This window comes from Ambystoma mexicanum, chromosome 2q (assembly GCF_040938575.1).
Source record: "Ambystoma mexicanum isolate Mex_15411 chromosome 2q, UKY_AmexF1_1, whole genome shotgun sequence".
In the NCBI taxonomy this organism is placed as follows: Eukaryota; Metazoa; Chordata; class Amphibia; order Caudata; family Ambystomatidae; genus Ambystoma; species Ambystoma mexicanum.
The window spans coordinates 236362254-236434342 of record NC_090924.1 but is presented as its reverse complement, the minus strand read 5'-3'; positions in this window follow the sequence as shown (position 1 = coordinate 236434342).

The window sequence follows — 72089 nt, the reverse complement described above, 5'->3', positions numbered from 1 at the left end:
ATGTCCCTCCTCCTGGCGCTTTGCACCTTCCTGTTGTAGTTCCCCCTCCCATAGTTCCTCCGGTCCACCCTGTTATTCTTCCTGTTGTTCTTCCAGCCGTCGCCCCTTTGCCTGCCCCCTTGCCTTTACCTGTTGTTATTCAGAATGTGCCTACTCTTCCTCTTCCAAGTGATTCTGCATTGCTTGTAGTATACCAGGGAGCAAGACCAAGGGTTGTGACTCGTAATACTGTGTCGCCAGACAAGAGGAATGAATTGACTGCTTGGGCTAAACATTGTATGGAGAAGGGTGAACAAGATGATGTTTTTTCCACACTCGAAAATTTAAAAGATATTCCTGAGAAAAATGTTTTTATCGAAGGATTAGGGACTCATTTAAGTATAATGTGGAATAGACAAGATGATGTAGATTTCCCACAAGGGTTATGGATTTGAACGCCTTAGCATTGTCCAGAGATACTGAGGAGAAGGTATATGAGCATGTCGAGAGGATTTTTGAGTATAGGAAGGAGTTAGAAGAGTTACAGAATGAGGAAGTAGATGGTGATAGTTTAGGTATTATGTACTTACAGAAACGGTTTTCTCCTTGTCGAGAATTAAAAGGTGAGTAAGCACGAATTTGTACAAAGGACGCGATAAGATGGATTTCGGCTATGTCGATAACTCCAGAAGAAGTATATGACACATACAGTCAATATACGTTAGAAATGCAAAAGAAAGTAATACAGGTGATGGTAGAGCACCTGCAGAATGAGTGTGTAAGAAGAAAGATTTGTTGTCCCGCAGAATTGTTGAGTGTTTATAAGAGGGTTTTTTCGATTGATACTTCTCTGACTGCCTTAGCGCTTCACTTGGCTCTGCTGCTTAGTAAGCGTCCGGAGCTGCCTACTTCTCAGTTGCCTATGAGAGAGGTCCCTCCGACATTTGTCCCAAAAGTTGAGATTGCGGCTGATGCTGCACGAGGTATAGTAGCCGGAGAAATTCCTGCACATTACGTTTCACAGTTTGTTCACGTCCGTTTTCAAGACAGGAAGTGAACACCATAAAGCAATCTATTCCTGATATACGAAAAAATCTAACTGGATTCTATAAAGAAATAGAGTCTGTCTTACAGTCATCGGTATTCACTCTAAGTGATATTGACCTATTATTTCCCGTACTCCTGCCAGTTGATTTGTGGAAGCAGATTAGGACTATAGATGACATACCTGGGTTGGGAGATACATGGGATAACATGACTAGGCTGGACAGAGAAAGACCAGCTGGCGAACGACCACCTCAAGTAATATTAACCTTGCCTGATAGAATTATTGTAAAATTGAAAACTATGGTTCCAGAAAAAAGAATCATATGGGACAAGCTTACGGCCTCTGTCCAAGGAAAGTCTGAGGGTGCTACTAATTTTTTCAATCGGTTCGAGCAGGTATTCTCGGATTTCAGTGGACAAGATTTGGGCACAGAGTCAGGGAAAAGGTTGTTTGTCGACAAATTTGTATGTGGATTGCTGCCTGACATCCAGTTACAGATTATGTCCTCTGAAAGAGCTTGGCAGGCAAAGTCCCAATCAGAAGTATTGCATATGGCTCAGTATTATGAAAATCGTGTAAACACTGAAAAAGAGAAGCTTGAGAAAAAAAGGTTGACTTGAAAACTAAAGTTTTATTGCAGCAGATCGTTAGAAACCCTAGCGGCGCTAATCAATTTAGAGGTCAGTACATTCCACAGGGAAGTGCGTTCTTGGCTCCGGTAACCATTAACCAGTGTGCCTATTGCCGGCAGGAAGGCCACTGGCGCGCACAATGTCCGACCTTACAGCAAAGGTCATTTGGGAACATGGGTAGACGATCCAGAGGTCGCCCAGGTGCAGGGGGCCCTGGTAGAGGTCAGTTTGCACCAGAATCACAGCAATCTCCTTCACAAGATAAGCAAGTTTCGAATGTGGATAATAGAAACAATTTTGATCACCCTTCTGCCGCGTACCTCTCTGAAGAACTTCCTTTTGATAATACTTTGTTCCGCTAGGATTGCCCGAAGCAGGATTTGGAACCTACATCTATTCCCGTTCATCAGAAAGGCCCGTACGTTGAGATGGCGGTGGGAAATAGGAAGCATCTATTTTTAGTAGATACGGGAGCACAGAAATGTTCCATTGACCATTCACGGGTTCCAAATATTCCCCTGTCAGGGCAATCTAACGTTTCCGTAGGGTTTTCAGGCACACCTGTAGTTTGTCCGGTCTCTTTGCCGGTACCGATAACACTGGGTCCCTTCACGGAACAGTGTCCATTTTTACTTACCACAAACTGTGGGGAGAACTTGCTGGGGCTAAATTTGTTGAAGGCAGTACGCACAGTAATTCATTGTTCTCCGGATGGGATTCGGCTAACAATTTCACCCCAGCAATCACTCGCCTCTCAGTTTTTGACTCGACCTTTACCGCCAGAATTTAGTAACGTTCCAGAATGCTTATGGGCAATCGATGATAATGATGTGGGCATTCTCCAAATTGAACCTGTTAAAATTATTTTGAAACATGGAGTAAAATTGCCTCGCATCCCACAATATAAGATCTCAGTTGAAGGCGAACATGCTTTGAAATGTATAGTTTCTGATTTTGTACATCGTGGAGTATTTGAGGAGATTACGGGTAGCATATGTAACAGCCCCATTTTGCCAGTATACAAAAAAGGTGATAATGCGATTCCCTTTCGTTTTATAATTGATTTACGCGCTATTAACAAAATTGTGGCTCCTCAATTTCCTATTGTACCTGATGTTACAACGATATTAACCATGATTCCGGCTTCTGCCACCCACTTTAGCGTTGTTGATCTTAAAAACGCGTTTTTCAGTATTCCTATACACAAGGATAGTAGGTATTTGTTTGCGTTTACCCTAGGTGGACGCTCGTTTACATTCACTCGTGCACCACAAGTGTACACTGAGAGTCCAAGTATTTATAGTAGGGCATTGAAAGAGCAGCTTGATACCCTCGAGTTGCCTACTATTTGCACGTTACTACAGTACGTAGATGACCTCCTCTTGGCTGCTGATTCTGAGAGTGCCTGTAAAGAAGGCACCGTGTTGTTGCTTTGTCATCTAGCAAAACATGGCCACAAAGCTTCACTTAAGAAACCAATATTGTTGCCAGGAGGTCGCCTATTTAGGCTATCTCCTGTCAAAGGAGGGAAGACGGTTGACACCTGAACGAATAAAGACCATTTCTGGTATGCCTGTCCCAAATACGCAAAAGGAAGTTAGAGCCTTGATAGGTATGGCTTCTTATTGTAGATCCCGAATTTTTCGTTAACGATTAAACCAATGTTGGCTTTGACAAAGAAGGGCATTTCTTTGCCATTGCCATGGACCTTGGAACACCAGACAGCATTCGATTTGCTCAAATCTGCGCTGTGTTCGGCGCCGGTTTAAGGAACTCTGAATTATGATAAGGCCTTTGTATTGTTTGTGCATGAACGTGATGGATGTGCTTTGGCTGTGTTAACGCAGGAACATGGAGGGAAGAATAGGCCGTGCGGCTACTATTCCTCCGCCCTTGATCCTGTAGCATGCACTTTGCCAAGATGTTTGCGCGCTGTTGCTGCTGCTGCTGCGTCTGTAAAACAGAGTGAGGGAATGGTCCTGGGTCATGCGTTAACCCTAATGGTACCTCACTCTGTAGATATTCTATTGAATAGAACTCAAACGCAACACCTCACTTCTGCACGATTGACATGATATGAACTGATCTTGTTTGCTCCCCACATTCAAATTCAGAGGTGTTGTGTATTAAATCCGGCTGAACTTTTACCTGTCTCACAAAATATTGTTGATAATGACGATACGTCACACGATTGCCTTTATATGACAGAACAAGAGACTAAAGGCAGGATCGATTTGAAAGACATGCCTTTGAATAGCCCTCAAGTAGAGCTATTTTATGATGGCTCTTGTTTTAAACTTCCAGACGGTACATCCACGGCTGCTTATGCTGTCACTACTTTAAGCACGGTTGTGGAAACCAAAAGAATTATGCATAACTCTGCGCAGGTTGCAGAAATTATAGCGTTAACTCGAGCTTGTGAGCTTTCTGAAGGGCGTACAGTGAATATATATACTGACAGTCAGTATGCTTTTGGGGTGGCCCACAATTTCGGTAGACTTTGGAAAGAACGAGGTTTCTTGACCTCGCACAGAACGAAAATCCAGCACGACACTTTAATAGTGCGATTGCTTTCAGCACTTGCACTCCCTGTTCAGTTAGCTATCATAAAATGTTCAGCACATCAAAAAGTTACAGATGATGTAGGAAAAGGGAATGCCTTTGCCGATCAGATAGCTAAGCAGACTGCCACTGATTTCAGTTCAGAAATGTACGCTGTAAAAGAAGTTGTAAATGTTTGCACTTTGGGAGAAAGTATTGATGTTGTAAAAGATATTCAAGCAGATGCTACCATAGAGGAAACTAAGAGATGGATCGAGGGTGCAGGAAGATTGGATGATGATGGGTGTTGGGTAGACAATGTTGAAGGGAAATGGTTACTCCCTGACGCATACATTACAATGATGGTTATTATGGCTCATGGTCCGACACGTGTGTGCGAGGAAACAAACAAAAATGCTACACAGTGTATGGGCCAATGATAAGATTTTCAAAATTGCGGAGCGTTTTGTCCAGAACTGCATGGTTTGCTTGCAGCGCAATGTAGGGAAAGGTACCTCGACTCCTAGAGGAAGTTTCGCTCCACCTTCTGTCCCGTTTGAGGTTATTCACTTTGATTTTATTGAAATGGAACGGTGTAACAATCTTAAATATGTATTGGTTGTTATTTGCGCCTTTAGTAAGTGGGTTGAGGCCTACCCGGTTAAAGATGCAACGGCCATAACCACGGCAAAAACTCTGTTGAAAGAGTTTTTTCCTAGGTTCGGGCTGCCAAGAATCGTCTGGTCTGATAATGGGCCACACTTTATTGCCACTGTAGTCCTGCAAATTTGCAAAGGACTACAGATTGACAAGCGGTTCCATTCAGCTACACATGCCCAGAGTGCCGGATTAGTTGAAAGGCACAGTGGCATTATAAAGAACAAACTCGCTAAGACGTGTGCTGGCACTAAGCTAAAATGGCCAGACGCCTTACCGATCGTGTTACTATCGATGAGAACGACCCCTCAAACTAAGACTGGGCTCTCTCCCTTTGAGGTGGTAATGGGGAGACCTGCTAATATTTGGGGTATGCCAAAAAGTCGCTCATTACGGGATATAGAAAATGTGCTTCTTTCAGACTACTGTAACCAGTTGACTAAAAATCTGTTTTCAATTTATCACCAGGTGCGAGAGGCATTACCTGTACACTACGAGTACCCCGGTCACAGTCTACGACCGGGGGACTGGATCCTCACAAAGGTTTTTGAGAGGTCATCTTGCCTTGCACCTTGCTGGAGGGGTCCCTACCAAGTCCTGCTAGTCACCCAGACTGCCGTGCAGGTAGCGGGTCGAAAACACTGGAGACATGCGACGCACACCAAACGGATCACACAGCCCGTGCTATATGATACAGAAGACACAGAATCTTTTCCCACTGCTGTAACTCTCGTGCCTGCAACAGCAACAACCAACAAGGGAGAATCGGAGACCGCTTCAGAATCCGCAGGGCCAGACAAAACGGCCATCTTGTCTCCGCACTCCCCAACAGTGGAAATTCCGGATCAATCCTTTCTTGATCCCATTTCCGTCCGTTCACCACTTCCAGGAGGAAGTGATGACACTTTGTTCTCATCAGAAACGGCAAAATATAATTTGCGCCCAAGGAAATAATGTACAGCATGGTCTGACTGTGTGAGTGGAAAAAATCATTTGGGGGCTTGTCTTTTTGGCCCGATTGTACGGAAAGATTCTGTCGGCTAAAGTTTGTGGGAAAGACATTAAGAAGACGCGCGACTGGAGTCGCCAATAAACGAACAATTGGTGTTTTTTCGATTGAAGACTACGATGCCTGCACCCGCTACCGCTCATACTGAACTTTTACATAAAAATATGACTAGCAGAGAGAATGATCAAGTATGTAACAGGACCCCCAAAGTGTATTGTTGCCTTCTCGTACTAATTACTGGATTTGTAATGACTTTTGGGTTTGGGTTATGCTATCCTATCTGGAAGAAGCATATCCGTTAGAGGACTTTTTACCTATTGAAAATGCATCTGTGATTCCCACTCCTTCTGTACAATTGCATACGTTGTCGCCTAGAGATTCTTTGCATAGACGGAATTATCAGGATAATACCCTTTTATTAATCATGAATGCCACTCATGCAATTTTTAATAAGACCAATTGCTGGATCTGTACACATTTACCACAACATGGGGATAAAGGGCTAGGTCTCTGCCTCTGACAACTGCCTGTTACGCTTCTCTTAGAGCACTATTTTTTGGTCGATGGAATGACAGCATTTCAAGGAACTTTGATGGTACAAATTTAAATAGTTTTGAAAAGAATGTTTTGATGCCCCTGGGATGCTCGCTTTTTGCAAATAGAAGCAAGCCAAACGTTGCTTCTGTTAGGCCCTCTGATAGATTGTCTCGTCCTTTTCAGTCTTTAATCTCTTTCGAAATGGCTCCTATAGGCAATAAGGATGCCACGCCTCCATCTTATTCTGTTAATCAAAGCGCCGATTCAGTATCCTTCTGAATACAGAGGAATGGAACACGGTCAATGGGTAATTTTAGAAAGTGCGCCAACGTTGCAAATTTGACTAGTGAAAACAGACCTCTGTACGTAGGCGAACCTGTCTATTTTGTTTGCAGTAATGTGGCATTTACGTGGTTGCCCAGGGATTGGCAAGGAACCTGTTATTTAGGGATTCTATTACCTGGGGTATTTATTGCCAGCACTACAGAAATTTCAAAGACTCGTCCACGACGAGGTGTAAAAGGAGATACTCCAGAGCAAACTTTAGGAGATATTATGAATTCTTTTGTACAATTTTTTGGGCAAATTACGAATTCAGAAGATATTAGGGGACTAGCGAGAGTATTGGAGAGAACCATCAATCGGACCACTGACATACTCTATGATATGACGCTAGAGCAGAGAGCGATAAGATTAGTGGGTCCTCAGAACCGGATGGCATTAGATGTCATCCTGGCAGAGCGAGGAGGAGTATGTAAATTAGTGGGGTCCGCTTGCTGCGTTTACGTTCCAGACTCCTCTCCAAAGATCTTTAGGGCGATCCAAAATCTACATGTCCTTAGTTCAGAAGTACATGTTCCTGAGGGAAATTGGGAACTTGGTACATGGTTTTGGGACCTCCTACGGTCATGGGGATGGAAGTTGTTCTCGGCCCTACTGATTATCTTGGGAAGTTTTCTGTTTCTTTGCTGTTGTATACAGTGTCTCCCTGGCATATGCTCAGTATTAGGGGGATGTTGCGCGCAAGCAACAAGTGTATTAGGGAATAAAATATACGCCCCAAAGGAGCTCTCTAAAGAGTATGTGTTGAAGGGAACTCTGGTACCAGACCTAATGGCAATAGATATGTCCAACAATGATTCGGGGTGTCTGGACGATGACGCATGGAGTTACTTGCAATCAAATCAGAAATAGTATTAGCACTTGGCATAGGCCAAAAGGAGGGTTTGTCAAACCAGATATTAAATTATGCCTCTTATTACAAACGATTTGTATGTATATTGGCCTACGCCAAGTTGCTTGAAAATTGTACGCGAATAACTCTCTGCGGCAGGGTCTTGACCTTAGAAATTGATGTAAGCCGCCATCTTGAATCAAGCCTCCATTTTAGGTTAGAAACCGCCATTTTGGGGTTTTATACAAAGTCACCCTGTAATCTAAAATGGCCGTCTCATGTGTCCTTGTTCTTGCCTTAACCTCTCCAACCTCTGTCGGGATGTTAATGTCCAACCTGCCTTCAGGCTACATGTTAGGCTCATGTAGACCTTGTCCTTTGTTGACCTTGGAGCAGGGGATTACTTGAAATGCCAATATTAAACTACAAGTATACAAGAACAGTAATGCTATCCAAATATAATATGTGAAACATTGTTTGGTCTGTATTAAAGCAATATATAAAGAGTATAAATGTTAAATTGTAGAATAATGGAGTGTACTAGTAAATGTATTGAAAAGTAAACCGCATGTACGAGATATGTAAATTAGGAAAGTGAACCTGGCGCGACCCTAGCCCAGTGCATGATTAACTTGTAAGGGGGCTGGACATCATTTTACAAATTGTATAAAAGCGCCGATGTCCAGCTAGGAAAGCCCCTCACTGCTCATATTGAACCCTGCTGGTGGTTTCTGTGATGTATTGACGGCCAAATAGCTATTTGTGTACTTTGTTGAATACTGTTCAGTTTTGTAATACAGATTCTGGGAATCTTTATGAAGCCTGTTTCGGTGTATTTTTCCTTTGCTCTGTGTAACAGCCGTAACATTGTATTTTTTAGGATTCCACAGGTGTAATGGATGAAGATGCATCTGGCAACTGGCAATGGGTGCTCAGATTAACCTAGGTGCAGCTCTTTCTCGCAGAGTCAATTGTAATGGAAATAAAGGCAAAACAATATTTTTTTACAAACGTTACCTATTTCCCCCAAAGTGCAGTTCCCCATACCAGTATCAATATTTGCAAGCCAACTAGTGGAATTGAACCTACAACCTTGCCCCTGCAAACACATGGTCTAACTATTTAGCTAAAGGAAATCAACTAATGATTGTTTTTTGCATCTTGACATACCTGTCAACAGTGTCATGGATGAAGATTAATCTGGAACTAGCATTGTTGTTGCTCTTTTTCTCTCTCAGGTTCATTTGTAATGGAAATAAAGATAACAATATTCTTATAACAGTCAACAAACATTAAAAAGAAAACGATTGTTACGATTTCCTCCAAACACTTAGCTCATTGTGGTAGTTTGAGTATTTTTAAGCCAATATCTGGCCTTTGAATCAGCAACACCTAACACTGGTAAAGCCATGCTCTAACAATTCAGCTGCACGGTCTCCCTTCTGAATACATAGCTTTTTACATTGTGATTAAACCAGGCTCACATGTGTACTCTGAATATATATGAACACACACTCACACACACGCACATACACCTCTGTTGGAGGTTAACACCTATCCTCTACTATTCAATAGCCCAAATTGTACTGAATCATGTCTATGAAAACTTTGACTGAATGGCTCACAAAACAAATCTATGGGTAAAACGTGTTCAAATGTTTCCAGGCACTTGAACAACTTATTGGAAACCATTGTATCACTGCAAAGTGGAGTCATACTTACAAACATTTAAAAGCTGCAATCCCAGTAGGGGTGGGCAGAGGGTTTTGGCAGGGTTGCCTCCTAGCTCCTATTCTGTTCAACCTCTACATGGCTGATTTGGACAGAAGTTTGGTTTCCGCAGCATTGGTCAGCCCTACGATAGGAGGTACTCCTGTCAGATGGCTGGCTTATGCCGATGATATAGTCCTACTGGACTATTCTCTGGTAGATCTGCAGTGCCTTTTAAAAGCAACGTGGAACCATGCAGAGATAAATGAATTGGAGATTAATGTGAAAAAATCAAACATAATGATCTGCAAAAGGCCTGGGAAACAGTTTTGACAGTTACAATGGGCCTTAGGAGATGAGGAGATACTAATGGTGACAAAGTTGACATAGCTGGGCTTTAAATGATATGCCTGCCCCACACTAAATGAATTGAACTTGAATCTAGATGATAAGTCAAAAGGTCTGCCTAGCCTGATGAGTGGAGTTCTGAGAAAATATTATAAGTTTTCCTTGGAGCTTTTAATAAAATGTTATCTAGCCAAGGTACTCCGAGCTTTGCTTTATGGGATCGACACCAAACCTCTGCTCTGGGTGACCAACTGGATAACAGTAGAGGGTAGACTCTGGAAAAAAGTACTGGGTCTGCCTCTCTCCCTTCCTATGGCCAGTCTTGTAAGATTTGAACTGGGGCTTTCTTCATTACAAATGCATGTGGGCTGGCGGATCACTTCACTGTACAGATCGATTATAGTTTCACAGGCTAATTCCCTCTACGAAAATATTGCATCCACATTAGGACTGAATCCTCTGAGACTAATAAAAAATATAAAAAATTGGTATCAAAAAGTCTCCCAGACTGTGAAATGAATGTTGAGGAGTTTATCTCTGACCCATTTCGCACAACAAGATTGATGAAAAGAACGGATTCGATACGCACCATTGATACGATGCGTTCCTTAGTCCTAGCAAAATCTTTCCTCCCAATTGACAAAAACATGGGAACCATTCTGAGATATATCAGACGCTTCCTCAATACTAGGTTGAGGCATAAATTTCTGAGGATACATCTCAATCCTGTGTCTACCGTAGAAGTCCTAATGTTCTGTGACAAGGGTAACACTTGGGGAACTGGTTGCTCTTGATGCAAAGAAAATATTGTCCAATCCCTCAAACATATTCTATTGAACTGCAGTGGTACCAGTGAGGTGAGGAGAAATGTTTTCCATGCAGTAGAGAGAGTAGATATCTACACTCTGAGATGTTTTGGAATAGATTGATTGTAGGAGAAGATGCCGCTCCAACAATCCAAGTGATTCTAGTGCTCCAAGCATTACGCCGTATTGCTAAATTCTGATTCTGATTCGGAACAGGCAGGTCCTAAGGCAATCATATGAGTAATCTGGGTTTAAGGGGAGATTTGTGATCTATTCTTAATGCAATGCCTTGCAACTGTCTTCATTAACAAATCATGGATTCCGGGAAGGGAAATTGTCTATTGTATATTTTGTTCTTTTACTTTTCTTTTTCTCTTTTTTAGTCTTTCTCTTCCCGCTTTTATCTTTTTATGAAATTGAATATATACTGTTTTTATGCTGTAAATTTGTTTTTTAAATGTATGTTGCTATATTTTGAAAAGCCATGAGTTGGCTAAGACACATATAAAAATAAAACAAGTAAATAAAAGCTGCAATCAGAGATCTATGCAGAGGAAAAGGGGAGGTATTAAATCTACAGTGAAATACTGACACAAAGAAAAGGTTCATACCAGATTGCAGCTGATGAAAGGTTTTTCAATAGCACAGATCTATTACTAAAGCTCCCAATTTATCTATGGGTCATTCATCCCCTCTCTCTGTAGCTATGCCCCTTTGTCTAGCTGGTTTACTGTAGTTCCCTATAGAACTGCTACTTGAGGTCAATAAAGAGCAAAGGTTAATGATGTACATACATCAATATCAGTATTTCCTTGAAGTCGAATATCTGGGAAGGACTTTGTCAGATCATACCCCACTAAAAGCTACGTTGATCTGGAGGAAGCTACTGCACTCATTTCCAACCTGGAGGCTATGGGTGGAAACGCTGACAGATGGGGCAGACCGAAGGGAGATCAGACAAGCTATTGAAGAATACTTTGAGTTTAACCAAAAGATCAATGGATGACTATGGGTCGCTCTGGGAGGCATTCAAAGTGACAGTTAGGGGGAGATGTAGATGGGGCAGACCGAAGGGAGATCAGACAAGCTATTGAAGAATACTTTGAGTTTAACCAAAAGATCAATGGATGACTATGGGTCGCTCTGGGAGGCATTCAAAGTGACAGTTAGGGGGAGATGTATAGCCACTACTCATGGCATCCACTCTACACTATCCTCAACCCTGAAGTGGGTAGAAGACCGGATTAGAATGTAAGAGGGCGATATGGCATTGGGGTCACTATGTGGGGCTGAGCTTCTCCAGGCGAGGGTTCACCAACAGCAAGCACTTGAATTCCTGGGGAAACATGACCATGCCAGCAAGGCTTCACGGGCAAGGGGATAGGGCAGTTAGACTCTTGGCTTGGATTCCCAGATGCGAACAACCGCAACCCATTGAATCCTGGAATGGAAATCTGGTCACGACGCAGAGAGGCATAAACACAGTTTTCCAACAATACAATGAGCAGCTACACAGTAGTACCGGTCTGTGAGTGCTATCGGCATGGGGAATGTGCTGGAACAGGCTTTCCTTCCTAAACGGCGGGAGGAGGTTGTATCCGTGTTAGAGGAACCCCTGATGGAAGAGGAGATTAAACTGGTGGTAGAGTCCCTCAGGAATGGGAAAACACCGGGAGGCGACTGCCTGCCGGCAGAATTTTACAACACATACACTGACATACTAGTCCCTACACTGCAGCAACTTTATGAAACAGCCTTTAATAAGGGGTGCCTTCTGACATTGATGAGAGAAGCCTTTATCATAGTGTTACTGAAACTGGGGAAAGAACAACAGTGAAGTGAACCATACTGCCTAATTTTAATGCTAAAAATTGATACCAAAATACTATGCAAAGTGCTAGCGACTTGTGCGGGGCAGGAAAACAACGATGAATCTCAGGAGACTCCAGTAGATGTTAAATAAAGTGCAGGATGCTAAAGAAGAGTTAGGAGTGGTTTCTCTGAACACAGTTGAAGCTTTTGATTTGGAGGAATGGGAATGGCTCTTCCGCGTCCTAGAAATGAAAGGATTAGGTCCCAACATGTTAAGTAGTAGTAGCAGCAATGTATAAAGCAGCCTTTCCCATTTGTATGGCCTCCTGGTGCTTGTTATGAGAACGCCTTTGGGTACCGAAGTCCAGGGGTGGAAAAATTCTTGAACATGGCTTACAATGCATGTGTGCATTTGGCCAGGATTGGGAATAAGGTGGGCTGGAGAGTCTCCAGTAAGTATCCCAAGAGGTCAGGCATGTGGATGGGTGCTGAGGGTGGTCACAACAGTGTGCTAGTGCAGGGGATTTGTTATGTGACCAGATAGACCAAATATTGTCATAGTTTCTTTCCGTATCTGAATGGCAGAGGTGTTGCGGCACGTGTGGTGTAAGGAGGCAAAAACCGTTATGTGTTCAGCTAGGCCAAAGTTTTGGTAGCCGTAATAGCATTCTAAGGTGCGTGGATGGGAGGCTGTGCATGCGACAGATTTCCACCAAAGTGGTGCTTCTATACGTACCTTAAGCTCAGGTGGAGCTTATTTTTGATGCTGTTGTGCGATTCGATCATTTGTGCGAAAAGACAAGCTACCCACATAGCATATTCTAGGCAATAAAAACAGCCTACTCTCAAAGCCCTCTAGGCGCAAATTGACCAGCAATCTTAGTATGTCTTCTACGCATGGCAGACTGGCTACATTAGTTATAGGGACTATGGGATTCCTTAAGTGCAGTAGACAGGTTACCCTTGTAGTCTTACTGCATATTTTCTGCATATTTTCTTAAGTTCCATACAAGCCTACTAACAGACATCTTCTCAGTGCAATATCAGAGTTAAACTTCGCAGGTGGATTCAGCTAATATACTGAGTGTCACACTTTACCCCCGGTCTTACCTGTTTGTCCTTTGTCGTCTTTTTCTTTGAAGGTTTCTCTGTCTTCCGGGATGTCGGGACTTGAACAGGTAAGGCCGGTGGTCCTCCGTATCCAGCATGGAAGGAGAGCAGACTCAGAGGAAGACAAGAGTTCAGGATTCCAGGAAGGTAAGAGCAGTCAATGTCTGGGATTAACCGCGGAACCAGGGAAGGGAAGCACTACTCGCAAAGTACTGGGATAGGTTGCGAGCACAGAAGCATGGAACTGGGCCCAGGAAGGAATGAACGGACGGCCTCGGAGAAGGCAACAGGCTGCTTCTAATACTCCAGGAATTAAAAAAGGAATATGGAATGTATCGGACAATGGTACAAGGAAAAGGAAGGAAACGATGAATACACTAGCTGCAAACTCGAAAAGGAGCGTTGAGACGCACAGCACCGCGAGGGCATGCCCGTTTTCTAGGAAGCCAGGGCTCCTGCGTAAACGCTAGACCGCAGTGTGGCTGTGTGCCGGCCATGTTGAGAGGAGAACGGCTCCAGCGGTACGGTGAACCATGGACCAGGAAGTCCAGAAGGGGTGTAAATGGCGAGTCATGACAGCATGCCCCCTCCTAAGACCAGATCCACCGGGTTTGCCCAGGTGAGCTAGATGGAATTTCCGCACTAAGCGAGGGGCATTCATGTTGGAAAGTGGTACCCTTGTTCGTTCTCTGGTAGGATATCCTTTCCATTCCACTAAGTACTGTAGCCGACCTCTTCTATATCTAGAGTCGCAAATCCTGGAAACCTCAAATTCAATTTGATCGTTGACAAGCACTGGGTTAGGTCGGTGAGCTGATCTGGTGGATGCAATATAAGGTTTGAGCAAGGAAGTGTGAAAAACAGGATGAATCCTCTTCCAGGAGTCTGGTAACTGCAGTTGATATGCCACTTAGTTGATGACCTCTTTGATAGGAAAAGGCCCATAGAATTTGGGGGCCAGTTTATTATGATGCAGATGTCGAGGCAAGAGTTTAGAAGACAACCAGGCCTTGTCACCAATTCCATAGACAGGAGCAGGTCTCTGTTTAGCATCAGCATGTATTTTGACATCCATTCTGGCCTTTTCTAAATGTTCTTTAACATCCCTTTGTGTCGTGACCAGTCTTTCAATCCAGGAATCGACCGATGGAATCAGAGTGGAATGAGGTAGGATTGTTGGCAGGACAGATGGATGGAAACCTTGACTACAAAAGAAGGGGCTTGCCTTGATAACAGAATTATCAGAATTGTTATAGGGGAATTCAGCTACTGGAATTAAGATCGACCAATCATCCTGGACCTTGGCTGAAAAACACTGCAAGTATTGTTCTAGGGTCTGATTTACTCGCTCTGTTATCCCATTGGTCTGGGGGTGGTATCCAGAAGACAAGCCACATTGGATGCCCAGCATGTGGCATAGGTGTTTCCAGAATTGTGAAATGTATTGAGAACCACGGTCTGAAATGATCTTGGAAGGGAGGCCATGTAGTCTAAAGATGTGCTTCAGAAATATGCCTGCCATTTCTTGTGCTGAAGGCAATTTGTACAACGGGGTGAAGTGAGCCATGTGGGTGAATAGGTCGATGGTAACCAAAATGGTAGTAAACCCTTAAGAAGGGGGCAGTTCCACGATGAAATCGGTGGCGATTACTTCCCAAGGACGTTCTGGCAATGTGGGTTGATGGAGAAGACCTGCAGGTTTCCTATTATCTAACTTATTCTGGCTGCAGACAGGACAGGCTAGGACATACGCCCTTACTCTGTCAATCATGTTAGGCCACCAGAATTGTCTCTGAATGTGGCGAAGAGTAGCAGTAACGCTTCGGTGTCTGGAATGGAAGGTATTGTGACAGAGGTTTATGATCTTGGTTCTCAACTTGTTCGTGGGTACTGCCAGTCTCTTATCTTTGAAGAGGTAACCACAGACTAAGGACCATTGGTTTTTCCTGATGTAATCCTTCCAGAGATCAGAAGATGGTGTTTCAGCACAGACCTTTTCCAATAAGGAGTTGGCTTGGGCCACGAACACTGTGTCAGGGAACATCTTCGGAAAGGCACTGGCCTCCTCTGGCTCGTAATCATGACGCCTGAATAATGCATCGGCGATTACGTTGTTAGTTCCTGGGACATGATGTATGCGAAACTGATACTGGGCAAAAAAATAGGCCCAACGAGCTTGGCGACTGTTTCTGCATTCCAGGGATTGTAGAATCGGTAGGTTTCTATGATTGGTTTGCACTTGAATAGGAAATTTGGCACCCAGGAGTAAATGGCGCCACTTAGTAAAGGCTTGCCGGATGGCGAGCAATTCTTTCTCCAGAACCGAATAGTGGATCTCGCTGGGAGTTAAAGTCTGGGATAGATAAGCGATGGGATGTTCCGCTTTATCCTCAGATTCTTGTTTTAGCACAGCACCTATTGCATGATCTAAGGCATCTGATTCTACCAGGAAGGGTTTATTGATATCCGGTTGAGCCAGGATAGGACCTTGAGTGAATCTCCATTTTAGCTCCTGAAAGGACGCCTCTTGAGCTTTGGACCAAATGAAGGGAATGTCCTTCTTCAACAATGCGACTATTGGCTGGACAATGTCAGAGAAGGTGGGAATGAATTTCAGATAAAATTTGGCAAGTCCCAGGAAGGATTGAATTTGTTTTCCTGTTGTAGGGGCTGGCCAAGAAAGGATAGACTCAACCTTGGGGGGGTCCATTTCACTTCCCTTTGCACTCAGAACGAACCCGAGGTAATGAACTGTTTGGACGTGAAATATGCATTTTTCTGGTTTAACCAGGAGTTTGTTCCCTCGTAGGCATTGTCAGACCGATGTCACATGTTCCTGATGTAACTGGAAATCATTGGACTAGATCAGTATGTCATCCAAGTACACAATGACAGAGAGAAACAACATATCCGCCATGAATCGCTGAAACACAGCAGGGGCGTTTGCAAGGCCAAATGGCATTACCAGGTATTCAAAATGTCCAGAGGGGGTCCTGAAAGCGGTCTTTCACTCATCGACTTCCTTTATCCGGATGAGATGGTAGGCGCCTCGTAAGTCGAGTTTAGTAAAGATTACAGCTCCCCGAACAGCTTCCAATATGTCGGAAATGAGTGGTAGAGGGTAACGATCCTTAAGGGTGCATTGGTTAAGTCCCCGATAGTCCAAGCAGGGTCGAAGTTCCTTAGTGTCCTTCTTGAGCACGAAAAACAAAGAGGCACCGGCTGGAGATTTGGAACGTCGATTGGTTCCATTGGCAAGGTTGGTGTCCAGGTAATGCACTTTTTTCAGGTTCAGAAAGAATAAACATTCTTCCAAATGGTATCACTGCAGAATCTTCTGTGTCGATTGCGCAATCTTCTGGTCGATGGGGTGGTAGTGATTGAACAATAGCTGTTGAAAACACATCCGAGTATTGTTGGTAAATCTCAGGCACTTGGGAAATATTGGAGAAACAGATGGATGGTCGTTCGAGGATCTGGGGTTCCATAGATACGTTCTGTACCATGTTTTGGGATAAACAATGGGACAAGCAGAATTCGGAGCCTAAAAATAAGGATCCAGCCGCCCAATTGATGTATGGGTTGTGTTTTTGTAGCCAGGGCATTCCCAGAACCATGGGGTAGTGTGCTGCCTTGATGATGTCAAAACAAAGCATCTCCTGATGATTGTTGATTGAGAGCAACAGTTCCGTGGTTTGCTGGGTTTTGGGTCCCGAAGACAGTGGTTTCCCATCAATTCCTTTGACAGCTTGGATTGTTCCCTTAGTTTCTAGGGGAATGTTATGTTTCAAGGCCCATTCATGGTCCAAGAAGATTCCCATGGTACCACATTCCACTAGGGGCAGGATGGAATGGGTCTCCTTATTGACGGTAGATAAGGATGTTTGCAGGACCACCAAGGAATTCAATCAGGGGCAATTTAAGGAAGGAGCAGAAGCAGAGCAAGTATCTTTCTCCCGAAGCTGGGCTCCGCTCAAGATCAGGAGCTTGCGTTTCCCGAATGCCTGGGTGGAGCTATAGGACAATTCCGTACTAGATGTTTATCAATCAGAGGCACAATACATACAGAGCCCAGTTTTGATACTACGCATCCTTTCTTGTACAGATATTGGACCCGGTACAGAGCCCAATTGCATAGGCTCGGCATCCGGAGAGTGCGATGTGTTCCTTTCCTTAGGACTAGAAAAATCCACGGAAACCTTTTGGAGAAGCTGTTTTGGTTTTTCTCCTTCCCGCCTTTCTTTCCTGGATTCGAAAGTCTATTTGGAGGGACAAGTCTATGAGAGCCTGGAAGGAACTTGGACGGGCTACTCTGGAAAGTTTGTCCTTAATTTTGTCATTTAAGCCTCTGCGAAACAGGGTAAAACTTGCCTCCTGGGACCAATCGGCCTCTTTAACCAACTGCTTAAAGCGGGTTACATAAGAAAGCATGCCTTGACTCCCTTGTTGGAATTCCAGGAGCCTTTCCTGAGCACTGTAAACCTGTTCAGGGTGATCGAACATGGTCTTGAAGGCTTCCACAAATTCATCATAATTGTCCAGGAGTGGATCTGCAGCATTGACCAAGGGAGTTGCCAGGCTAAGGCATTGCCCGAGTGATGTGCAATTATAAACCCCACCTTGGCTCGGGGCGTGGAAAAATAGTAGGGTTTGAATGTGAAATGCACCAAACAGGAATCAAGGAAGGATCGCAGTGTTTTGGAGGAACCATCATACTTGTCCACTATGGCCCCTACTAAAGCACTTTCCTGTAACGCCGAATCCCGGGAAAGCACAAGTTGTCTTAAAGCTGCATTTTCGGCTTTGAGGTTTTGAACCTCTGTTGTTAATTCTTGCATTCCTCTCATTAGGTCCTGGACTGCAGCCTCCATGTTGAACTCAGTATCAAGTCCTCGGCGTCTCAAACTGTCACACTTTACCCCCGGTCTTACCTGTTTGTTCTTTGTCGTCTTTTTCTTTGAAGGTTTCTCTGTCTTCCGGGATGTCCAGGACTTGTACAGGTAAGGCTGATGGTCCTCCGTATCCAGCGTTGAACGAGAGCAGACTCGGAGGAAGACAAGAGTTCAGGATTCTAGGAATGTAAGAGCAGTCAATGTCCGGGATTAAGCGCGGAACGAGGGAAGGGAAGCACTACTCGCAAAGTACTGGGATAAATTGCGAGCACAGAAGCATGGAAGTGGGCCCAGGAAGGAATGAACGGATGGTCTTGGAGAAGGCAACAGGCCACTTCTAATACTCCAAGAATGAAAAAAGGAATATGGAAGGTGTCGGACAATGGTACGAGGAAAAGGAAGGAAACGATGAACACACTAGCTGCAAACTCAAAAAGGAGCGGTGAGGCGTACAGCGCCGCGGGGGCGTGCCCGTTTTCTAGGAAGCCAGGGCTCCTGCGTAAACGCTAGACCGCAGCATGGCTGATGCGCTGGCCATGTTGAGAGGAGAACAGCTCCAGCGGTACAGTGCACCATGGATCAGGAAGTCCAGAAGGGGTGTAAATGGCGAGTCATGACACTGAGAGTCTCTAGCAAGGGTGAAGACGATCAGTATGGTTTCTCAAAGTTGGCAACCGGAGTGAGTCACTTGCCAGGGTTTCCCATTATCCCCCATCCTATTTGTACTAGCTCTGGAATAGCTCTGTAACCCCTGGCAAATATTTTCAGGTCACAGTTCAACGATGCAGGGATAATGATGGAAAATCAACCACATGTAATCTCAATGAATGCGGTTGATGCCCTTCTCTGTGTACATAATCCCACAGTACACATTCCACTCATATTGGAAGTACTGGAACATTTTGGGGTGCTTAAGGGTTTCAACTAAATTTGGAGAAGTCACTAGACTTCCCACTGGTCTCCCTAAGGATGAGGGGAATGAGGGACCTATCGGAGGTAGGCTTAGATAGGAAACAGATTCCTTCCGCTGATTAAGCATTCAAATCCACCATTCCACAGCAGACACATTTCAATACAACATGAGCAGGGCGCTCACTAGTACAGAAGACAGGATCCGGGTCTGAAAAAAATGGCCTCTGTCATTAAAGGAAAAGATCACAATCTGCAAAATGGTAATTCTTCCAGACTACTTTATTTATTTGCAAACATCCCACATATGGCTGGCGTTCCCTTCGTCAGATTATTAGATAGCATGATCACAGACTTATTGTGGGGGCGTGGGGGTGACACAGGACTTCACTCAGCATACCAAGCAGGGGGGCTGGCCCTCCCTGACTTATAGCAATAGTTTCTACCATCACAACTGCAAGACACCATCAGGTGGGACACAAGGGATGAGTCTACGGATCAAATAATGATGGGGAATTCCAGCAGGCATCACACGGGGATGGAACTACTTTGGAGAGAGACTACTGGGGTGGATGCATCATGTTTGAATAGAGTGGTCAGGCAGGCATGGAAACGGGCATGCACCAAGTTACAGTCTGAAGAGAGTTACAGCGCTTATGTACCCCTTAGGGTGGAAGCCAAAATGGCAGAGATCAAAAGAGACATATGGAATGCTAAATGCACACTGGCAGGGTCGGCATTTCTTCGAGGAGGAACTTTCTGACATTCGTAGAATGGGCAGAAAAATGTCAGTTGCCCAAGGGACAATTGCTATATTACACAAGACTGACAAACATACTCGCAACCAAGTGGAAAACAGTACCAGAAGAGCTCACGACCACTTTCGTTCTTCATGGTATACTCATTATATGCAGTGAGAAACATACTATATGTAGCTTAAACTCTGCATTACCGCATAGTAAAGCCCGGCCCCAGTTTAAAGTAAAGGAAAATTAGGAACTGGATATGGAGACAACATTCGACGAGAAAGAATGGAATAAAATATGCTTGCAGATTAGTAAAGTGTCCAGAAACACTTGATTCAAACTCATCCAATGTAACGTCCTACGCCGTGTTTACATGAATCCCCCGAGATTGCATATGATACACCCTGACCATTCGCGTCAATGTCCCAGATGCAGACAGGATTTGGCAGACTTTTGGCATATGGTGTGGACCTGCCCAACAATACAAATCTATTGGCATAGTGTGATGATGAGAATAAATGCCCTACTCTGAAGCCAATTGGAATGTTCCTCCAAGAATTGTCTGTTGGGGGTTATGTCAGGGGGTGATGGGGAGAAGAGAGGTCAAAGAAAGAAAACTGCTCCCTTTCTACTGTTGTTAGTGAAACAGAGGATTTCATTCTCATGGAGGTGCCCAAAGGGCCCTTTGTTGGAACAATGGCTGTCCGATGATCAAAGGTGGGTGGCAGAAGAGCATCAGATCATCCAAGAATTCGGGAGAAAGGAAGGGAACGAGGATAATGGGATGTCATGGCACATTCTCCTGCATGATTTGCAAACCTCCCCAGATGATCTCCCACTGACAAACCCAGCACTGGCGGGCACGGATGGACCCGCAAAGGGAGGGCATCATAGCTGGAAAGACATTGCACAATTCACACACGCGAAAAGGGAATTGTTGATGGGTGGGGCAAAAATGTATGGTTATGTATGAATTGGGCTGAAACGGGGGCGGGGGTGTATGAGTTTGATACAAGGTGTGGAGGTTGACATATGGAATGCTAAATGCACACTGGCAGGGTCGGCATTTCTTCGAGGAGGAACTTTCTGACATTCGTAGAATGGGCAGAAAAATGTCAGTTGCCCAAGGGACAATTGCTATATTACACAAGACTGACAAACATACTCGCAACCAAGTGGAAAACAGTACCAGAAGAGCTCACGACCACTTTCGTTCTTCATGGTATACTCATTATATGTAGTGAGAAACATACTATATGTAGCTTAAACTCTGCATTACCGCATAGTAAAGCCCGGCCCCAGTTTAAAGTAAAGGAAAATTAGGAACTGGATATGGAGACAACATTCGACGAGAAAGAATGGAATAAAATATGCTTGCAGATTAGTAAAGTGTCCAGAAACACTTGATTCAAACTCATCCAATGTAACGTCCTACGCCGTGTTTACATGAATCCCCCGAGATTGCATATGATACACCCTGACCATTCGCGTCAATGTCCCAGATGCAGACAGGATTTGGCAGACTTTTGGCATATGGTGTGGACCTGCCCAACAATACAAATCTATTGGCATAGTGTGATGATGAGAATAAATGCCCTACTCTGAAGCCAATTGGAATGTTCCTCCAAGAATTGTCTGTTGGGGGTTATGTCAGGGGGTGATGGGGAGAAGAGAGGTCAAAGAAAGAAAACTGCTCCCTTTCTACTGTTGTTAGTGAAACAGAGGATTTCATTCTCATGGAGGTGCCCAAAGGGCCCTTTGTTGGAACAATGGCTGTCCGATGATCAAAGGTGGGTGGCAGAAGAGCATCAGATCATCCAAGAATTCGGGAGAAAGGAAGGGAACGAGGATAATGGGATGTCATGGCACATTCTCCTGCATGATTTGCAAACCTCCCCAGATGATCTCCCACTGACAAACCCAGCACTGGCGGGCACGGATGGACCCGCAAAGGGAGGGCATCATAGCTGGAAAGACATTGCACAATTCACACACGCGAAAAGGGAATTGTTGATGGGTGGGGCAAAAATGTATGGTTATGTATGAATTGGGCTGAAACGGGGGCGGGGGTGTATGAGTTTGATACAAGGTGTGGAGGTTTCTTTTGTGAACTGTCTTGAAAACGTTACTGAGCAGATTTTCTTTTAAAATCACTATCAGTATTGTCTGCATATGAACATCCCTTTGCTTCTAAAACGTTGTCTATCAAACATAGTGTTCTTCATAGGCTTCAGATCAGTGGGTAACTAGTTCATTGCAGGACTATGGAACTCAAGAGGTGAAATGCAGCCCTAAGGAAAGAGAACAGAAAGGGTGATTATTCTTATAAGCAATGGAAGTGCATTTAATAAATGGGATTTTATTAGTCAGAAAGTGGAGGCTTTACACATATGTCCAAAATACAGTAGGCCCAAAATATTGAATGGGGCGAAATATAAATGAGTAAATATCTAGTTAGGCATATGCATGCAGCCAGTCCAAAAAACTCTCTTTTGTTATCTTTGCAAATATAAACTGCATAAGCGTAAGGGAACAATACATATCTGAGTTTAAAAGAAGACTGCAAAAATGGCCTCATTACGAGTCCGGCAGTAGCTGTGCCGGAAAAACCGACAGACTGCTGCCGGACCCGAAATCCCATTCCCCCTCCGTTTACAACCCCGGTGACCCAGTAATTCCGGAGGCGGAATTCCGTAAATCCCCATTCCCATGGAGTGCCATAGGACTCCATGGGGATGGGGACAATGGAAACACCGGTTCAGTCTATGACGGAGCCGGTGTTTCCATTTCCGCCTGTAGGCAGGTGGCGTTACTCCCGCCAGGTCAGACCTGGTGGGAGTGACACCTCCCGCCTCCAGGACTCGGAATCAGCCGGTCCGGAAACAACAGTGGTGGCGGATTTACCGCTAACGTTGTTTTCGGACCGGTAGGGACATAATGAGGCCCAGTGATTTATATATGCTCTCTTCACGTGGAACGCCGTAAAGTAACACTGACCTGTGCCTTAGCAGCTCTGAAGAAGCGATATCTTGACTACTTGGCTGCAGATGTAACAATAAGCATCCGTGAGCTCGAGGAAGTAGAGTGAAGGGGTCCAGGTCACAGATATTACAGGTCATAGACGCATGACTCATTTCAGTGAATGAAAATGGCTTTGTATCAACAATGGATTATTATAGCCATTTAAAGATGCCAATATTTATAAAATCTTTGATAGCATATGTTCTATAATTTTCAACATGTATGATACAGTTTGCAGCAGTGATCATAAACTCCTCATAATACAAAGCAATGTTCGTACTGTTTTTTATTATATACAATATTTGCAGAAGTACCCGTTCTCCAAATGGGTTCTGTAGACAGACACTGATAACACTGATCCTGTAGGTTGCTATTCCGATTTGCTTATCGCTTGATGTGATTTGCACCCTGAAGTAAACTGCACTGAGAAAGGGGTGCATGTGGCTGGCTGACATACCCCACAGCAGACTTTGGGGGGAGGCGAGAGTTGGTGGGGTGCTGCATACTGGGACCTTCGGTGCTCTCTCCTCACCTGTCGCCTCAGGCTGGTGTGGTGCAGTTTTTTGCAGTGCAAATATCTTGGAATCCGTGCATCCTATGGCCTGGACCTCGAGTTTTGTTCCTCGTGTCGGGACCGGTCCTTCTACGAACACATTGATGTTTTGCCGATTTCAGGAAACCCTGTCATATGTGAAGGTGCTAAAATCCGGGGAAAGGTGTATGATGTCCACATGTCATCTAGCCAGTAGTGTACAGACAGAGGGTCCTAACAGGTAACTATACAAAATATGGTGCAGATTGGTTGAAACAGTGTGGAATTGTATGAGGACCAACACTTCACCAAGCCACAAACCCACAAACAAATTTTGACTTGTGCTGAAATCCGTGGAATGCGGTGCCCAAATGTCATGTAGCGTGTAATGTCTGGAGGGTCCTTACAGGTAACTATGCAAAATGTGGTGCAGGTTTGTCAAACGGTGTGGAATCAAATAATGAACAACACTTCGCTAAGCCACAAACCTACAAACAAACTGTGACTTGTGATTAAATCAGTTAAACGGGGTGGGGTGTCCAAATTTCATGTCACCAGTAATGTCCAGAAGATCCTGACAGGTAACTATTCAAAATATGGTGCAGATTGGTGGTGAAACAGAGTAGAATTGTATAAGGAACAATGCTTTGCCACAAGCCCACAAACATTGTGACTTTGATGAAATCCAGGGAAAGGGGTGGGGTGTCCAAATTTCATGTTGCCAGTAATGTCCTAACAGGCTACTATGCAAAATTAGGTGCAGATTGGTGGAAATATGTGTGATTGTATAAGGTAAAATGCTTTGGCACATATACTGCCACATACTAATTTTGACTTTTATATATATATATAGATAAGTCTTTTCAGTACATTTTGCATTGACTTACAATAACACATTTACAGATGCAGAGGTATTACCCACAAGGGTGGCTATACAATAGCACAAAGATGAGAACAAGTGGAGAGATAGTGTATGAGGGTGTGAATAAAGTGGGGCATAGACCAGAGACAAAGCTCCCCCTTTGGCAGGAAGTATAAACGTAGCTGTGAATAGAACTACAGATGGGCTGGATTTGATTGTGTTGGACAGCAGGTTATAAAGGGGTGGGCGAAAATGGAGAAAGAGAGTAAGGAAGGGTAGGCACATTGTGGGCATGGAATAGTGAGGTTCAGTGCAGAAGAGAAGAAGAGGGTACAAGATGATGAGTAGACAGAGATTCAATCAGACAAGTGATAAGGAGCAAGATTATTGATAGCTTTGAAGACTAGGAGAAGGAACTTGAAAAGGGAACAGTTGTGCATGGATAGTCAACCAGCATAGTTTGGGCAGGTAGAAGTGGGAGAGGATCTCGGTTGGTTGTAGAGAGTGAGAGTAGTGACTTTGAGAACCATGTCTGGAGGGGGAAGGGGTAGAGAGAAATGACAAGGAGTGTTAAGAAATTGACACATTATCCAAATGTTGAGAAGGTTAATAGCAGCAGAGGCAGTGGTGGTGATGAATTGGCACAGTGAGAGGCTGCTACTGAAGGGGAGCCCAAGGTTACAAGCTTTGCACAAGGGAAGAAAAAGGAAGCAGCAAGAATCACTGTTTCACTATGCTTTATCGTTGTTACCTTAATTGATATCCACATTTAATTTTAAGATAAATACAATTTGCATTTGATCTATCTGCTTCAGTAAATGATATATACTTCATAATATTTGCTATACTGTACAATACGTGCTCGATGTTCTTTAATAATGAGAAATGTGTGTTGCAATGCTGATTCATGTCCCTCATAGTCCTTAATACTAATAAATGAAAAGAAAATGGCGACTTCTGAGTTTGAATATTGAAGTTGATGTGAGCTACCACCGCACAATCCTAGGGTCTTTCATCTTCATGGACCAGACTGAATACCACCTACCAGAACATCTACCACTCTTAAATGACATCACCTCTTTACTTTTCACCTCAATAGACCTTCAGGCCCTGTTGAAAGATATTTTTTACAAAGAAATCAAATTGTGAAGGTAACATTTTTTAGTAGCACCAATATCTGCCCAGAGCAGTGTCCTGATAGGACCACCACTAAAACGCAATCTTACATTCCCAGACATGTTTCCAGTGCTTGGTAACTTTTCCACATTTTGATATAAGGCAATAACTTGACAGTACATTCTTTATCTTTTTAACTAGTTTATGTATTTCTTTTATCTTGTGTTTAGCATCCCCATTGCATACTTCAAGGGTCAAGACCTTCAGCTGTGCCGGGCAATCAGCACATGAGGCATCTGTACCTGATGGAACATTGCTTGCCTTGTTGTCTCTGAATAAACGTTGTGCATGTTTCATGGGAAACTGAGCCTCGCACATTAGGGTGTGATCTCTTATTGCCAACTGGTCAGTTCCTTACAAGTATGGACACAGTAATCCCACAGCATTCTTCAAAGTCACAATACTCCCAATTTTGACTCATCACCCATATCGGCTCTGGCAAAGATGCCGAACATCAGTGGACAGGCCCCTATTCTCAATCTGAGCCAAGATTTGTAAGCAGTTCTTTCAATTAAACACTGTTATTCCCTCTTGCCAAACAATGCCATCTAAATCTCTACTGCAAGTTACAAGCATGTTACCAAATATGGTGAATGCAATGCCCACAATTGTATCCATTAATGCTTTCTTTCATATAGCACTCCATAGCTTTCAAGCTAGGCTAATGCAACATGAATGTCAGGTTACACATACATTCAAATATCCATGCACATACAGGAGTTTGCTAATGTGTTTTCAGCTGTTGGCTTGCTTACTTTTGCAAAAAGCATAGCTTGTTGCTTGCACCTTTAGGCCTTTCCATGTGCTGCTTTTCAACCCAAATCTAGTTGAGTAATCAACATTTCTGTTAGTGGTCCGAGACGATTAATAGGCCACAGTGCACTGTGCACAGAGTGGTGTGCAATGCAAGTGATTTTGCGCCATGCCATCATTGATTCGTGTTCTAAGTTATGCACACCAGCATGCCTGGTGGATAAGCTCAACATTTCTGGGGGAACATGCTTCTGTTATGTTATTTTATGTTATATACATTGGTAAAGCGCACGGTCGCCCAGAGGCATCATGGCGCTGGTAAGGAAGCTGCGAGCTCAGGGAACACAAAAAGGGCAGAACGTTAGAACAGGGTGGTCTTCAGAGCTTTCCTGAAAGCCAGATGGTTAGCTGAGGATTTAAGTGATAATGGCAGAGTGTTCCAAAGCTTGGCTGCGGTAATAGAAAAGTCTCTGCCGCCATGTCTTTCCCGATTGAACCTGGGAACCTTAAGTAGATTGGTTGTAGAGGAGCGAAGGTTACGATCCGGGATATATCGGGAAAATTTAGCTTGGAGGAATTCCGCTCCTAAGCCATGAATTTCCCGGTGGACGATACATAGTGACTTAAACTTAACTCGCTGTACCACCGGGAGCCAGTGGAGACGGTGAAGTACCGGTGAGATGTGGGCGCCATAGAGGGAACCAGTAGCCAGTCTGGCTGTCAGATTTTGCATACGTTGGAGGCGTTGTAGCAGACCCGTCAGCTGGGATAAGTACAAGGAGTTACAATAGTCCAGCCGTGAGGGAACCAGTGCCGCCACCACCGGGGGACGCATGGTTTCTGGGATCATAGGTAGCACCTTCTTTAGTACCCTGATCTGGTGATGTGCGGACTGACAGACAGCCGAGACCTGGTTTGACATGGAAAGGGAGGCAGAGAGGATAACCCCCAAATTCTTTACCTTGTTCACAGGACAGGGTAGTGGACCTAACGATGTGGGCCAAAAAGAGGTAGTCCATAATGATGGGTTGGGAGGGCAACCAACAAGCATTACTTCAGTTTTGTCACCATTAAGTTTGAGCCAATTTTGGTCCATCCAAATACCGACTGACTTAAGGCAATCATGAAGATGGGCTGAGACCTCAGATTGATCCTGATCAAGCCGGATCAGGATCTGGGTGTCATCCGCATAGGAATAACAATTAAGTCCGTAGGAGTGGATAAGGCAGACCAGTGCCCAGATATAAATGTTGAACAGGATCGGAGAGAGAGAGGATCACTGGGGGACACCACAGGTAAGGGCACAAGGGGCAGAAAGAAAGGGAGGCATGGCGAGAGTCTGGGTGCGGTCAGAAAGAAAAGAAGTGAACCAAGCGAGAACAGAGCCAGAGATCCCAATCTGTGCGAGACGGGATAGAAGGATAGAATGGTCGACCGTGTCGAATGCGGCAGATAAATCCAGCAGGATCAGAGCCCCTACTCCGCCCGCATCGACCAGTCTGGACATATCATCCTGTACGGAGACAAGCACACTTTCCGTCCCTCTACCAGGTCTAAAGCCTGCCTGTGCATGGTCAAAAATATTAGAGGATTCCAAGAAGGAGGACAGAAGAGGTGAGACCAGAGATTCCAAATGTTTAGCCAAGAATGGAAGAAGAGAGATCGACGGAAATTGGCAGGGACGGTGGGATCAAGAGAAGGCTTCTTGAGGAGGGGGATAACCCTAAGAGCAAAAGATTAGGTAAAATACCCAATCATACAGCCGCTCTCTGGAATCTCAAACTGGGTTTTGTATTAGTTGCAATTTTACTGTGTACAATTCCTGTGAACCAATCTTGGAAAAAATTCAAAATTCAAATTTGTAATGGTTTTTCAGTGTTGATTTTATCCATCAAGCGAAAGTTCTTTTATGAAAAAAGTGACAAGTAATCACTAATAGTGTTCTTAGTGAGGAAGAGTTTGCCATAAGTCACTATATCCGTAGACTTATATTGTGCCAATGCATTTCGGAATACAACAATTCCTTCATCAGGGCAAGTCTGATCTATTTAAACATAACATTTACATGTAATTGTGCCAGTCATACCATGGTTAATATCCATATATAATAAATCCCATATTCAAAAAGACATAAGTATGTAAACCTAAACATGAACAGTCATCATCCAAATAGTTGAGAAAAATGTGAAGGTAAACACATACCCGACAATGTAGTGAGCAGAATCAGTAGGCAGGTTGAAAAATAAAAGAAACAAATCAGATCAGTACAAAGGTAAGTTAAGATGTCCTATAACTAAAATGGAGGGAATTGGGTCCATAACCTGATGTAGGTGAATAATGGCGAATTCTGTGTTTCAGAGAACAGGCTGCTACACCGCGTTCGGCGAGCAGTTGCTGTAAATAGTAAGATATGTATAAAGGGTCCAACCAAAGTGTAGCTAATCGCTCAAAGTAAGAGCAAACGTGGATTGTCGTTTACCGTATGTAGAGAACGGAGCGGAGAAGTTCTCTCTGCGTCTGCCGAAAGCAGACTGTCCTCGTTGCATCGGCGCGTTGCCGAGCAACCTGGTTTTATAAGACACGTGATTGAAAGCAGACTGTCCTCGTTGCATCGGCGCGTTGCCGAGCAACCTAGTTTTATAAGACACGTGATTGCGGCTTCACGATGAAGAGCGCGAGCCACAATCCGTGTCTGTAAACAAGCCAATGGGCTTGAATATGATCAAGATAACTAATACTAGGACCTCCTGGGTTAGAAATGAATAAAGTCATCGCATAAAAAGGGATAGATAGTCCATCATCCATGGACATAGAAAAAATACTAAAAGTAAATAATCAAAAATGACTCAAATGGATGGCAGTAATGGCTGTTTCATGAACACCTTTCATGAGGCTGTGTTATTATTAATGTGTGCCTTAATGGGATTATGTAATAAATAGAACCCAGGGAGCAACCATATGGCTGTATCTTATATAGTATCTCCACTGTTTTCTCTAATTATTTTCTCTAATTGTTTTCTCTAATTGTATGCTGCATCTTTTGTTTGGATTGACACCAGTACACACATGACCTGAATGTTGATGGTCACTTGAAATTGTTTTAGTTTAATACATTTAAATGAATAGGAATTGTTCCCCATGTTGTGACCTACGTGCTGCGCATCCTGGAGCTTCATCCAGGACCCAAGGTGCCGTCTGCCTGGACGACACCACTAGCGGCATTAAGGCACACACTATTAGTATAAGATACAGCCAGAGGGTTGCTCCCTGGGTTCTATGTATTACATAATCCCATTAAGGCACACATTAATAATAACACAGCCTCATGAAAGGTGTTCATGAAACAGCCATTACTGCCATCCATTTGAGTCATTTTTGATTATTTACTTTTAGTATTTTTTCTATGTCCATGGACGATGGACTATCTATCCCTTTTTATGCGATGACTTTATTCATTTCTAACCCAGGAGGTCCTAGTATTAGTTATCTTGATCATATTCAAGCCCATTGGCTGGTTTACAGACACGGATCGTGGCTCGCGCTCTTCATCGTGAAGCCGCGATCACGTGTCTTATAAAACCAGGTTGCTCGGCAACGCGCCGATGCAACGAGGACAGTCTGCTTTCAATCACGTGTCTTATAAAACCAGGTTGCTCGGCAGCGCGCCGATGCAACGAGGACAGTCTGCTTTCGGCAGACGCGGAGAGAACTTCTCCGCTCCGTTCTCTACATACGGTAAGCGACAATCCACGTTTGCTCTTACTTTAAGCGATTAGCTACATTTTTTTGTTAGGCGCTTTATACATATCTTACTATTTACAGCAACTGCTCGCCGAACACGGTGTAGCAGCCTGGTCTCTGAAACACAGAATTCGCCATTATTCACCTACATCAGGTAATGGACCCAATTCCCTCCATTTTAGTTATAGGACATCTTAACTTACCTTTGTACTGATCTGATTTGTTTCTTTTATTTTTCAACCTGCCTACTGATTCTGCTCACTACATTGTCGGGTATGTGTTTACCTTCACATTTTTCTCAACTATTTGGATGATGACTGTTCATGTTTATGTTTACATACTTTTGTCTTTTTGAATATGGGATTTATTATATATGGATATTAGCCATGGTATGACTGGCACAATTACATGTAAATGTTATGTTTAAATAGATCAGACTTGCCCTGATGAAGGAATTGTTGTATTCCGAAATGCATTGGCACAATATAAGTCTACGGATATAGTGACTTATGGCAAACTCTTCCTCACTAAGAACACTATTAGTGATTACTTGTCACTTTTTTCATAAAAGAACTTTCGCTTGATGGATAAAATCAACATTGAAAAACCATTACAAATTTGAATTTTGAATTTTTTCCAAGATTGGTTCACAGGAATTGGACACAGTAAAATTGCAACTAATACAAAACCCAGTTTGGGATTCCAGAGAGCGGCTGTATGATTGGGTATTTTACCTAATCTTTTGCTCTTGCTGTTTTTCTAGGTTTGGGTGTCCCCAGGCCTGTTTCAGCCAGCTCCTGTACATAGGATCTAACTTCTAAAAAGAGACTCATCTCATCAGAGACCTTTAAGAACACCATAAAAGTTTAATACCCCTGTGGTGCCCACTCAAATTTGCTTCCTGCTTTTTTCTTCCCCTCCATTTGAGGGGGATAACCCTGGCAGATTTCAATTCTCGGGGGACCAGTCCAGTTTGGCAGGAGGTGTTAATAGCCGCAGTAATTTCAGCTAGAATGTCGGGGGCGATCGTTTTCATAATGATCGCAGGGATGGCATCCTCAGGGGAGGAGGATTTAATTTTGGATATGGCTGCCATGACTTCTCCCTCACTAAACAGAGGGAAGGTCGACCAGCTAGGAGACGAATCAGTAGGGGGGGGAGGCACAAAGTCGATGGTATCAGGGGGCGATGTCGTCAGGGATTTAGCAATGCTAGATCTAATCACATCAATTTTTGTGGTGAAAAAGGATGCAAGGTCATTACATAATTTTTGAGATGGCTTAACCATTGTAACGCTCACCTGATTCCCGCAGAGGCGCCGGTCTTGACTGGGTGAATGCCGTATCTTCAAAGGTGATGTGTAACACACGGTTGGCTCTTTGGGCTGGACCTCTGTGCACTGTATGTCTGACTTGAAGAGTAAGATGTCTGCAGATAGAAAATATGGGATTAATGAACTGGGGTTATTGGGTGCCTCTCTCCTCTTCCCTTTCTCTTCTCCTGTAGAACCCCAAAGGTTAACGCCCTCACCTTAGGTAAGTGAACGCCGAGCTCTCCATCTGCCTCGGGGCAGGGTGCCGTAACCAGTTTCTTCACTGGATAAGGGTGCAGGCCTCTTGACCTCAGAGGAATGCTGTCCGTCGTTAACTGCACGAACGGTAAGTTCTGGGCACTTCAAATGTCTTAAAAGTCTTTTGTAATGATATCTCTTGTTTTGCAGGGTTCCGGCGATGGCGGATGGCGGGCTGATGAGAGTTGAGGATCGAACCCGCGTGAGGAATAGAAGCGCCTGGAAGCACGTAATTAAGCGCTTGTAGCCTGCTTCACGATGCGCACTAACTGTCCCTTTTATCTTGCAGGTACAAGTTCGGAGCTTTAGAGAAGCTGAAGGGTGCTGGAATACCCACTGGATTCGGCGTGGGAAGGAGTAATGGCACGTGAGTAATAAAGTTGCCCAATGTCTTTAAACGCACCTTCTTTTGTCTTTCAGATGCGGGATGCAGCGCCGAAGAGTAGGTAAGCCTTTGTCTTTCAGATGCCGGAATGCAGCGCGAGGCGTTGGTGACAGCCGATGGACCAGGTAAGAGATGCGCTGCCACTGAAGACCGTAGTGCTAACCTGTTCTTTCTTTGTCTTTACAGGTGCTGCTGAAGACTGGATTCCAGGATGGTAAGCCTTTGTTCACTTAGGCCCAGGATCAGAAGCAGAAGACACGATGAGCGTTCTGCTGCAGAGAATGCAGAAAAACACAAAGCAAGATTCATCCTTCGGGTGTGGTTTAAATAGCCTCCTGTAGTGCTTAGGTGTCTCCTTCCACAGCCACGCCTAGGTAAGAAAAGAGTTCCTGCTTTCCAGAAGAGTTCCAGTGTTCTGAACCTAGGGAGTGGCTCCTGCCCCACCCAACAGGAAAAGTAGTCCCAAACAGAAGAGGATCAGGGGTTCAACTGGCAGGTAAGTAAGCAGCATGGTCTGCTGCAGGTAAGTCCACCCAAGCATTATGAGCCCGGCGCTTCCAGTGCTGGGACTGGGCATCTTTATGAGCCTGGTGCCACTGGCGCCAGGACAGGGTCCAAAAGGTCCCAATTGGGACTGGCTGGCATTCGGAACCGGGGTTATGGGTCTGCTTCCAAGGGAGTCGGGCAAGTCCTGATCTTTTGGAAGCAGAGATCATGACAGCACCCCCCCTCAAGGCCCCTCCCAAACCGGGCTTCTCCAGGGGTTTGGGCTTGTTAGGAAATGTTCGATGAAATCTTTTGATTAGACGAGGCGCGTGGACATATTCTGCAGGTTCCCAGGATCTTTCTTGGGGACCGTAGCCTTTCCAGTCAATCAGGTAAAATAGTTTAGATTTGGAGATCTTGGAATCCTGGATGCTTTTGACTTCAAACTCGAGTTCTCCATCAACTAGAATAGGTTTTGGAGATGTAGTTAGTCGGGTTTGAGGTTGCACGGGTTTTAATAGAGAGACGTGGAAGACCGGATGTATCTTCATGTGAGGGGGCAAGTCCAACTTGACCGCTACTGGATTTACTATGGTAGTGATGGAATAGGGACCAAGGTATCTTGGGTTGAATGTGCGTGGTCCTTTTAGAGGTAGATATTTGGTGGATAACCAGACTTGATCTCCTACTTGATATTGGGGGGCTTCCTTCCGATGTTGGTCTGCTCCTTTCTTGTATTGTTCTTTAGCCCTTTGAAGGTGAGAAACGGCTTCCTTAAAGGCTTGGGTGATTGTAGAATGCAGGTGGTCTACTGCTGGTGTTCCAAGATCTTGGAGTGGATCCAACTCCGAGGTTCGAGGGTGACTACCGTATAAAAGAAAAAACGGGGTCTTCCCAGTTCCCGAGTGGACAGAGTTATTGTAGGCATATTCGGCTATCCAAAGGATATCTTTCCAAGTTTTTTCAGTTTGTTGTAGCATGCAGCGCAAATACTGTTCCAGAGTTTGATTGGACCTCTCGGTTTGTCAGTCGGTTTGAGGGTGGTGGCTGGTCGAAAGTCTCACATCAATTTGAGCCGACCGACAGCAACTTCGCCAAAAATGAGAAATAAATTGACTACCTCGATCCGAAATTAGAACTGAAGGAAAACCGTGCAGTCGGACGATGTTTTCGAGAAATTCTCGGGTCAGAGTTGCTGCTGTTGGTAAGCCTTTGAGTGGAATGAAATGCGCCATCTTGGAGAATAGGTCCACGATTACTAGGATCGTATTGTATCCGGAGCATGGAGGTAGATCGGTGATGAAGTCCATAGAAAGCGTATGCCAAGGGCGAGGCGGGATGTCAATAGGGCGTAAGAGGCCGGCTGGTTTTTCCTTTTGACTCTTGTTTTGGGCGCATACTCCACAGGACATTATAAAGTCTCTGATATCTTTTTTCCAAGACGGCCACCAGAAGTAGCGCTTGATCTTTTCCGAGGTCTTGGTCATACCGGGATGTCCTTCCATTAAAGAATCGTGATAACAAGAGATTACCTTTTTCTGTAAATCTGTGCTGGGCAGGTATAACCGTTCTTGGAAATATAATAGGTTGTCCTTCACCGTAAAGTCCTTTCCCTGCAGATGCCAATTCTGTATGTCTGCTGGAGTTACCAGTAGCCTGGCTTTATCCTTAACATCCTCTATGGATTGTGTGGCGATTACACCTAGAATTCTTTGTTCGGGAATGATAGGTACAGGTTTAGGATTGATCAAATGTTCTTCCACTCCCATTCGAGAAAGGGCATCAGCTTTACCGTTTTTTGTACCAGGTCGATAGGTAATTATGAAGTCAAACTCGGCAAAGAATAGTGCCCAACGGAGTTGCCTAGAGGATTGAGCTTTTGCGGTTTTCAAATATTGCAGGTTTCGGTGATCTGTAATCACAGTAACGGTGTGTCGGGCCCCCAGAAGATAATGCCGCCAAGCCTTAAAGGCGGACTTGATAGCTAGAAGTTCCTTATCAGTAATAGTGTAATTGATTTCAGGAGGCGAGAATTTGCGGGACCAAAATGCCACGGGATGCAACTGATTGGTTACTGGGTCCTTTTGTGATAGAACTGCCCCCATGGCAAGGCTCGAAGCATCAGTTTCAACGATGTAGGGGAGTTCTGGGCGAGGATGTTTTAAGATCGGTGCAGAGATAAATCTAGTCTTCAAATTCTGGAAAGCTTGTTCCGCCTCGGTAGACCATTCAAAACGTTTGTTTTTCTTTAACAAGGCGGTGATGGGCTGGACTATTCGAGAGAATTCGGGGATAAACCTGCGGTAAAAGTTAGCGAAGCCTAACATGCTTTGAACACCTTTTACGGAGGATGGCGATGGCCATTTGAGAATTGCATCGACCTTCTTTGAATCCATACGCACTCCGCTAGGTGATAATATGAATCCCAAGAATTCAACTTCAGTCACGTTGAAAACACATTTTTCCAACTTATTTATTTATTTATTTATTTATTAAATTTATATAGCGCGCAGGCAGCCCAGGGGCATTGTGGCACTGTTACTTGCAAGGAAGACTTAGTTACAATGTGTGCAGGTTGTGCCTTGGGTTACAGTGAGGCAATGACCTGTGATCAGATATACCACATAATACATCATACAATACAATTATGAGGGCTAGGCCATGTAATTGTTAGATGAACAGGGTCGTTTTCAGGGTTTTCCGAAAGGCGGTCAGTGAGGGTTCAGAGCGCAGGGAGCTAGGGAGGTGTTCCAGTGTACGGCAGCGAGGTACGGGAAACTGGAGCCCCCTGCTCTGGTCCTTTTTACCCTGGGTACTGAGAGCATGCTGGCATAGGGTGATCTAGTGGGTCTTGTGGAGGAGACCAGGTGGATCCTCTGGGAAAGGTACATTGGGGCGGCAAGATGGACACATTTGTGGGTGATGCTTAGAGCCTTGAATAAGATCCTCTCCTTTATGGGGAGCCAGTGGCGAAAAGTTTGTGTTGACGCAATCTCTCGAGGACCATTTTCACGTGTTTCCGATGTTCAATTTCCGATGAAGAATAAACGAGGATGTCGTCAATGTAAACAACAACACACACATCTATGAGCTCTCTGAGGACATCGTTCATAAAATATTGAAAGGCGGCCGGGGCATTGCAAAGTCCGAAGGGCATGAGCTGATATTCAAATAGCCCATACTTGGTGTGGAAGGCCGTCTTCCATTCATCGCCCTCTTTTACTCGTACCAAGTGGTAGGCTCCTCTAAGATCCAGCTTTGTATATATGCATGCTTTTCTGACTTGGTCCAGGAGTTCAGGGATCAAAGGTAACGGATATCTATTCTTAACGGTGATCTGGTTCAGGGCGCGATAATCTACACAAGTTCTAAGGTCCCCTTCTTTTTTTGGAACGAAGAACAAAGCTGAGGAAGCAGGGGACTTGGAAGGACGAATAAACCCATTCGCTAGGTATTGATCCAGGTATTGTCGGAGGTGAAGATTCTCAGGCTCGGTGAGGGCATAAATTCTACTACAAGGAGGAGTAGATCCAGGTATCAGGTCTATCTGGCAGTCATAAGACCTATGAGGAGGTAGAGAGTTAGCCTGATCCTTCCGGAAAACATCTTGGAATTCTAGGTATTCAGGAGGTAACTGGGGAGCCTCCGAGGAAATTGCTGCCAGTGCAACACCAGGTCGAGGGTGACAAGTAGAGACACATTCTGGAAACTGGACCGTTCTTGCTCGCCAATCGATCTGAGGATTGTGCTTCTCTAACCAAGGAATTCCTAGAATAATCTGGAACTGAGGGGCCTTGATCACATCGAACACAATCTTCTCATGGTGTCCATCTTGACTTACTAGCGTCACTTCTTGGGTGGTATGCGTTACTGGTCCGGAGGCTATCTCCGTACCATCCACCGTAGTAATGACGTCCTTTACAGCCTTTGGACAAAGAGTCAGATTCATCCTCAAAACCATTTCATAATCCACATAATTGCCGATGGCACCGCTGTCGACGTAAGCTTCAATCGCATGTAATCGATCCGGATGTTCAGGGCTAATGAGGACCATAGGTATCACGAAATGCGAGGTCACTGAACTGGTTTTAACGCTCGGCAAGAGGACCTCTATTCTTGTCGGGCGAGGTCGTTTCCCTGCTCAGAGTTTGTGACCCTGGTAACTGCAGCTCCTACTGCCTTCTTGGCTGGTTTCACCGGACAGTCTCGAAGAAAGTGCCCCGAGTTTCCGCAATAGAGGCATAATTGCAGCTGTTTTCTCCTTTCCCGCTCCTTTTGTGTTAGTGGTCCTTTCAGGCCCCCTATTTGCATGGGTTCCCCGGAGTCTACTCCTTTGGTAGGAGTTGGTGGTTTGGAAAATACTCGAGCATCAAACTTGGAACGATCGGCCTTCCTGTTCTGCAGTCTGTGGTCAATTTGAACGACTAAGTCAATATAGTCCGAACAGTCTTGCGGGGGATTCACTACTTGGGCTAACACATCTTTGAGCTCTCCACATAGACCTCTATAAAACAGCGTAATCCTTTTGTCCTCAGGCCATCGAGTTTCCACTATCAGTCTGTTGAAAGACGCAATAAAAGCCAAAAGGTCTTGATTACCCTGTCGCAATGAAAGGAGCTCATTGTCCAAGGCCTGCCCCTGTGAATGTCTTGCAAACAGTTTTTCCATACTGAGCTGAAAAGCTTGAAAATCATGGAGAACCGGATCATCTTGATTAACTAGAGGGATCGACCAGTCTGCCGCATTGCCACTAAGGTACGAAAGCACAAAAGCTACCTTAGCTTGATCAGTTGGAAAGGCTGCTGGCCGGCATAAGAAGTGCAACCGGCACTGATTAATAAATACTGCAAACCTCTTTGGGTCACCAGAAAATCGTTCGGGCGGAGCCAGAGGTACATTCCCAGGTAGGTTGATCTGCACTGGGTTCGTAGAGGATGTTGAAGGAAGATTTGCCCCTGATGCATGTAACAGAGTTTGTCCGGCTTGTGACTGTAGCAATTGTCTAGCGAGATCGTCTGTTCGCTCCTTGGAAATAATCAGTTCCCTTCTTAGAGCATTCGTTTCCTGACGGGCTGCATGCACTTCTGCTCTTACTTCCCCAAGTAACTGGGCTAGCTGGTCGGTATCCGAGGTTTCCATAGCGCCTGGGTGGGAGTTTTGCGGTAGGCTTTGTGTTCTGTAACGCTCACCTGATTCCCGCAGAGGCGTCGGTCTTGACTGGGTGAATGCCGTATCTTCAAAGGTGATGTGTAACACACGGTTGGCTCTTTGGGCTGGACCTCTGTGCACTGTATGTCTGACTTGAAGAGTAAGATGTCTGCAGATAGAAAATATGGGATTAATGAACTGGGGTTATTGGGTGCCTCTCTCCTCTTCCCTTTCTCTTCTCCTGTAGAACCCCAAAGGTTAACGCCCTCACCTTAGGTAAGTGAACGCCGAGCTCTCCATCTGCCTCGGGGCAGGGTGCCGTAACCAGTTTCTTCACTGGATAAGGGTGCAGGCCTCTTGACCTCAGAGGACTGCTGTCCGTCGTTAACTGCACGAACGGTAAGTTCTGGGCACTTCAAATGTCTTAAAAGTCTTTTGTAATGATATCTCTTGTTTTGCAGGGTTCCGGCGATGGCGGATGGCGGGCTGATGAGAGCTGAGGATCGAACCCGCGTGAGGAATAGAAGCGCCTGGAAGCACGTAAGTAAGCGCTTGTAGCCTGCTTCACGATGCGCACTAACTGTCCCTTTTATCTTGCAGGTACAAGTTCGGAGCTTTAGAGAAGCTGAAGGGTGCTGGAATACCCACTGGATTCGGCGTGGGAAGGAGTAATGGCACGTGAGTAATAAAGTTGCCCAAGGTCTTTCAACGCACCTTCTTTTGTCTTTCAGATGCGGGATGCAGCGCCGAAGAGTAGGTAAGCGTTTGTCTTTCAGATGCCGGAATGCAGCGCGAGGGGTTGGTGACAGCCGATGGACCAGGTAAGAGATGCGCTGCCACTGAAGACCGTAGTGCTAACCTGTTCTTTCTTTGTCTTTACAGGTGCTGCTGAAGACTGGATTCCAGGATGGTAAGCCTTTGTTCCCTTAGGCCCAGGATCAGAAGCAGAAGACACGATGAGCGTTCTGCTGCAGAGAATGCAGAAAAACACAAAGCAAGATTCATCCATCGGGTGTGGTTTAAATAGCCTCCTGTAGTGCTTAGGTGTCTTCTTCCACAGCCACGCCTAGGTAAGAAAAGAGTTCCTGCTTTCCAGAAGAGTTCCAGTGTTCTGAACCTAGGGAGTGGCTCCTGCCCCACCCAACAGGAAAAGTAGTCCCAAACAGAAGAGGATCAGGGGTTCAACTGGCAGGTAAGTAAGCAGCATGGTCTGCTGCAGGTAAGTCCACCCAAGCATTATGAGCCCGGCGCTTCCAGCGCTGGGACTGGGCATCTTTATGAGCCTGGTGCCACTGGCGCCAGGACAGGGTCCAAAAGGTCCCAATTGGGACTGGCTGGCACTCGGAACCGGGGTTATGGGTCTGCTTCCAAGGGAGTCGGGCAAGTCCTGATCTTTTGGAAGCAGAGATCATGACAACCATAGAGGTCAGCGACTCTGAGGAAGCAAGAGAATGAACAATAGAGAATAGAGCTTTCGGCTTGAGTAAAGCATTTTCAATTTTCTGGGCAAGAAATGTTGATTTGGCAAGTTTAACACTGGCTAAGTAGGTTGAGAGATTGATCTTGTAAAGGTCTCTAAGCGCTGGATCATAGTTAATCCGCCATTTGCTTTCGGCTTGTCTGAGTTGGAGACGAGCATTTTTTAGTAGATCAGTAAACCAGGGCTGAGACGGTAATCTGCGGCCTTGAGTAAGTTTCAATGGGGCATGATGATTGGCGGCAGTCGTCAGTGACTGAGAGAGTGCGCCAAATGAAAGGGGTCGCAGGAAGATACAATTGGAAGCTATCAGGGCACTAAGTGCCTTAGGATCAACCGAGCGCCAGGAGCAGAGAGGCGTCTTATAGGGTAGAATCTTGCAGGGAGGGGGAGCTGACTGAAGTGAGCATGTGACCAGGTGATGGTCAGACAAGGTCACTGGCTCAATCGGACCGGGGAACAGCAAAGTATCCTTTACGAATATCAGGTCACGGATATTACCATGAAGGTGGGTGGGGGCTTGGATCAGTTGGCAAAAATGAAGATCAGAAAGGCTGTCAAAGAAGGAGTTGAGTTCATCTGATCTGGGTAGATTAAAATGTAGATTAAAATCACCTAGTATCACCAGATTGGAGTACTGCAAATTAAGGTCGGCAGCGAGATCCGCAAAGTCTAGCCCAAAGCGACCTATGGGAGCAGGGGGCGGTAAATAAGCAGGAGGTGAATAGTACTAGAAGGTGAGAGTATGCATCGACACAGGAGGGCTTCCATACTAGACGCGGAAGGACAAGGTAGCTGGGTAACCGTGAATATGTCTTTAAAAATAACTGCAATGCCTCCACCCCGGTTAGGGGGTGGACGGTCCTGGTGTAGAATACGGTAGTTTGAGGGGAGAGCTTGGACTATAGCAGGTGCCAAGCTCGGAGTAAGCCAGGTTTCAGTCAAGCATAAAAGTTCTGATTGCCTGTGTGTTAGCAGATCCCAGATCTCACCAGCGTGCGCCGGGGGGGATCTGGTGTTTAAAAGGCATAGAGTATGGACGGTTCTCAAAGGCTCCATGATAGTGGGGGGGCAGACTAGTATTGGATGTGTGGGTGTTCCAGCCAGTGGGCCATATGGTATCAGGGGGTGCCAGAGAGACCAGAAAGCCTTTATCTAACGGCTCCTTGCGGCCCTTCCCGGCACGGACGGGCACAGACGGGCTTGCCTTAAGCGCGTATTTGGCGCGCTGGCGGCACGCCCGCTGTGTCTGCCCGCTGCGCGGGCGACCGATCCAGCACATAAGTGCCGGGATGAGAATGAGGCAGAAAATCTCACACAGAAAATCAACCAACTGGGTTGAATCACAAATAGAGGACACGCTCACCCACCTACCCTCTGGAGGTCGATCCCAGTATCGGTTCGGAATGCCCCAACAATTCTCCAATTTCAACACCTGACCAAAGTCAAATCTCAATGGACGCACATACTGACTCACAGACCTCAACTCACAGTACTGCGCTACTGTTAAAAGATGCCAGCACAAACGCTGGCTACCCACACTATGTACAGTGCTCCACTGCTCTTGAGCAAGGTCCCCACTTTTGTATTTTTCAGCCACAATGCATGTTGCACGTTTTAAGGAAGTCCACTAACTTCCATACCAACATGGAGAGGATCATTTTCAACCTGGGGGGGTGACATTGTGGCTTAGACTACCCCTTAATCCCCACATTGCTATTCTGCTGAATGATGCTGTGCTCAGTGCATCCTTCAAGAAAATGTTTGAACGGCAGTGCACCACTCAAGCTATAGGGGTGGAAATGTTGACTTTGAAGTAGCGTTCTCTGGATTTGTTCAGGTACTTCGCACATTTGCAGAAATGTGTTACCGATTCCCAGTGGTTGGAGGAATCAACACACAGAGGAGCTCATGTTCCTATGAGCAGTTACTTGAATTGAAGGCATTAAAGCCTTGAGTAAGTCTTTAACGCCTTCCACTCATGTCATGGATAACTTTCCTTCCCGTGTATGGAGGAGAGGAGGGGCAGAAGGCAACTTGCGTTTCTGCTGCCTCCCTTCCTCTCTGCCATACGAATGCTCCAGCATCTGTGCCGGCATGTATTTTCATGCTGGTACAAATGCAGGTGATACCAATGGGGTTGGGCTGATTTATGCACCGGCATGACACAGACGGACAGCACAGGGAGCCATTGTAAATGCTGCCTGCCATGCTAGCAAAGTGGGAAGTGTTTACAATTAAACCTAAACCCTGCCTAACATGCCTGCATGCAAGCATGGCAAGCAGCGCTCACAATAAAAAAAGTAAACACTGCCTGGGATATAAGTATGCCAGACAGTGTTTGCTCACTTTGCACGGTGGCATGCAAAAGCGCACAGCAAAAGGTGGCGTACATGTGTGTATGCTGCCTTTTACCTTGCACTTTTGCACTCCACTGTGCAAATGCCGAAAATTTCACGACAGAGAGCCGCCGACATGTATGTCAACACGTAACGTCTCCCTGTCACCAAATTACTCATTTCAAGAAAATGAACTATCAAAAGTGCATTTGTTTTGATCTTATTCACCCACTGCAGATAATAGGCATCTTGGGTATGTCCAGGTCAACATGCCATAACCCCACCATCAACTGGCCACTGCAAATCTTCCATTTCCAATTGTAATTTTGCCAATGAATGTGCCATATAGAAGCATTTTTCCATGACTAGCACATAGTTTCTGCAGATTTGGGCACCAACTCCTAAATCGAACAGGGGGCTGCCAGGTGAATGCCATAACAAAGAGTCCCCCTGCCAAGTGAAAGGAGGAAGACAAAAACAAGGAAAAATCAGAAACAGGATCTTCACATGATCTCTATTAAGTATAAAAGAACACATGTTAGCTGCCAACATCAATTCAGTGCACATTTTTGAAGTGGGGAAATATTTAGAGGGCTAACCCGGTAGAGGGTGATCAGACGCGGTGCCCCACCAACACCTACCTACCCCTTTCTGTCCCCTGTTGCAGAAATAAAGGCAGAGAAAAACCATGATGCTGCCAGGAAAAAATGCCACAGAAATACATAACAGACTTCTAGCAAGAGGAACAAAGCCATTCCAAACAGAGTGCAAAGGTACAGCTACAGAAGTCTCAGCATGGGAGAAGTACAGAAGGGGTGGGAAAGGTGTGGAAAGGGAGCAGATGCACAAAAGAAGCCAGGGTGGAATGAGGATGTGCAAAGTGCCATAGAAGGAGTACCACCAACGTACCGTTTCTCGGGAGGATAGCTCAGGGGCAACCTGCTCACCTTGGAAGCAAGACGACACAGAGCAAAACAGATTCTATCCCGGGGTCTGCGCTTAGAAACCTCTGGCTATTAAGCGCGTTATAAACAACCAATCAAATCAAATCAACGAGGCGATCACTAAGGAAGCCATAAAGGGGTGGGATTTCCTTACCCCTAAAATAGCGTGGTAGACCACAAAGGCGAAGAAGAGAGAAAGCATGCAAAGTTCAAACCCAGAAGGGGGACAAATGAGTGACCTGAACCAACAATAATTCAATGAAGCTTGAATATATATTCTGCAAGTGCTGCAATGAGACTGAGGTGTGATTGATAGAAGAATGTTGTCAAGCAACTTCTTACTGCTAGTCCTAGTCATGTATAATCCTATCCAATCCCCTTGCAGACTAGTCCCTTGTCTGTGTTTCTTACCAAATGTCTAATCCGGGGGCCTTCTTTGAATAACAACTGATGTATAATGACCTTTCCCAGAAGAAAAGAGGGTCTTTTATCTATTGGTCCCTTAACTGCTTTACTGCCCAATCTCCATCGGGGTCAGAATTCCTGTATTTGAAGTCCTTTTCCCTTCCAGTTCCTCGCCCACCTCCTATTCACTGAATGCTGACATTTCAGGAGGAGTTTCTGACCCTTGCACCCACAATCAGTAATGTTACAGCTGTAGTCGACTACTTTCCAGGGAAGTATCAAGAGTCTGAAGAGGTGTTTTCCCCAATTGAGGCAGGAAAATTGACTCCCCATTGGCTGTATGGTTTACTCATTGACCTGCTTTCCGACCAGCAAATTTTCTATGGTTCCATTAACTCCTTAATGATACAATAAGAAGCAGCATCCAAAGTTTATATTCAGAATGCATAAAAGAACAGATCTAGTTGGAGCACCATTTTGTAATCAGAAATAACACACAAGGGCCGGTGATGAGCAGAAGATAGCTTTCAAGAATATGCGTTCATAGCAACTGCAGCATCTCAAAGCTTCCATAGCTGAAGTGTCCCTGGACATCTGTGGAGTGATTTTGGTTATGTATCTTGATCTATGGTCCCAGAGGATGTGCCGCATGCACTGGACGTTCTCAGCACCTCCACACTAAACCTGAGATGGTTAGCTTTGATGTGCCGGAAGTGGCATTCCCAGGTTTTGTTCTCACACCTAATGTGCAGTAGTTGAGCCAAAGGAAAATCTGGCCTGAGATGAAATGTCCCCAACCAGTGTCCGTCAAAGATGTCCAGAGCTTCTTGGGGTTCATAAACATCGATTGGCATTTTGTCAAGCAGTTCTTTGCATCTTTCAACCATTACCAAGAAGAACAAACAGTTCCAGTGGACCAAACATACCCAAGATGCTTTTGACTGATTCATGGAAGCTTTCTGCTCAGCCCCAATCATATTTCAAGAATCATTTGTGGTGGAAGCTTATGATGGAAACCCTGGTATTTGGGTGGTTCTTTCACCCTGCATTGATTAAATTCTATGGCTACTTCAACAACACCCAGACCTCAAAACTACATCAGAGTGTTTGTTTTCCCACCACATGTGACTATATGTACCAACAGAGAAAACCTGGAAGAAGCTACTCTAGTGATGCCACTGTGTCATGTTGGGTGGTCACCCTGGCAAGTGTTTTTATGGTGTAATTCCATATTTAATAACATCTCAGCAGGTGCTAGGCATGTGGCAACGAAGGAATATAAGAAACTCCTGAGCTTAAACAAAATAAATTGTTCTAGGAAATCCCAGTGGGAAAAACCTGAAGTTGCGATACGTGATAAAGACAACGAAGGTTTTTGGAATTTGGTGGAATGTGGTTTCAGAGAAGGTGCTTATGAATCGTTTTAACCCTATAACAAACTGTGAGTGGGCTGAGCATTTAAAGTCTATTATGTTTGACAAGGCTGAAACACTCTCTCATTGCCTAATGCTGATATTGATTTCACTTTCTCACTGGATGAGGTGGAGTAGGCTATTATGGGTATTAAATCATGTAAGGCATCAGGCCCGGATAAGACCAGACCTGAAATGTATAGGTGGTTCCCTGAATGGTGGCTTCCAGTGCTGCTAAAACTTTTCAACGCGATTGCTGTTTCAAAGACGATTCCTCACTCTTGGTCTCTGAGAATAATTAAACCAATCTATAAAAAAAGGCTTGAGGCTGGATCCTCACTGCTATTGCCCCATTTCATTATTAGATTGCAGCTCAAAATGTATACTAATTGTGTCCTGACCAGGCTTTAGTCATGGGCTGAGGAAAATAAGATACTTCCCATCTACTAGCCTGGATTCAGGAAGGGCTTCTCAACAACAGACCATGGGCCTCATTACGAGTCAGGCGGAATGAGTTAACGGAGTCCGCTAGTGGGTGCAGACCCGTTATTCCCATTCTGCCTGATTACGAGGTCCTCACGAGGGGACCAGGGAGCTAACAATGGGCCGGTCGTAATCAGCCCGTTGTTAGCTCCCTCTCCCATTCCCATTCCCATTGAGCCCTATGGGGGCTCGAATGGGAATGGGGAAGGTCCGGGCCCGGGTTCCATGAGGGAGGAATTACCGGGCCCTCTAAACACGGAATGGCCCAGTAATTCCCCATTCAGGGAACCCGGACCCGGTTTTGGAGGCAGCCATGCCGCCAATAGCGGCATGGCTACCGCCAAACCCGTAATGGGGCCCCATGTCTTTGTACTCTCTACAATCATAAATAAATATGTAAGGATAAGAAAGTGTGCAGGGTATAATGGCTTTTTAGATCTAGCCAAGGCCTTTGATTCCATCGAACAACCTCTACTATGGGCCAAACTCAAGAGATTGAGTGTTCCATCTGCATTACTCCATTTATACTCAGACAATAGGGCCTCTGTCAGAGACCATTCCAGTGCAGGGCCTTCAAGTGAGTTTCCTTGCCAAATCCCAATCTCTTGAATGCAAGAGAAGAACTAGAGAAGGTGTAGATGTTTGCCATGTATACCTGGTATAAGGATTGCTCCAATCTGTGCAAAAAATGGGAAATTGGTTTTGACGAGTTGAGGAGTGGTATAATTACCAAACAACAACTGTCCATGAAGGCCAGAAGGAGAAACATTGTTCTTGCAACTAATAGTATGGATAAGTTAAGCTCATTGGGGCATCTGACGGGGGCACATCAGATCTACCAAGAACATTTTCCTTTGAGTGCTACCCGTTCACTTACACAAAGACGTATCATTGTGATGATCCAGCTGAATGTCTTGCCTCTTAGGGCGCGGACGAAATAGTTGATTAACTCAAAGCTCTGTACATGAGGTTGTCGAACTGAGGAAGACTTAACTCACTTTTTATTTAGTTGTCCAACATTCTTGGACCTGAGACGATTATGTTTGAAAAACCACTTTAAAGCTAATAACATCAGGCATGTCTCAGATGCTATGAATTCTGCGTTGTCATGTGTAGATGCGTAATGACCTTTTTAAGTATACCGTTGAAGCTTTTGAACATTTGGCGAGGACATTTTGAGTTCTTTTTATTAATCATTGTGTATTGTATTTTATTTAATGGTGAAAACCGAATAAAGTATTATTATATAAAACCCTGGCATGACCCCAAATATGAACAGTGGTTCAGCCTTGGTTCTTGATTCTTTGATGGCCTGACAATGTCAAGGACAACATAAAGCAGTGCATGGTGTTCATGCAACGCAATGGCTCCAGACAACCACCTGGTGGCCTCCTTCTACAGCCTTCAAATAACATTACCTGGCCCTGGGAAAGGTTTACCATAAAGAACTGCTTCCCTCCAGGAAGAAAACGGTCATCTGGGCATATCTCACCACTTATACCAGAATGGGGCATTTCATGCCATTTGTCTCAACAACATCACTGTAAAAACACAATGCCTGAAACAAGTGCAAAAGCTGCCGGATGACAATGTGTCAGATCGTAGTTCACAATTCACTGCCGGGTTCTGGCAAGTACTGTCATGGCAACCTGGCTTTCAGTCTGTACAGTCCACCACGTTCCACTCACAAGCAGATGGGCAGACCGAGCGTGTCAACCAATGCATTGAACAATACATATGACGTTTCATTACCCACACCCAAGACAACTGGATGAACCTCCAGCCTCTAATGCAATTTGCATACAACAACTGCTATCATGCCTCCATTGGCATCTCTCCTTTCTTTTGTCTGGCAGGCATTCCTCCAAAGGTACAACTCATGCATACACCAGCAACATGTCCAGTATTAGATGCCCAGGACATTGCTCAGAAGATGGTCACAGTCCACACAAATGCTTAACCCAATGCATACCCGATAAATCCTACAAGAAAAAGCCAACTGAAAACAGACACCAGCCACATTGCACAAGGCACAGCATTATGTGAAGCTTTCCACTAGCACATCATGCTTTACTCCACCCCATAAGAGAATGAAGCATTGATTTTTGGGTCCTTTCCACATTCTAAACATAATGTATTTTCTGGCTTTGAGGTGGTGGATAGCCAAGCACTGGCATATTCTGCAGTAATTCATGTGTTTGTCCTGAGGCCATCGCATCCTTCTCATCACAAGGTTTTCCCAAATCTGCCTCTGGGGCAAAAAACTTGGTCCATGGTGGTGCAGTACATCTTGGATTCTACATGCAGAGGCCTATGGGTGGAATATCTGTTGAAATAAAATATCTGGTAAATCTTGATGAACATTCTTGGGAACTCAGCACATCCATGAACACCATCCAATTGGTAGAGTAGTTTACATACGTTACACTCTAAAACCCACTGTGTCTGTCACCTGCCCACCAGAGCTGCATGCGGCTGCATGCCATCCTGAGGAAGTGAGGCAATGAGAGCCTTATTGATTGCACCTCTGGTGGTACTCTATTCAAACACTAATGGAGGTAGCACACTTGCCTTGAGACGCTGCTTGCTCCCACGGAAGCACTTTGTCTACCGGACCCAAGGACTTGATGCATGTTCAACTGCAGCCGTTTTGACTTTGTCACGCTCCAGCCAGCAGCTGCCTTCACCCTGGCCACACTCTTGTCTGCAGTCTGATGTCGGATTTCGCTCCCACCTTCCTGCTTCGTCCACTCTTTGCTCCAGTTTGCACCACTTTTCTGAACATTGCTGTTCCTCCACAGCAAGCTGCCTTTATCCCTCATCTCCCTCCTCTGGCCTGTTTCCTCCTGTCTTCTACCTTCAGATACTGATCAGAGCTAATGGCAAACAACACCTATTACTACATTAACAATCACAATGTTTGATTTTCCAGACAAGTAATCCTTTCAATGATTTCTAATGATTATTCTGCGCATGTATTAACGTACGTATGAAGCAGACTTTCTGTAATTTGCATTGAACAGAAAGGCCCCTTGTTAAAAGGTGAACTCTGGGTTTCAAAACAATGTAAAGCAATGCTATATGTTTTCTTAAGTCAATACACCAGGCCCTTGAACCAAGACATGTTTACTCAAGGAAAAAAACAGATGTTGTTAGTCAACCAGGCACACTTTCATTGTATTAGAATCTCAAAGACATACTGGGAGCCCTTGAAATTAGAAGTCTCATCTTTGTTTGGAAGTTATCTATTTTCATGCAGATAAAATGCTAAGAGGAGGCTTTAAAACTGCTCTGTGACATGCAAATGGGAACAGGTGCCCTTAGAAAAGTCCCCAAAATAAGAGAAATTCAATCGCAATCATGGTCACAGAAGAACCTATGATTATTCTATTTCAAACTGACAATATTTACAGCCTACCAGAGTCTGGGGATAAAGATAAATGTGCATTGTGTCACTTAATATTACAAGAGGCCAGATGCTGGGTCCATTCCATCATGTCATACTGTGAACATGGAATAAAATAAATACATTCTGGAGTTTCAAAGGGATTTTGTTACAAAATAAAGTCTGAAGAAGCCAGACATTTGCTGTTGGTAATGTCTTGTAATAGGGGTGCCCTTTTTATTACCAGTAGAATGAATCATGTTTTTAAAGAAACAGGCTTGTAACTTGTATTTTTAACAATGCATTGCAGTCTTGAGGCTGAAATATGCCAGAAAGAAGGAAAAAAGGCAAGACATGTTTAAACATCAGCCACTTTACATGTAACTGTAGAAGGGGGACTTTTAAAATACAGTGACCAATGCATATTTTAATATTTAAATACATTGTGATAGCAATATTTAACTTGCATGTCATTAAACAGCCCACATTGAAAAGTCAAATTCTTTAATTGTTTGAAGTGAGAAGTTGTTACAAAAGATCAATTTAGCAACTTAATACTTAATTTGTAATCCTGTCCTGTTGGTGCTGTCATTTTACTGAGAGGAGGAATCACGTGGAACATATGATATTTTCTCTATTAAAGTGGAGGTAGAAATGTGGGAATAATCCTTCGATTCCAATTAATTCTTACACTCCTAGAAAATCAGTCAGATGTTAATTAAATAGTTTTTCAAAGTGTCATACAATCCAAGTATTCAATATAAATAGAAAACCAAATGTCTCAAATGGTACAGGGTCATACTCTCTATATGGACTAACTCTAGGCAGAAAAGGAGAAGAGAGCATGGAAACATGAAGAGCAGAAAGTTAGAGGATCCTGAAAGAATATCAGGGACCCTAAAGGAAGGCAGACTGATACGGCCAGAACAGAGAATGTAGCCATCTTGGAACAGAGAGTGTAGCCATCTTGGAAGAGGCGTTCTAAAGCAATTTTGGAAGTGCCCATTCCAGACTGACCCAAAAGCATAGAGAATCCAGTGCTTACAAGCTGAACCAAAATTGCCTGATGGTGGAGTGGGTCTGTGAAAACGTTGAAAGCCTTGCCTATCTAGGCTTTGGGATGGGAGGTTCCAGAGGTAGCCAGTACATTTACCATTTGAGAATAGTCACAGTTCTGCTGCCTGATGTCCAGGCAACACAAGAAACCTTAAAACGAAATAAACTGGTACCCTAAAAAGTATGCCCCAATAGAATATAACATAGTGAAGGGCGTATTGGCCTCTGCCAAGTAGAAACGAATGAATCCCCCGGTTTTCACAAAAGCAACATTATATCTGAGTATGTGAGTTTTGGTGCACAAGGAATTTTACAGATTAACAATGATTAAACAGATATGTGTGCCCTCTGATGACCACCGTCTATATAAAAGCCCTGCATTTACGTATTTGTTAGTCCTTAAAGGGACTTAAAACATGATGGTGAAACGGAGGACAGAATTACAATAGACATCTGTGTGTGGGTTTGATTCTCCCATGTATTGTTCCCTAGAAAATCAAGAGCTATTGCCATTAGTGAACTCTTCAGAGCAACTAATGAGCAACACGTTGATTCCATTAATATTTTGATTTCTTAATCTCATCACTGTACGGCATTTGTTTTATAAACCTTTTCAAATGTAAACTGATTGAAAATGATGCTCTGATCGTCTCTATATTTATTCATGTAAGGTTACTCAAAGCTTGTTCAGAATAGGCGTCCACCTATCCCAGCTCCATTAGTACCCTACTATCTCTCTGACTCTCTGTGATGGCCGAACCCAGGGACGTCATTTCACCAAAATGCCAGTGGCAGCGGAAGTGACATCACATTACACTTGACCCCCTGATGACATCACAGGAAGTTACGTCATTTGACCCCACCCCGAAGTGATATCGCGGGAAGCGATTGAACGTGACATTTCACCCTTTGACAAAACAAGAAGTGGCATCACATAGCATTATACACTACGAAAAATATGGTTACTATATCACTACAACGTGATGTACATTTCATACATGAATGGATCGCCATATGTATCGTTAGGATCAGTGTGTATAGGCCCATAATACCAAATTACAGTGAATGCAAGCAGACGCCCATGACCAAAGGATAATGATGTGTTATTATATAGCATTTAGGCTTAAGGGCTTTATATAGTAAAAAATATACACCCAATATCACCCAACCTGTGTTGGTACTCATTTATCGACCTCAGAAGGATGAAAGGCTGAGTTGAGGCGTTTGAGAACAGACTAAATCAGTGACTCACCCCCTGAAGTGTGCCTGAAATAAACCTTTAATGAGTCTAGCAATTATTGTATAGAATTCCAGAAAGACACATTATTTGGTATTCCTACTCTTTCTTATTTAGGGTCAGCGCTGAATGTGCTAGACTTGTGGCACTCATGTTCTTATTTTTCTTGTTTTTTTAAGGGGCCTAACCAAGAAAGCCAGCCACTCCAGAAGTAAAGAGCCACATGGTGCTTGCCACAGCCCAGGAGATTGCATGATTACTAAAGAAAAAATAACGTTTTTTTTTTTTTTTAAATGTTGAGATCGCAGGGGAGACCACAGAGGTCGGGTCGGGACCCCTAAATGACGTCCGTAGCCGAACCTCTGCTTCCTATACAAAATGAAAAGCATAAACTGACCATATTTATTTAGGACACTGTTTTCATTTTTAAAAAAGTTCATATTATATGTTTGCAAAAACGTGTTTCTTCGGTTCAGTACTTCGTGTGTGCTTTCGTTGTTACTACGTATCTACACAACTGCTACTGGGCCTGCTAAACGTGACGTTCTCCGCCTTCCGGTTCCGCAAAGCCCGTCCTTCAGTTTGCAGGTAGCTCAATTTCCGGACTCTCAGGGTGAAGAGGCGGCCTCGTGCGAAGCGAACGCTCTCGGAAATTATTGAATGTACATTCATTGTTTGCAAAGATGCCCAGTCAGAGCGCTCGGAGGTTGTCAGCTCTGTCAACGTGTTGCTATGGCAAAGGAACACGTCGATGGTGAAAGGGAATTAGTAGGTGCCATTCACGTATCCGAAAATAGAAAGAAACGGAAACGTCGTTCGTAGCATACCAGCATCTACTGACCTTTGCTTAAAGAAAGGTGTCCGTGCCTTGGCTACTGTCTGGTTATAGTCCTGGTATCACTACACCATGTAAGGGATATCATCCACTTGTTCACACAGCTCCACTCTAATAAAAGTGTCCTGCCCTGAATGCATTCAGGAACGAATCCTATATCTAGGCTAAGAAATGTTGCCATTTTGAATGAATTGAATGCTCAACCCATTAATAGAAACAGCAGAAAGTTCAGTTAAGGGTTCACCATGCCTCTGAGCTACAGTAAGCAAAAGGATCACGCCCTGAGGCCATGTTACAGAAACCTTGCAATGGTGAAAGTACAAGTTTGCACGCCATTCGCACTAAAGCAAACACCGCCCTACTCAAACGAAAACGGATGCTTTAAGGCGTTTTTGGGCGAGGGAAATGTGTGACCTACTGCTAATTTGGAACTATACTAGCACAATAGCAAACTTTGCAATGATGCAAAAAAAAAAAAAAAATCGGTGGTGTGGCATCAGATAGTTGAAAATACGTCAAAAGTAGCGCTTCTGAACAGGGCTTACCAGTTGCTCAGTATAATTTGTGATGGTCAAAGAAAATATCTGCATAAGTGGTTCTTTTAGAATCATTAATAAGGGACCATTTCCTGGATAATTGCAATCACATGAAGCATTGAACCAATCCATTTTGTAGTCTATATTCATCGATGTGTGATGTGAAACAAGCATTCGACTGTGATTCCTGGTTGACCATGGCCCCAACAGGATGTCCCACACCACAATTATCTCCAGATGATGACTAGAGTTCTTTGGCATTGATTTCATTGTGGGGGGTGCTGTGATAACATGGCCGCTCTGCAGTGCTGGTTTTGCCGGTTAAACAGGCCAGCTCTCAATATTCAGTGTCCCACTTTCTCTGTTGAAATTTACTAGAACTTTGGTACGCATAAATAGCAAAGAAACCTCAGGTAATGTGCTCACAATAGAATTTAAGGTCAAAACTATGTATTTGATGTATCCATAAAGAAAGTGAGAGGACTGTCATTAATAGAAGCAACTGAAGGTGAAGGAGCACCAATCACCTTTAATAACAATCAGGGTCGGACTGGGACAAGAAATAGGCCTGGTCACCCAAAAGAAAGTGGCCCACCCCTGCCTCAAAATAGTGGGCCACCCCTCGCCTCACGGCCCTTGACCTCTGATGACATCACCGGAAGTGATTTCATTTGATACTACCCCAAAGTGACAACCCGGGAAGCGATGAAACACAACCTTTCACCCTTTGACAAAACAGGAAGTGGCATCAAATAGCATTGTCCCTAAGTACACTACGAAAAATATGGTTATGATTTCACTAATTTGATATAGATTTCATACAAGAATGGATCATCATATGTATCATTAATATTGGTCTGTATAGATCCATATTGTCAAATTACTGTGAATCCAAGCAGACGTCCAAGGCCAAATGATAATATGTTATTTTATAGCACTTACGCTTGAGCTCTTTATTATGGAACAAATATGCATACAATATCACCCAACATGTTGTTGGTACTCATTTATCGACCTAAGAAGGACGAAAGGCTTTTTGAAAAAAGAAAAAAAAAATGAAAAAAAGTACTTTTTTCTATTCTTTTTTTCCAAACCGGCCCAGGCGTGGCCAGAAACCGGCCTCCACCCTCCAGGGACGATTTCAGCCCGGCCACGGGCTGAAAGGCCGAGGGGCCAATCCAACCCTGATAACAGTGAGATCAAAGAGGTGTTTGCAGATGATTGCATGGCGCTATATTCGACACAACTATACATGATTGTTAATGACATAGCAAGAGTCTTGTCCAAGCTGGCATGGATCGAAGTTGTGAACAATGGGCCTGCAGAAAGCCTTAACAACTGTTAAATGAGAATCAGACTCACCAGTCTTTGCACAGAAATCATTGCAGGCCAGACCCCCATGCATAGCCAGGACCCTCCAAAACACGGAGGGCTGTGGTCTGCCCAGGGACCAGGACCACCATCAGGAATATTGGAGGCTGGGTTGAGGAGGAAAGTTATGTTATGTTAATGTGATTGTATACTGTACCAAAACTCCACCGTAACAGTTTCAGAACACCCATGCTTGTCCATGGAGTTCCATACTCTGCCCCTTGCCCCAGGAAAGTGAGCAGGAAAGGTGTAGAAAGACAACACACAATGATTCCTGATTAGAGTTCAGCAGACATCATAGTAGTGGGGCTTTATGGGGCAAGGCCAGACCGTGTAGCACTCAGCACTCTTAGCACGGTATCAGGTAATACAATCGCGGCAAAAATGTCATCTGTAAAACAAATCACAGCAAAAATGCTGTGGTTTGACCCAGTAAAGGTGTACCCCATTATACCATTTAAGGGGAGCGGGAGTTGCAGGGGTGTCCCCCGGTCCTCTTAAATGGTATAATGGTTCCGGGGATTGCGGAGTTGTCCCCCGCATCCTTTACATGATTGTGGCGCAAAAAACCACAGCATTTTTGCCACAATATTTTGTATTCACTGCCATTTTTGCCACAATTTTAAGACATGGAACCCCTAGCACTTCGTCTATGGCTCACCCACAAGCTCAGACTCCCCAGCACTAATACCCTCTTCCTTTCTGCACTTGCACGTTCTGAATACTCACAAGGCATAGCAGGTTCGTCCCTCTCCCTCTCCTCCTTATGCTCTAAATTATTGTGTTGTAACGATTTCCCACCGTCTCTCCCTCCCTGTATTTTCTTATTGTATAAGCACCTACCAAGCAAACAATAAATACATAAATAAGGAGCGATTAGTTAGCCAAGCACGATTCGTGTCCACAACATTCTCCCTATGACCGTATGCACCCCGTGATAACTAGTTTACATAATGGGGCAGTCCAGTGGGTGACAACAAGAACATAGGGCGTGAAGGAAGCTGACTAGGGAACGGTTTCTGGAGGTGGGGCTAACAGGTATTTAGAAAGGGTACTTCAATAGAGAAAGGAGGACTCAGCTAGAATAAAGATTAATTGCGGTCCAACAGCAAAGGGGCACCTGCAGGCCCAGCAGGACAGGTATGGAGACTGGCAGTCCATCTATTTTAATAACTTCAATTGAGCAGGACCTGGTTCGGGGAAAATGTAACTACTTACCCCAAACAGGATTGTGCATTGCTTATCTTGGACCATTTAAGTGGATATGGGAAACCTCATTCTAATGGCATTGCACACCACAATATGATTCCCAACCTTGGGGACTGGAAGCAAACTGTCCTGTAAAAATAATTCCTTTTACTGGAAATAGATTAGAAGATCATTTCAGAATAACTCCTCATGCAATGGAAAGGCATCTGGAACACTGCTGGCAAAACCATGCAGAATATACAATATATCAAGATCTTGCACTTCCTGATTCTACCTTTCTATGAACAATTCACAATGCAATTCAATTTGCCATATGTATTCGCATTAAGCACACTACTTTATTTAAGTCTGAATAATATCTTTGGATCTTTGTTTCTTTTTTTACGGCTTTTTGTTTTCTTTTAATGTTGTGACTTTGTGAGTTTTTTCTCTAGACAGCAGCATCCACTTCCTCCCTCCCTCCAACCACCCTATTAAATGTCTCTGCTCCACGACCCCTTATCTACCAATCTTCCCATGTTGGCAGCCCCTGAACTACATCTCTTTGTCCCTAAAGGAAGGTCTGGGTCGTGCGGCCCCCTACACCCTCTTGCTCCCTCCCACCTGTGTCTGGCCTATCCTCCACCAGCTTTGCTGGCTCCTTCTGGGGGTTTATCCTTCTCCCGTTTCTCTGCTCTCACTGGGCCGGAAGTTGCGACGCAAGCTCCTGCTCCCTTCTCACAGCACCTGTCTTTGCCTTACTCAGCGCTGAAAACCATTTCCTTTACATTTCTTTGAGGTAGAAACGTAAACGTTTATTTTAAGTGTGTTACGCGTTTGTTATGGATGATGTGTTTGAGAGAGAGAGTTTCATAGAAAACATTTCCATGAGTTTATTTAGCCCAAAGTAATTTTCACATGTCTTGCTTTGAAACGATGGTACAGGAATTTCTTGAACATGTGAGTTTTGAGCAGGTTTCTGAAATGAGGAAATTGTTTAGACTGTTTTGTATAGAAAAAAATGGAATGTTGTGGTCCTGTGATGAGCAATGCTGCAGTGCACTGATCGGCTGGCATAGGGGGCATCTGGGACTCCTGCGAATAAGGCAATATTATTATATTATTATGTCATTTACAAGGCGCTTAATACCCAGAGGTTTCTAAGTGCAGGCTCAGGGATCGAACCTGCGTTGCTCTGCATTGTCTTGCTTCCAAAACGAGCGCATTGCCCCTGAGCTATCCTTCTGTGACCCCATTGCCATTGTCTAGGCGGGGGATGACCAGGCCTTGGACAACTGCTCTGAAACTCGGGATACGGATGAAAGTCTTGACTTTGCAGTGGAAGAAAAGCTGAACCATGTTGCTAGGTTCTACTGTTCAGTTTGTGTTCCGAGCGAGCGGTCACAGTCCATGGTGAAGCCCAGTGATTTTGCACTGGGGGGAATTTGAGAGCTTCATGTCAGTTTTCCAGTTCTAGATTTGAGCATGCTTGGTGGGGTTTCCGAGAGGAATGATTTCCGTCTTTATCAGGATGAGCTTTACGTAGTGCTTGACATCCAGCATTGGATGAGGGACAGATGGTGCTCATGTTCATGTATGTCATCGATATGATATGATAGGTTATTTATAACACGCTTAATACACAGAGGTTTCCTAAGCACGGACCGGGGATCGAACCTGCGTTGCTCCGTGTCATCTTGTTTCCAAGGCGAGCACGTTGTCCCTAAGCTATCCTCCTGAGATATATGTGCAGGCGTCGGAGCTTGTAACTTACTGAAGCACTTCTACCCTCCCAGGGGTAACATCAACAGTGCATTATGGCCTTGTGAGGTGGACAAGGAGAGGATTTAGGGGGGCTGACGGGTCCACCGTCCAACATTCAGCACTGCTGGATAAACTGATTGAAGCCCTTTCGCAGCCCTCCATGATGGTGGTGGTTGAATGCACCACCGACACAAATGACACAGGTGACATTTCACTAGTCAGCGCCGCTGCAGATGAGGCAGCGAAACAGGTTGCTTATCTCCCAGTGCCTAACATTTCTGAGTATCCAGTAGTAGCACGGGGACGAGAGCAGTTGCCAACACCATACACTTCATTTCCAATAGCACAAATTACCGAGTTGCAAGGACGTGCCCCACAGGAGGAGATGGCGTATTGCAGAGAAAAGGGTGTACACAATCTCCCACAGATTTGTTATGGCAACAAGAAAGCACGGCTAAAGTTGTTATGCCACACAAACAGTTGCTGGTCACCTTCGACCAGTTCCATCATGCATCTCATTTGTCAAAGCAACATTTCACTGCAGGTATACAGGACTGGTTTGTCCCCAATCCGACATTCTTATCAAAATGGTGATATATTGCATCACTCACCAGACCTACAGTACTAGTCACACCCTAAGAACCATACGAAGTGCGCTCCATATAGATTACGCTGATATGGGAGGATGGTCTAATCAGAGTAGGTACATGATTGTCGTGATCTGTCCCTTCTCCCGATGGGTTGAGGCACATCCAGACACTAAATACACTGCCAAATTCTTAGTAAGAGGTATTTCCGTGCTTTGGTGTTTGCGATGTGTTGCTCCCAGACAATGCCACCCACTGTTTTCAACTAACTCTTTAAAGAAGTGGCTGCATTATTGGGCATCAAGCATCAGATGTGGACAATTTATCACTCCCAGGTCAATGGTGTTGTGGAGAGGATCAATGGATTGCTAAAGGCTACATTATCTAAGTTGTGTGCCACCCTTAAGAGAAACTGGGTGCACTGTCTTCCCCTTGCTCTATTCAGTTTGTGCACACAGCCTTGTAAGGATCATCACTTATCACAACACAAGGTGGTAACAGGCACATGAATGCACATGCCTCCATCTCCTGTAAAGAAGGCATCTGATGCTTACAGGGCAGCATCTGTTCTGGGTGAGAAATTTAAGGATTATTTGACTGTATCGATCAAGTTTATAGCTCAACAGATAGCACCACAGTGATCTGAAGAAACAACCAGTGCTGCTTCTGCTTTGATGACATCACAGCCTCTTCAATTGTCTCTGGGTGATCTTGTGTTCATTGGGAATTTAGTCCACAGGTAGAGTGAACCAAGATACAATGGGCATTTTACAGTTCTCTTTGCCACTCAGTTTGTAGTGAAGGTCCGGGAGTTGCGATATTGGGTACACCTTTCTGATGTCTGAAAGGCTCTAAATGCCGCACCCAACACTAGCGAACACAACAGTGGTACATGTGTAGATCCGAATAAAAGTGAGCAAAATGGTGTAAAGTAATTTACCAGATGTACATATGTATATTAACTACATACAGAATTTCACAGAATTTCACAAAGTGTCTACTTTAGCTAAATGTAGTGTGGCTTTACGTTTTTTATTCTCTGCACTAGTATATTTGCACTATTTCAGGCAAAATATCTTTTTCCCTTTCCTTTTTATCTAATAATGAAATTGCAATTACTTATCGATGCTCCTGTTACTAATGTACAATATAAAGCTAAGAAGAGGCCTGATAATACTATGTTTTTCTCTGCATATATGTGTGTTATGCATTTCACATTGAAACTATTTTGTATTTTTATGTTTGGTTTAGGATTATATTTAGTGAGTCATTTTATATGGTTGGAACATATAAAAGGGGGGATATCTGAGGGAGGTGTACCATGGGCGGGTGTACATATCAGAATGGAGACAATGGGTCTCATTATAAGGTTGCCGGTCCAGGAACTACGGTATCTGTAAGCATGCCGGTACCGTAGTTCCCGGACTGGCAAACTAAGAGTTGTGCTCGCGGGTGTCTTTCTGCCCTCCAGGTCGGACCTGACGGGCAGAAAGGCACCTGCGAGAACTGCATTTCGGATGCACCGGCACCGTTACAAGCGACCTCCCCATTCCCATTCGGCCCTCTGGGGCCGAATGAGAATGGCGAGCATCTTTTTTCTGGCGCCCGCAAATGGGCAATTAGCAGGACCGGCAGGATTGTAATGACCCAGTAATTGCCCATTTGTGGGCGCCAGAAAAGAAATGACACTGGCGGCAGCCGTGCTACCGCCGGTGTCATAATGAGGCCCAATAACACAATACTGGGAATTGACACTTATCTTCTACATATATATATGTGAAAGTGTGTTTGTATGGTCGGGGTTGGCTCCAGCCCTATAACAGTTGGTGTTTTGACACTTTGGCCCAAGTTCAGCATACCAGTCTGTGGTGTACTAGCGATAGTGAAATTTCACCAACCCCACCCACTCACCCTGCACAGGGCAAGGTCCGGCCCTGTGTAATATCAGTATAGGTGATTTCGGTAGATTGCAGATTGTGCGACTTTTCCCAAAATAGGAAGTTAGGACACTAGGATGGCATACCAGCCTGGGGTGTACTGGCGATAGTGAAATTTGACCAACCCCACCCATTCGCCCTACACAGGGGTGGAGCGGGGTCCAGCCCTGTACCATCAGTATAGGGTATTTCATGAGATTGATGAGTTTGCGATTTAAAAAAAATAGAAAGTTATGACACAATAAAACATACACAAGGCTATAGCAGACCCCCACGTGCATGTCAGCTACAGACCTGGCAACACAGATGGTACTGCTAGTACACCAATAAATGGGAATGTGATGACACAGAAAGAATAAATATGATTTTTTTATCAGATGCAAAGTTATATGTGCCATATTCAAGCATATTTAAACATTTTAGAATACTGACCAAGAACAAAAATTATGATGAATGCAAAGGATTAGGTTTTGACATGATATAGGATGTGCAGCACCCAGAGACGAGTAACAGTTGGTATGTGGACATGAGCTTGTGGGTAAACAGAGGGTAAATGGTAGTTGTTATATTTGCTCCTTAATATCACACACAGTGGGAGCCCCAAGGTACAAATACTGCAAGAGGTTCCGCTTTTGGATGCTCAATGTCTTCTCCATCTAGCACTATGTAGGTTGCGAAGCACGTGCCAAGCGAACAGCATACACCTTATGATGATGGACCCGGATGAATTGCAGTGTGCCCATAATACAAAAATCCCACATTGCTTACGAAGACCATACATGCAGTTGGCAGGAGGGAAATTTGTGGCCAATCAGTAGGAAGAGATAGTAATGAGTATGGCAGGAGGACTCGTAAGAAAGAAGTCATTCAAAGGGTAAATGAGGCATGTCAAGAGTACTGGGGGAAGCACGAGGCAAACCTAACATGGATTGAAGCAAAGGAGAAGCCACTGAAGGTGCAGAAACAAGTAGAATATCAACTGTGCTTCAATAATGCAGGAAATGTCCCAGTGGGTACCAATGACAAGTGCAATGTGACAATAAACATTCCAGACCTCAAGAAAGGAACAGCAGCAGTGATGGATATGTACTGGGCCTGTGGCCAGCAGGCATTCCTGCACCTCCCACCATTATGGAGGGTCATAGGTTTGCTGGTCATGCTTCACTCGGCTCTCCCCATAGTCCCCGAAGGCCACCTAATACCAGGGAGTTTGGTTACCCCCACACCACCACCAGGGCCAACCACATCTACATCGCCACTGCAACCCCCTGTCTTCTGGAAGGGAAGAAGGAACACATACTTTTAAAAATGAAAAATAGGTCTAACTATCTGACGAAAAACTCAGCTCAATTGCTTCATGCACTACCCGATCAATATAGAAAGTAAAATAAAGAAGAGACATTTTTCACTTCTCTGCTAGTGCCAGCGATACAAACAGCGGTCAATGCCCGATGGCTACAAATAGTTGGGAACTGATACAGTTGGCGAATGTCACTGAACAAGGATTCAAGGCAATTAAGGTTGAACTGAAAGCCATCCGGTAAATGACTTTGCAGAATTGGTATGTGCTCGATCTGCTCACAGCCATGGAAGGGGCTTTTGTAAAAATAAATAGGAGAATCCTGCTGTACTTATGTACCCCCAAACGATGCCATGAATGGGTATCCTCAAACAGATATTAGAGGCTGTACACCCCCTCAGTGAACATATGCAAACGGAAGCAGGGATTAACAACAGTGATTGGTTTGATTATCTGTTCTCGTTGGCACCATCGTGGATGGGAGCAGTTGTGAAGATACTTGTGCCTGTGGTGGTGTTGGTGATCTTCTGCACTTGCCAGTTGGGACTTCAATGCTGCTAAAGTGATCCCTAATAGTGTGATGATGATGGTCTCCATTGGAGTAAGCAGTGCACCTCGCGGTACAAAAGATGGGCAGGTACAAACAGATGACACAAGTATGCGCCGCATGGTGAGAATAGAGCGAAAAATGCACCCGCCCCCTCCATACCAGAACAGTTACTATGGGACAATCAGATCCCAAAAATCATGAGGAGCACTGGGTTAACTTTTTATTTATTTATTGTATTTGTGGGTTGCGACCAAACCTGGAAGTATCACAGCGATAAAGGTACATAATTAGGATTTGATGGTGACAGAAAGGTTACATTACAACAAGAGCATGAGTCATACAGAATAGGGTAGTTGCATTACATCTTAGGATGTGAGTCATACAGAGAGAGTTGCGTTACATCAAGATAGTAAGTTGGGTTGAGAGTAGGCAGGTCTGGCCAGAATATTAGAGATATTTGCTGCACAATGACATTTTTACTTTCTTGCGGAAGAGTGCATTTGTAGGTTCATCTTGGATCTGCTGAGGGAGGGCATTCCACAAGGTGGGAGCGATGGTGGTCAAGCAGGAGCCCCCAGCTCTCTTTCTAGCAAATCTAGGTATGTTCAAGGATGACATGGTAGAAGAACGGAGATTGTGCAAGTTGTGTTTCCTAGTGATGCGGTTGGTGAGGTAAGGGGGTCAGTATTGTGTAGGCCGTGGTAGTTGATGGCGAGAAGCTTGAACTCTATGCAGGCTTTGATGGGAAGCCAGTGTGCCTCTCACCTGATGCAACACTTAGAAGGAGATGGGGGCTGTATGTTTCTAACTGTCACCCCAGAGCAGTGCGCTCAAGCGGGAAAAAGTTTGTGTTCAGCATGTAGAGTGTTGGTGCATAAGAAAGAAACATGGAGTTATGAGGACGCTGAGAGGATGGTTTGGGAGTTCGTTAATATAGAATTAACAAAAGAGGGTAATGTTGGGGATGGTGGGCCGAAGTCCCAGTCCCTTCAGAAATTTAGGACGAGGCAATTGTAGAAGGAGATGTTGTAGTGGAGCTGGGAGAATGGAGGGAGCGGTGAGTCGCCTATAGAATCTGGATTGGAGTGGAAATGTAATGAACACTGATACTAATATCACATGTGTAATGAGAATTCATTTTAGAAGGTAGAAGCCATCTTGAAATGTAGGCCTAATGCCATAGATATGCCAGCACAACAAATCCCATCCTGAGGGTTAGAAGGGTGTGCATGTGTCTTTTTCTCACAGCCCTGCAGACGGTTAATTCACTGAAGGCATACAGTTCTCCATTGTGTCTTATCCTTAGTGCTTGGCCAATCAATCAGGAAGATCAGAGAGATGTGTCGGGCTGCCCTCACCATTGATTCATGTGATTTGTTTTGCGAGGTGCAAGGGGAGAACGTAACAACTTTAGGCTTTCAGTGGGAAAGTTGGGGAGGCACTAACGTGTCTGGGATTGAGCAGGAGTTCACATAGTTCTGAGACGTTATCAAGACCTCGAAAGTATGCGCCTCGCTCATGTCTTTGGTGTCAGGTCTGAAATAACGAATTGTGTAACTACATTGCCAATTGCAGTCTTTGTACCTGATGACGGAAGAAGAAGATCCCCACATGGAAGGAGATGAACAGAAGATGCTGGGACCAATCACCTGGCATCCTGTATGGAGCAGGCTATGTGTGTATAGGTTTGCACCAACCAGTTATATGGATTTGTAACCATTGTAATGTATTTAACTTGTGACGTTGTGTATCTTTACAACCAATTGCTCATGTTGTTTTTGTCAGAGCGCTCTGTGGAAGCTGCGTTCTTTGCTGACGCATACTTGTATTTTTGTGAGATTAAACCTTGTTTTCCTTTCAAGAGGTGTGCTCTGCCTTTTTCTCTAGTGGGTTGTATTTTTTCTGGTGTGTGCATCGAGGGGCTACTCTACAGATTTTAGTAAAGGAAAGTTGTATGGTCCAGAGACTCATCCTAAGAAAATCCTAGACTATCCATTGATATTAATAGAATTTTTTTAAGTTGAAGGCAAATGGAGACAGCCATATTTTCGTGCATGGCACATATATTATGCAGAGGTAGTGGAGAAAAAGAAGCATTGTAGAAGAGAAGTTAAAATCTGACTTGTCGAGTCAGGAGGTAAAATTAGTAAATAAAGAAAGGACAGGAAACACATATTTAAGAATTGGCTATTGACAGGCAAGGCAGAATGTCACAGAATGATGCTAAGAATATGCTGAGAGCCATATGCAAAAGGCGTATAGGCGATATCTGGCACCTCTTGAACAGCGTAGACGCACCACAACAGGCACTCCAGACAAACCCGATCTCAGAAGAGATATGGGTAGAACATTTTAAGACACTGTTCTCCAGAGATAATGCCAAAGGTGTCCATAAGGAATTCCAATTGGGGGGGGGTGGGCTTGGGAAGCCCACTTTGATCACGAAACCATGGTGGAACAGATTAATAAATCTTGTAATTCAAGAGCACCTGGGCTGGACGGTCTATCAAAGGCAATTTTAAAGGAAGAACCAAAGCAATTGGGTAAATTCTCGGCATGATGTTCAACCAAGTCCAGAAAAACTGAGAGGTCCCGGCATCATGAAGTCGGTGATTATGGTCTCAAAATGTAAGAAAGGTGATAGAGAGGACCCAGAAAATGACTGCCCTATTACCCTCTTGGATTTGCCGGGCAAGATCTTTGGAGGACTGATGCTCAGATCCCAGACAGATTGGATTACAGAGTCAAACCAAAGAGACATATATCAGTGAGGGTTTCCCAAGGGTGTGGGTACAAGTTTAAATGAGTTTATACTAAGTTTATTTTAAAGCAAGAGTGCTATATAACCATACGAAAGTGTATCTGGCTTTTATAGATTTTAAACAGGCTTTTGACAGCATCGATCAAGTGCTATTATGGGGCACGTTGATGAAATTGGGCTGCTTGGGAAACATTATAGCTGTGATTAAAGCCTTGTACATTGTTGAAAGTAGTATGCAGTGATTTAAACGAATAGAAAATAACGGTCAACATTTATATCTAAACATTTATAACGAAACAAATACCTAATGTTTTAAAATATATATATATGGGGGAGGGTAAGGGGTTAAAAAGGGTGGGGAGGGGTTGAGGTGGGATTATAAATGACGGGAAACAGGGGTTTTTGTGGGACACCCCCAAATAAAAATAAAAATTCTGAATTATTTTCATTAAAAATATTTAGGTCAAAATGTTGTTCATTATTTTCCATTAAGTAAAATCACATGTAACCAGTGAAAGTGTGGTTGAGTAGAGAGGGGAAGTTATTGAAAGACATAAAAACGGTGAAGGGTCTCAAACAATGTTGCCCCTTGGCACCAACCCTTTTTAGTATATTTATTTCAGACTTGAGAGAAATCTTGGATAGGGTCTGATCATTTCACCCTCGACTGGAGGGAGCAAGGTGCGGCAGGATGTTATATGCAGACGACTTAGTGCTTATTGATCAAACACCTATTGGTTTGCAGCGCAATTGGAGGTGCTACACTGATTTGTTGTACTAAATGATTTCATAGTAAACACTATGAAAACAAATATTTCGGTTTTACAGCACACAGGTAAAACAAGGACAACCTTTTATTGGTGGTACTTAAATCAGAGAGTTTTACAGGAGGTGGAAAGCTTTGTATATCTGGGAATGTCTATCAACTCAAGTTGAATAGACACACCGAAGGGTTAGGATCTGAAGGTAAAGGTGACATTTTTAGCGGCACAGGGCTGAATCATAATGAGTCGGTTCGGCTGATATTCACTGTTCCCGGTGATACATTTTTATAAACAAAAGGTTGTAGCAATCCTCACATACGGGGAGGAAAGTTCACTCTGCTTCCCATATAAGATGTCGCCATACCCTGAGGGGGCCTTTTGCAGAAAAGTGCTATCCCTCCCGAATGCAGTTCCAATCCAGGTAATTAGGTCAGAACTGGGCCTTCTGTCACTATATACAATGATATGCTGGAAAGCTCTATCCCTCTTTAGGAAATGTTTGTTGAATCGAACGTTGTCAATGTATAAATTATTAAAAGAGTGGATAAAGCGGGATACAGAAAGAATGCTGGTAGAATGGAAGCAAGCCTGCATAGAGATATTGAATAAATTTGATATGATTGAAGAGACGTTGGTAAATAATACAGAAGCAGTTAAAAGAAAACTGTGGAGGTTGAATTGATAGCGACCCAAGAGGGAGCCAATTTGTATAAACTGTTCCAGCAATTGGTACATGAAGCAGGATCAGTGTACACTATTTCTAGATATTTGATAACATTTCCAAGCCCGGTGTATGGAAATCAGTTCCTAAGTTTGGGCTTTAACCTGTATCTGACAAAATTTGTAGAGTTTGTAAAGGGCAGGGAGCCAAAGAAGCACTCAAGCGCATATTGATATTTTGCACTAGTCTAACAGCAAAGTGAGCTTTGCACTTAGAAAGAATTGTAACCAAGGGGAGGAGTGTGTCTGCTGATGAATGGTGGACATTTCTATGAATGGGAGCAAACACATCTTTTGTTGTAGCATCAATACATTTTTTAGAGGATATTTTTAAGGATATGGTGATTTCTAGAGAGTAAAGTGTATGTTTAATGTGGGATTCTATCGATCAAAGTATGGATTTTTAACGTGTTCAAAGCTAATGAATTTGTTTGTTAAACTGGATTGGTGTGAAACTGAATAAAAGGTTTCTATTCTTTTAATAAACTAAAATATTTTTGCTTCCTGATGGCAAAGAAAGATTTAAATTCAACTTCTCAGGTATCTTATTTATATTCAATCATGTGTTGCGGTGCTCTATAAAGGTCCCAATGAGAAAGAGGGGTTTGCGTTGCACACGCTATATTGGTGAGTGGGGCAACAGCAATGTTGGTGCGATGTTACCATTTAGCATGTATCTAGTGTAGTTAATAAGGAAGAGATAAGTGTTACTTTTAGTGTTACTTTATGTTTAAGTTGATACATTTTGGATTCACACGCACACAGCAAGATAATGTCAAAACTGACGATGCAATATAAACACAATGTATGTGTGTGGTGTGCCACATAGCGTCTAAAGCTTCATATGCGAATGTGAGATAGGCGATTGGTAGTGAACAAATCACTGTGAGAGGATGGGGTAATCTTGAACATACATGCACAGACATACATATATGGGGGTCTTTAGGGATATGTGCCTGGGACATTTGGGGTACACAGTGAATATACAAATTTGTATGCGCAAGTCCTCTCATAGCTAGGGATTGTGCAGGCCCTGACGCCTGAGGTGGTGAGATGAACTCTGTGTTACTGTAAAAACTGGTTTAGCAAGGTTGAATGTTGAGGAAAGGCAGCAGGCAGCTGCAATAACATCAGATGGCCAGCTACGGTCAGGCTCAGGTTTTTAGGACTTGGTAGTATTGTGGAGAGGAGAGGCAATCTTTTTAAGTACATGGGAGACTGTCATTCACTGTCCAGGGAAGTCCGGCCATCTGGTAGAATCAGTTTGGGACTGAGTTATAAACCAGTGCAAGGGATGCTTAAGGACAGAGTTGACAAATGGTTTATAGGTTTTCGTTCGGGTTCTCAAGATGTACCCAGAGGACATGCATGCTGAATTGGCAGTCGTATAGATTAGTGTGAAATGAGGACACCAGCAAGTCTGGGTGGATAGGATATTTATCACCATTTCAAAGGGAACTTGTTTAATCGTCCCCTTACTCATGTTCTGGAAGTGACCTTGCAAAGACGATGTGCATCACGTTCAGGGTTAGGGGTATTTCATCAGTTGGAACTTGTATTGAATTATGTTTGTTGTGTGAATGTGTAACTATGGGACAATTCACAGAAAGATTCCAAAAAGGGGTGTGCTGTAAATATGAGCTGATGCAAAGATATGCTGAAAGGGGATGGTAGTTAAGTAAATATGTTCAATGGGAGTGTGGGAACTAAAGGAGATTACATTTCTTTGTATAGGTTTGACAAATCATGTGTGGGGAAGATTTGCAATAAAATATGTGGGAGTGTTTTGACTGTTGAAAAATGTATAAAATGTGTAAACTTGTTTGTTTCGAGGAGACTTTGGTTAGTTTGACTCCACAACGTCATCTAGTTCTTCCCATTGGTTTGTACAATAAACTTGCTTTATGGAAAAACGTGCTCTCGCTTCTTAAGAGATGGGCCTGCTTTGGGTTAAGGTGATCGGAGGTCCATCCACACACGTTACCCTAGGTTTCAACCAAATGTTGTTTGTGATTTGAATGCCCAATCTCATAAGAAGTGGATGGAGTGATCAAATCAATGCAGTTCTCTAAAGCACCATTATTTCAAGACAAATGTATTTCTTTACTCTATAAAACATTTAAATTGGCTTTACTAAGGCCTCTGACTTCCCTATTTAACTTGTTCCTGTATCCATGGAAAACTCCACAACCACTTTACTTTTGAAATCAGTAAAGGAGCAACAGTTTGCAGCTCACATCACCCAATCAAATTTTTTAACAAAGGCACGAAAACATGTTCCATATTAGCATTGTATTTGATAAAGTTCCTCTCTTCCCATATAGATGAAGATAAATTGGCTTTATTGTTAAGTGTAATGCACAAGATACTATTAGAAGAATTATCAACTTGATCAAGGTGGGGAGGACTTCAGTGTAGATGATAGGGATCTTGGCCTTAAATACAAATAAAGCCTTTGATAGGGTAGACTAATAGTTTTCCTGAAAACTCTCCAAGCATTTGGCTTTGACCCTATAATTATTTCCAAAATAATGACTCATGTCCACCATACACCCACCAGAATATTTCTAGGGGAACTCACCAGGGATTTCTCCTGTCACCTCTGATTTTTGTGCTGCGGAAGGAACCTCTGGCCTAAAAGATAATGGGTTAGTCTGCATGGTAGCCACCTTATTCATGCCTTTTAAGCCTGATGATATCATCTGCTATATGTCCATCACACTTTTGTCTCTAGAGCCACCCCGGTAGGAATTGAAAGAGGTTGAATGAATTTCTGGTGCCTTGATCAACAATGAGAAATCTATAGGTCTGAAAATTTCCGAAACCCCATAAGCGATGCAATAAATAAAACAGGCATTCTCCTTCAATTGGTCCTCAAAAACTATTCATTACTTTGGTTTTGGAATTACCTGTACCCTAAATTAATTACATTAACTTAATCCTTTTTTAAGAGCTTTGGTGAGGATCTTGAGAAATGGGATAACCAAGAGATTTTAATGGAAGAGTCAGATCCCCTTAGTTAAAACTAATGTTATTCCCCGGCTCATATATACCTAATATATTCTTCCCTGCCTCTCCCAGTTAGGGTACATGAGCATTATATTAGAGCACTGCAATGAAATATATTCATATTCCTATGAAAGAAGTCAAGGATTCCAAGAGGGGTAATGCTAAGGTGGGTCTTGATCGGATGATTCTCGTCGCCAACCGTAAAAAGTAGTAAAGAGACATCAAATTATCCCAATTGTTTTACTGAAAGACTTCTGGCTGCAAGGCTAAATGAGTTGGTATTGAACATAACATTACTCTAGTTTCCATTTCTCTACTTCCTTTCTAAAGATCTTACTGGGGGTAATATACACGCCTGCACATGTAAAACCTTATTTCATTGGGCTAAGGCAATTTCTCAAGGAGGGTTAGCGTGAGACTAGAGCAATTGTCCCCTGTTCTGGTCAAGCTGGGGGAATTTGAAAGATTTTCAATATTTCCAAATTTGTCAATGGAGTACTAATGATTGGATACATCCAGCTCGCAAATGCCCAATTATTCCACTCAAACTTATGTTCTTCGATGACATCTCGGAAGGCTTAGTTTCTAAGCTATGCAAATGACTAGAAAATGTAGATGGTACAAAAACATTCTCGTATATTCAGGAATAGGATTTGAGTGCAACAATTTAAATGGATACAAAAGGCCATATTTGGTCAAGAAAGCACAAAGCCTCTAGGTGTACCACACATAGGAAATGTTTCTTTAAGATCTGTTATTGGTGTATTGGTGGCATTGTTCCCTATCTAGACAACATAAAATGAATCCCTCTCACTGAACTGTATTTTGTAGGAATTGCATAGGGATGGGAAATTTGACTCATATTTGGTTGCCATGCTCAATAACTTAAATATTTTCCTTGGAGATTCTTGAAAATTAAGAGATTAATGGGATTGTGCTCCAGATACATTCTGTCGTAATAATTGGGGGGAGATATGAAAGGCAATGTAATGTATTCAACAATGTTATATTTTAGCTGCATTGATTAGCCCCTTGCTCACAGCTGCCAATCTTACATTGGCCTCTTGCTTGCAATCCCCCGAAGGACCTAAGTTGTGGGTCAGAGCTTGGGATATTGTGTCAGGAATCGAGGGTGGAAACTATGGAATCAATGGAGGCTCAAGTAGACAGCACGCTCTAGTCCTCATCCAACATGGCGGCTTCCACTATAAATCCTAGCTCGCCCCTAGCTCCGTGAGTTGTATCTGTGTTTCTTTTCACTGTTGACGCTCCGTTTCACTCTGCTGAGTTTTCACACTCCTCTCACGGTTTCTGTGTGTGATTTGCCTTCCCGTGTCCCTTTTCTGTCTATCTGTTTTGGGACGTTATCTTCTGTTCTGTCCTGGTATATTTTATCTACATTGTCCCATCGGTTACTGCAACCTTTTTTTGGCTTTCTCTTTAACTATCTTTCGGCCCTTCTCTGCCTTTAGTTTCTTTCCTCTTTGTCCGCTTTCGGCTTTCTTTCCGCTTTAGACCGCCTGGTCGTTCTACTTCTGTCGTGATCCCCGGATTGCGTCCTACTTCTCTAAGCCTTCTTGTTTTCCTTGCTACTCGGCGTCCTCTGCTGCTCTAGCCTTCTGCCGCCTGCACGCCTGCACGGTCGGCTTGGTTTATTTTTCTTTCACTTACCTCAAGCTCTAACTTTTCCTTTCTGCCTTGTTCTCCTATTCTCTGGGTTCTCCAACCTTCTGATTGTAATCCTGTGTACTTACTGTTAGTCTCGGTATTCCTTCCGGTTTCCATTTTTGTTTGTGCTACCCTTCTACTTCCCGGATACTATTTCCTTCGCAGCCCTCTTCAGCAAGCTTCAGTTCTATCATGGAAATCCCTCATTTATATTGAACTTATCTCTGAGTCTACTTGGCATTCAGCTTTGGGAGAAACAGCCTGAACACTCCTGAGTCTTTGGTACCACTCATCACTTCTCCTGCAGTTCATCTACCAAGGGTTTTTCTTCCATCCGGCTTTTTCCCTTGGGGCTGAGGCTGGCCCACTGGGAGCCCCCGAAGGCAGGTTCCGATAACTGCCGAGGTGGCCTCCGGAGGGGCCAGACCTTATTTGCACGAAAGGAAGGTTCGAACTCCTAAGGATCAGACTCCATCTAAGAAGAAAGAACGTTCAAGAGTCAAGGCAGCGTTTAAGGATCCTAAATGTGAGGATTAAGGAGAGGTGAAGGGGGAGGTGGAGCCGAAGCTTGACAGCATACAACGCCCATCTTTAAACATGGCATCCTTGGAGCAATACCAAGAACTTGTAGCTGCAATCAAGAACCTGACTGCTGAAGTTCAAGCCTTAAGAACGGAAAACATAGTCCTTCGCCAACAAGTGGTATTACGTCGAGAAGACCACGGAGATTTATCTACGATGCCTCTCTCGTTTGGCAAATATGATGGCCATCCAGGAGGACTTAAGGATTTCCTGGACGCCTGTAAGGTATACTTTACTTTTCGACCCCATGCTTATGAGTCTAGCCGTTCCAAGGTTGGATTTATTATAGCTAACCTCACAGGAAATGCTTTATCATGGGCAACACCCTTGGTCTCAAATGATGACCCTTCCTTGAATAACTATGACCAGTTTGTGATTGCCTTTAAGGACCGATTCGATAGACCAGAAGTGCTGTACTCCTCTTTGAAGGCTATATTAGATGTCCGCCAGGGAAATACGGACGTACAAACCTATTTTTCCCGCTTCATCAGTCTGGCCGCAAAGGCGGACTGGCCAGATTCGGCTCAACAGACTATCTTCAGAAGAGGTCTTCAGGATGAGATTAAGGATGTGCTTGCTTGAGTAGCTAGACCCTCTTCGTTCCAGGATATGATGACTTTATCTCTCCAGATTGAATTTAGGTTGCAGGAACGTCGACAAGAGAGGAGACGCATACGGGGAACCTCACAGGCAATCGGTCTACCTTCCCAGACTCCTGTTCAGAGACCTGTTCCTTCTACCGATGAGCCCATGCAGATTGGAGCCACTCGCAGTCCTCTGACTCCCGAAGTAAGAAGACGCCGCCGAGAGGCAGGGCTATGCATGTACTGTGGATCCTCAAAACATTTATTGAGAAATTGTCCAGAAGTTCCCCCTAGGAAGAAGGAAAACTCCCACCCCCGATCTGCTGCAAGGGAAGTATCGGGGGAACTGCCTGTCACCCTTGCTACAACTCAAGAACCATAGAAGAGAATGAAGAGAACAGTTTGATGGTTTTTAAAGTCCTCTTGTGGTTATCTGATTCAGCTCCCGTGGAAGTATTGCTGATGTTAGACTGCGGAGCAGCAGGCAATTTTATGGACCTGAACTGGGCTAAGGAGAACCTTGTGCCTACAAGACCCAAGTCAAGACCCATTCTGTGGAGGGAGTGGACGGTGAGCCCCTATCCTCGGGTCCTATCCTGAGGGAGACAATTCGGTTGCAGATGAGAGTGGGCAACCACCAGGAATTCCTGATATTCGACCAGATTTGTGCAGCACATTTCCCTTTGGTGATAGGGATACCTTGGTTAAGGAAGCATAACCCTCGAATTGATTGGTATGCCAATAGAGTGTGCTTCGACTCTCAGTTCTGTAAATCTAACTGTATGAATTCTTCTACAGCCAAGGTCGTTGCCAAGGAAGGAACCAACACATTCAGACCAATAATTATATCTGCAGTTCCACTCCAATAACAAGAATTTACAGAAGTATTCCTGTATACCATTCCCAAGCAATTACCTCCGCACAGATCAGAGGACTGCAGCATTGACCTGATACCAGATTCTACTGTGCCTTTCGGAAGGATGTACCCTTTGTCTCTCCCAGAACGAAGAGCACTCAGAGAATATCTTGATGCCAATCTCGGGAACGGGTTGATTCAAGAATCAAAGTCTTCCTGTGGTGCTTCATTGTTTTTTATCCCTAAGAAGGATTCGGATGAGTTACGTCCATGCATTGATTTCAGAGGACTCAATAAGATCACAATTCGAGACAGATATCCCATGCCCCTCATACGTGACATCTTAGAAGTGGTTCAAGGGGCTGTGTACTTCACTAAGCTGGATCTAAGAGGAGCTTACCACCTCCTGAGAATAAAGCAGGGAGACGAATGGAAGACGGCTTTTCGCACTCCGTTCGGTTTATATGAATATAGAGTCATGCCGTTCGGTCTTGTGAACGCTCCGGCTGTTTTCCAGAGATACATGGATAAGGTGTTTGCAGACATGTTGTACCTGTCAGTAGTGGTCTACTTAGACGACATTCTCGTCTACTCCAAGTCACTTGCCGAACATAGGCTACAGGTCCAGAAGGTGTTGCGATGGCTACGAAACCATCAGCTGTTGGTCAAACCAGAAAAATGTCAGTTTGAGGCAACGTCGTGTCTTATCTTGGGTTCATCCTTTCCCAAGAAGGAATCGAAATGGATCCAAGAAA